The 72,089-nt window shown below is 35.4% G+C and overlaps 2 protein-coding genes and 1 long non-coding RNA gene across 3 annotated transcripts; 1 reads left to right on the forward strand and 2 right to left on the reverse strand.

Moving 5' to 3' along the window:
* Positions 1-6,249: 6,249 nt before the first annotated feature.
* On the reverse strand, positions 6,250-39,661 carry LOC143920983 (tudor domain-containing protein 5-like). Its single transcript, XM_077444059.1, has 17 exons — positions 39,395-39,661; positions 31,407-31,609; positions 31,219-31,328; positions 31,011-31,129; positions 27,519-27,721; positions 27,331-27,440; positions 27,123-27,241; positions 26,113-26,513; positions 25,847-26,031; positions 25,644-25,779; positions 25,350-25,568; positions 25,142-25,264; positions 23,332-23,516; positions 23,129-23,264; positions 22,835-23,053; positions 22,627-22,749; positions 6,250-6,708 (listed from the first exon to the last, which is right to left on the reverse strand). The coding sequence occupies exons 2-17, from the start codon at positions 31,602-31,604 to the stop codon at positions 6,673-6,675; spliced, it is 2,622 nt and encodes an 873-aa protein (XP_077300185.1). The 5' UTR covers positions 31,605-31,609; positions 39,395-39,661; the 3' UTR covers positions 6,250-6,672.
* A 15,137-nt stretch (positions 39,662-54,798) lies between these two features.
* On the forward strand, positions 54,799-59,256 carry LOC143921002 (uncharacterized). The gene is made up of 4 exons (XM_077444084.1): positions 54,799-55,085; positions 55,176-55,316; positions 55,487-55,780; positions 55,858-59,256. Exons 1-4 carry the CDS (start codon positions 55,071-55,073, stop codon positions 58,684-58,686), a joined length of 3,279 nt encoding a protein of 1,092 aa, XP_077300210.1. The 5' UTR covers positions 54,799-55,070; the 3' UTR covers positions 58,687-59,256.
* A 4,820-nt stretch (positions 59,257-64,076) lies between these two features.
* On the reverse strand, positions 64,077-65,788 carry LOC143921107 (uncharacterized). The gene is made up of 2 exons (XR_013261395.1): positions 65,350-65,788; positions 64,077-65,273 (listed from the first exon to the last, which is right to left on the reverse strand). It is a non-coding gene; the product is annotated as an uncharacterized LOC143921107 (long non-coding RNA).
* Positions 65,789-72,089: the final 6,301 nt, after the last annotated feature.

The following is a 72,089-nucleotide window of genomic DNA, read 5'->3' on the forward strand; positions in this document are numbered from 1 at the left end:
TTACTTACTCGCTGAGTAAGCGAGTATATCGAGCTGATCTTTGTATATTTTTTTCAAATTACGAGTCACTGAGTAAATAATTAGATTTTCATAATCACTTGCGCTTAAGCTTAGGTTAAGGTTTAACTGAGTTGTATTGTGGTAAATTTGATTTTGATTTGTAAAATGTTGATTTTGATTTTTAAAATGACGGAATTTAATTTTCTCTTAGGGGCCAAAAAATACAATTTCCAAAAAAAAAGCCATTTAAATTTTTTATTCATGTCTGTATATATGTATAATAGTTATTCGTAGATATATGTGTATGGTAAAAATGAAACTAAATTAAATGTTATCGCAATTCTAAATTTATTTTATAAAATACATACAATAAAAAGAATATAATTTTATTTTTATTTTTTTACATAATTGAAATGATATAATATAGCTAAAAATTTATAATATTTTTTGAACATTAACATCATTTTGGCGCCCTCTTGGGACAACGCCCCGATGCGACGCATTTTTTGCTTCTTGTTGTGGATGTGATAGAGCTCGTCATCGGCAGGTCAGCAGGTCAGCAGGTCAGCAGGTCAGCAGTCAGCAGGTCAACACGCGTCGCATCGTGGCCTGGATTTTCTTTGTGATTTCAAAGATGGTGTCTCTGCGGGGTAGTCTTGGAAATTTTCATGATTGGAAGCGCTACGTTTCTTGATTTCACGAAAGGGAGCGGCGCTCCCATGCGCTCCGGTTCGATGCAGCACAGATTTCATTTTGATGCTAGTAATAAAATTATTAATAGGAGGTAATACCAAAAGTCTCGTTTTTATATATTGTAGATCACTTAAGGTACGTGAAATATTCAAGTGCACTCACTCGCACCTACCGGCTAGCACTGAAGCTTTTGAAGGCTTTGTCTCGGATTATCGATCGGTCAACCGGGCGAATAACATTGCCAGTTAAAATAAAGGGGCTGTGATCTTCCAAATCAAAATTGTGGCCTCTAATCAGGGTCACGCCTAGGAGTTTGACCGTCTGTCGGCCGCTCTTTAATTTGATCAGCATTTGTATAAATCAGCGCATGCGAGTAGTGCAAAAATCTTACCTTGTGATATATAGGTACAAATATTTTTGAAATTTTTTATCACAATAAAAATTAATCAAGACAACCAAAGCGTTTAGTTTTGAACAGGGCCAGACGACAAGAGAGACTGAACGTTTTCAAGGTCATTCATAAAAATATAGTGTTTTTACCCCCGATCCCACATCTAGGACATTGTTCTCTCGAAGACCAACCAATACTCGACATCCTTGAAGAAATACATCTGGCAGTCGCAAAGATAATAGAACTTAAAGATCTACATAGCTCTATGCGGACCTAAGCTATACCTGCCATCCCGTTATTTCCCCGAATTATAGTTCGGGTGTGTACAAGTTGTAACTTGCAACATTAACTCACAATTATACAACAAGACAACCTAAACGCATTTTAAAAAGTACGATGTCTTGCTTCGTATTTTTTGAGGAATATAATTTTTTCGACTCATTTCTTTCGGCCCCCTGTGTGCATTGCACATATTTGCACTGCCTGTAAAATCGGATGCCCTCCTTCTCCCTTTGATTTATTTATGTACTCCCCTTTAATTTGATATATTTGTAGGGGAGTACATGAATCACATATGTAAGTAACTTACCCCGCTTGTCCTCCGCCCGTTTTTATAGGGCCTTAAATGTATTAAAAATATTATTATATGTTATCTAAATTAAAATTCACAATTAACACAAAAATTCTGATTTTATCCATGTGAAATATATGAAATTTCAGATTTAATCAAAATATATGTATGTATGTATGCTAAGTAGGAAAATACTAGAAGAAAAAAAACCACATAATTGATAATTTTTTTTCAAATAGTATCTAATAGGTGCAGGGGCGGATCAAGAAAATTGGCAGGGTGGGGGCCATACCTAATTTGTAATATACACACATTTTTTTCAATAATATAACGTTTAATCAAATATAAAATTATTATTATAAGCTTATTTATTTGTAAAACAGTAATTTAACTTAATTATTAAAACACAAAATGCATGATTTTGATCGTTTTATATGTAAGTATAAATTGTAGGTAATTCTCTAGGATAAACCTTTAGCCCCATGCCTAAAATTTTAATATAAAATACGTTAGTTGTTGATATTATTAATTTATATATCGAATACGTATATATATATTTTATACTAGCTGTATTACCCGGCTTCGCTCAGTATTTATAATAAAAAACGGCTTAAACATGACTAATCTAATAGTAAACATTTTATTAAAAAAAAAAATTTTTTTGCTTCGCCTTCGACCCTCCCTGAGCCTTTTGTCCTCTCGGGCTTCACCCTCGGTGCCCCCCTGAGCCTTTAACATCTAGGGTTTTGCCCTCGGTGCCCCCCTGAGCCTTTGCCTTCTGAGGCTTTGCCCTCGGCGCCCCCTGAGCCTTTGCCTTCTAGGGCTTCGCCCTCGGCGCCCCCATGAGCAATTGCCGTTTAGGGCTTCGCCCCTCTGCGCCCCCATGAGCAATTGCTGTTAAGGGCTTCGCCCCTCTGCGTCCCATGAGGCTGCACCCCTCTGCACCCCCTTCGGGGCCCCATTGAGCCGCGCCCCCTGTAGCGCCCCTGGCGGGGCCCCATGAAACTGCACCCCTTGCACCTCCAATGGGACTTTGAATCCATTGAATCGAAAAAAATCAAATCGGCGCCTATGAATCGAAAAAAAAGTAAATCGAATCATTTGTTCGATGATTAAATATTACAACCAGAGAAATATTATAATTTCTCTGATTACGAGCGAAAAAAAATCTTATTATTTCTTAAAAGTCGTCATGATATACTACTGTATTTCAGCCGTCGATGAAACATTTAACAAAAAAACCGTCGGTGTCAGATGTCGGTGATTTGTCAAAGGGTTTTTTTTCTTTCGTCGAAATAAAATCAATAATCACACATTATCCGATAAATTTTACCTCTGAGATGGATTTAATTATTTGATTTATTTCGACGAGAGAAACAATTGAAGACTAAAAAAAATTCGATTGATGTACCGACAACGCAACAGATTGCGACGATCGCTGGATCACCCAAACTAATACATGATATATTCTCAGTAACTGTGCATTACGGGGAAGTAAAAATAATAATTCTTTGATTTTTTTTTGATCTTTGTGCGTATCTTCGTAAGTCAAAACATCTTCGACAAACAAAAGTCGAGGATTATCTCGAAAATTTATTTAAATTGGGCATGTTCTGTTTTAACTTTCAATATTTTATTTTAATTTTAATATAACGATTATAATTTTATTTTGATATTTGAATTTAATTTTAATATAATAAAAATAGTTTTAATTTTGATATTTAATTTCAATTTTTAAATTTAATTTTTATTTAGATATTTTGTACGCTACTGGTTTTATCCTGCTGGTTAAAAAGTTGGCCCAAAATCGTCGTTGGTTTAGTCCGTAAGCACCATTAGACGATAAAATTAATTGTCAACGTCATGTTATGGACTGCCAAGCTTACAGTAATATTATTAAAGACCTTGAATTCTTCGACTTGCGCGTGATCGCTTTTGCGGAATAGTCCGCTTACCGTTTATAAGATAGCAAATCTGTCATATAAAAATAATATTTTTTTCTTCTGCTATTGATCTGATGGTATAGTACAATGGAAGTTTGGAAATACCTTAGTATATTGACGAAATGTTTACACGCTATGCAATAGAATAAAGAGTTAAAAAAAGCTTGTAAATAAAAAGACATGGTCTCAAAATACAGAGCTATGGTTGAAAAGTGTGACGTCACGCTTTGTTAACGTCAGCGCTTTGACGTTTTGCTTTCCGTTCAGAATATCGACTTTTGATACAATTTCGTCAACTTATTATTTATTTAAAATTATTTTTTCTCTTATCTGAAATCAATTTCATTCCATTCACATTCGATTACATTAGCCCTGCGACATAACCGTGTACATATATTGTAATTGTTTCAAATTTCCATTCATAAATGTCATACTATATCGATATTTTTATCCAAAATCGATCGATAAATAAATTAAAAAAAGATATACTACATACATGTATATTTTTATGGTTTAAAGCTTGACTTTTCTAACGACTTGACTAAGGAATAATATTCAATAATAAAAAAGGATTTCGAACCTCCAGATATTGAAACATATTTTTTCTCGTTTACCATTCGTTGGGAAGTTATCCAGTTTCTTAATTAATATTTGACGTTGAAACAATTGGAGTTTTAAATTAAATGCATTCTTTTTATCGAATTGTGAGCATATACATTTTTACCCTGTAAAATGCAGTTGAAAGTGTTCAGGTGTGTTTATGATGTCCAAAGTAAAAGCAAAATCACAAAGCCAGTCATTGTTAGTGAATTCGGGAAAATCAGTAATATATTTCATTTCTAAAAATAAAATGATATCATCCTTTAATTTCCACACTCTTTGAAGTACTTTCCCTAAACTTAACCATCGAATATGACTGTGAAAAGGAATATCTGTGTACTCTGCATCAAGATCTTCAAGAAAGCTGATAAATTGTCTGTGATCGGATTAAATTGACAAGCTTAATAACACGTGATGTTACGTGATCAACTTTTAATACGTTTTTGCACAAGACTTGCTGATGTATAATACAATGAAGTGCAATTAAATTATAATCAGGATCGAATCTTCGGTTAGATTTGCAACAAATTCACAATGTTTAGTAGTAAAATGTCTTTTTATGTTGTATTCTTTTGAAACAGAAACGCTTTCCTGGCAAATAAAACAAATAGCCTTCTTTTTCAGTTGAACGAAAAAGTATTTTGTATTCCATTCTTTATTAAACATGCGACGTTCTTCGTTTTTTATTCATTCTAAAAGTTAATCGAAAGTACTAAAATTATTACAGAGTAAAAATGACTACAGTATTTTGTGATGTTGTGTTAAGTTGATTCTAATTGATCATTAGGAAGATTATTTGATATTGAAGATTATTTAATTGATTATATTGGAGTAATATTTAATAGAGGCACAAGAATTGTCAGAAATATTATGGTTTTCTAAATAATTATCTAACAATTTCTCCGGAAACAATAAGATTATCTATAATTCTCTAGGTCCTAGAGAATTATATCTATTATATATAATTATACCTAGAGTCTAGGATATATACAATATAATTAAAAAAAATTGGAAATACCTTGGAGCCGTAAAGGGAGTTATTTCTTTGCAAAGTAGCATGAAGTCACTACCCGTGTTGGCCAGTCACTCACAAAATGACTGGCCACAAAATGACTACTCACAAAATGGTCAAAAAAGGCTTGGGGATTATTTTTATGATTTAACATCTGGCGAATGGATGATTCACAATGGAATTACCATGAATTTAGGTAAAAAAAAAGCCCACTTCGTAGGACTTACCGCGCTAATTCGAATCGCACGAATTGCAGATAAGACTATCAGCACACAACCCAACCCCGTGACAAGTCACAAGTCGATAAATGTGATTGCATTATAATAAATTATACTCACGGATACATTACAATACATGGGATTGTATGATAATCACTTCGCGGATATATAAAAAAAAATGAATAAACACTATTTTAAAAATATTGAAGGAAAATAAGTAATTTGGAAATAATCACGCGGGCCGCAGTTTGCCCAGGCCTGTTCTACACCATCTCCTACTTGTCCCCGTAACAACCACAAGGAACAAACTTAGTTAGAAATGACATATTTACTAGAATAAATTTATTGAAAGTATACTTTATGACTTATATTTATTTGTTGTTTTAAACCATGACTACCTATATATCTACATATGTGTTTGAGGAATATAAAAAATAAAATTCAATAATGGCTGAGAACGTTTTCGATACAAGTTCGAGCACTAATGTAAAGATACTCGCTCAAGTTATTGTTCAAAATTTTTTTTTGTATAATATCACTATAAATATTATAAACATAAAATATCAGCCATTGTTAAATGCGTCTGAATGGAATATAGATTGAGAAAAATGTTTTAGCATCTTTAAATATATTTATTATATATCGTTTATAAAAATGTTAAATGTGAGTGAGTACCTTGGGGAATATATAACCCAAATATATCTAGTTTTTTTTTAAATCAATGATTCCTATGCGTACATTATAAAGATGTGTGTAATAAGTGTTTTGTCAAACAAACAATTTTTTTTAATCATTTGTATTTATATACATATAACAGTTATATTCACATGTGACTTATAAAGTTTGTACATTATGGGTAATAGGCCTACTTAAAATGTGAATGAATTCGATCTATATATAAACCTATTACCAATCCTTGTAAATGTTCAAAATACATCTAATACATAATATTAATTAAAGACTATCTAAAGTTGATGTGCCGAAACAACGGATTCAAAAGATAGTGCACTCGGTGAATCTTCCATGTTGAATTCTTCTGAAAAAACGAAATAGTATAGATATTGATTTAAGTACTTTTAAAATTATGTAGCAAGACTCCGTTTCTACTTATACATACATTTTTGTGAAAAATCTCCAATGACCTCACGTCAGAGCAGTCCTGTCTTAAGAACAGCAAAGCAACAGTCTTCGCAAATGATTTTCTCCAGATGTACCGAAGAATGTGAATGTGAGAAACAGCGGATTCAAAAGATTGTCCAATTAGACCACCATTTCTTCACCTGGAAGAGATATTTGTATAATATGAAATATTTTAATGTATTATGGCACGTGAAATATTGAAGTGTACTCACTCGAACCTTCTAGCTAACACTGACGCATTTTGCTTTGTCCCCTATTGGGGAGCAGGTAAATTGGTCGAATGCAATAAACCTAAATCAATTCACCTAATGCTATTCCACTAATGATGCTTTTACTGAAAATCTATAGACCGAATGGTAAATTCAGCTAATATCTTTATATTGAAAGACAAATTCACCTAATTTCGAGTTTCAAACCAGCAGTAGCCGAGTTTCAAATCAATAGTAGTAAATTTTTTTATTTAGTAATTTTTCGACGCGATATCAACAGATGGCGTAGTAACATAGACAGATAAATGTTATAACATGTCTTTGCAAATAGCCCTTAAACTAAGACAGAAGATTTAAAAAGGATTTCCCACCTAATGGCGAGTGAACTAAATTAAGGACATTGAAAAAATTAATTGCTTTTGTAGCTTTGTATTACCTTTTGCTATATATACTATACTATATTATATAGTAACTATTGTACATATTTACAATAAAATTTATGATAATATAAAGTAATAAAACGGAATAAAATAAAAAGGAATCAAAAAAGATATACATACTTATTTTATTGTACATATATTAAAATTGGCTTTCCAATCATCAATATTAAAAGAAGGTGAGAAGAAAACGCATGTATAATAGACAGACTAGTACATTTTCCACGATTGATACAATTTCCATAATAAATAAATAATAATTTTAAATATACGTAATACATATAAATTATGATGAATACACAACAAATATAAATCAGTTAGTAATTAATACTACATATGTATTGTAGATTGCAAAACACAATGAAATATAAACAATAATAACAAGACAAGAAACAAGCAATAAAATAAATAATAAATAATTTATTAATCAAGTTACAGAAATAAACCAATTTATAATAAACATTTGCATGTAATAAAAACTCATGGGTGGTATTACAGATGGTCAACTTATTACAGACAACACAGAACACATATATGTATGTATAACTGTCGCAAATTCTTTTCAATATATTGTGGCGGCTCGCTTATACGACATGGTCGAGTTTGGTTGCCTTCCTGCGAGTGGGAACCAACTCGGCTGGGTTCGGGGAGCCACTACTCACTCTGCCTTTAGCTGTCATATAATAAACACGTGCATTAACATGCCAGTCGTCTCATTCGTTCATCCCCATAACTGGTGACCCCCGACATCGAGTCACGCAGCCTCGATCAATTTCAACATGCCGCTCATCCCTGCCTCGCCGAGCCAGGCGGGAAAGCTACCCGCCGCGCCGCCATCGCCATCGACACAGCACGTCGCGGCCCGCGGGTGACAATAAACGAGCAGACACGGCTACCTACCTACCTACCTATCGACTGGAGTCCAGCCACAACGTCGATGACAGGTGCTTAAAAAAATGGGGGAGCGAATGAGACGACGATCTTGACAGCTGGATGTGGAGTCATGCGCGATCCAGTACACATAGAACGGTCATCCAGCACCACAAGATTCATCACACACCACCTCAGCACCATCATCATCATCATCATCAAGGCCCCGTCCGTCCCCACGAGCGTCGTCACGCCGAGACGGGCGGTAGCGCTACAACACCTCCACGAGCCACAACGACTCACGGTCCAGCTCGGAGTATCATCAACCACATCGATGCCCCTGCCGCCCCCGCCCTTATACAATGAGACTTGGTGACCGAAGTCATACCAAGGTCCCCTTGTATGCTGCTCGTGCAAACGTGGCCTGTGTCAAGACTGTGCGACGAAAATAGCGAGATTTTCACCGCGCGCCACTGGCATGTATATACAGTGGCGGACTGGGACTGAAATCAGTGCTTTCCAGGAGTCAAAAGGGGCCCACCCAGGGTTAAAAAAATTTGTCCCCCCCTCATATAACAAAATATTCTTCTTTCCATTACGCTAAAAATCAAGGGTAAAAAATAAATAAAATTTTCAAAAATGGGAATAAACAAATTTAGGTACAAGAAAAATGGCAAAAGCAAAGTATGTAGATCAATAAATGAAAATGATTAACCTTTGACATTCCAGTATCTCCAGTTTACGCTTATGATTCCAATACACTATCGACATGCTATAGATGGGCAGGTCTAAAAATCTTTTGTGACGCACAATACGCGGTTAGGTGATCATTGGTCACAAAGCGCTCCCCCAAAAGTCACTAAAATCTCTATAACGGAACATCTGGCAGCCGAAAAGTCCATCATACTAACGATAACTATCATATTAACGAAAATTTGAGTGCCAATTCGCGGTTTTCATAACAAAAATTGTCTTCGTGACCATCGAAATAATCCAACTACTTCAATATACGTAATAGTAACGAGCACTGTTAATTCGTTGGACTCTGATTTAATTTAATTATGGCAACGCAGAGCAATTTTTATTTTTACTTAATTTAACGATTCATCTCTGAATGTAAAAAGGGAGATCTGATACGAGACGAGATGAGAACTGTGCAGGGCTCGAAATTAACGGGAGTCCATGGGAGCGTCGCTCCCTTTCGTGAAATTCGAAAACGTAGTGCTCTCTCGTGAAAAATGTCCGTACCCAAGTACCTAAGTTTTGAAAATATTTAAATTCAATAATTATAGCAGAAAATAATATGCCAATGTTACAATATGTAATCACAATTGTTGACGGCAAGTAAAATACTTAGATGAAAAACTGAAGATACTCTTCTTCTAATGGTCCGTACGCACCAAACCAACGACGATTTTGGGCCAACTTTTAAAACCAGTAGCGTACAAAATATCGAAATAAAAAAATTGAAATTAAATATCAAAATTAAGCTAACGAGCGAGATTGAGCTAAAATTAGATCATCGTTGATGTTTTGAATTACAATAATGTTTTGAATTACGACGATGCGCATTACAACCAGAGAAATATTATAATTACGAGCGAAAAAAACCTTGTTATTGTTTCTTTTAAGTCGTCACGATAACTACTGTGTTTCCCCCTTCGGAAATTATTGTTTCTTTTAAGTCGTCACGATAACTACTGTGTTTCCCCCTTCGGAAATATTTAACCAACAACGATTTTGGGCCAACTTTTAAAACCAGTAGCGTACAAAATATCGAAATAAAAATTAAATAAAAAAATTGAAATTAAATATCAAAATTAAGCTAACGAGCGAGATTGAGCTAAAATTAGATCATCGTTGATGTTTTGAATTACAACAATGTTTTGAATTACGACGATATTTTTTTTATTTTTTATTTATTTATTTAACATATAAGCCACAGTGACATTACAGAGATCTCCAACGCGTCGCTGTGGCCGGTCATTCAGTAATAATAACATGATAACAGTAATAATAACTTATAATAATAACAATAGTAGCACAACATCATTAAAATCATAAAATCATAAAAAAAACAGATAAAGTAATAACAATCATTAATATTTATAATAGGCAAAATCAACCACTGGCATTCCTCAACAACCACTCAACCAGATTAGTATATTTTATATTGAAGAGGTCAATTTCACCAGAAATCCTGTTAAGCAGATATATCGCTCTAGATATAGGAGCCGTTGACAACATATTTGTGCGAGCCACAGGAGGAACAAACAAATCACGATTTATCAAGTCCCTGAATTTACAAGGTGCATTAAACCTAAATTCCTTTAGAACCTGAGGATTGTGTATTATCCCATTCAACAGCTTAAAAAAGTGTCTTCCCAGTAACATATTCCGACGAGACTCCAATGAGTTGAAACCTAACGCCCCTAATAGGAATGCACTAGGATATAGCCAAGGATAATAACCATACTGTTTCAAATAAAGATATCTGAGAAACCGTTTTGGATTCTCTCAATCTTCAATGAATGAGTTATATGGGTAGGATTCCATATAATAGAAGAAAATTCTAGAATACTACGTACTAAAGATTCATAAAGAATTTTAAGCACCAACGTACTCTGGAAAGGTTTGCTAACTCTTAGTAAGAATCCCAGCATTTTTGTTGCACGCAAACAAATATTGTCTGTGTCGTTTAAATTGAAAATTATTCGAGAACAAGACCCCCAAATCACAATATTCATCTACAAACTTTAATTCAACACCACTTAGGCGATATGGATAAATCAAGCGATTTGAAGATCTTGTCACATTGAGAACACAGCATTTTTGAATGCTAAAAAATAATTTATTATCGACAGACCAACTTGACAGCGCATCTAAGTCCAATTGGAGAAGGGCTGCGTCACTATGAGACTTAACTGTCTTAAAAAGCTTAAGTTCATCGGCGAATAAAAGATAGTCTGAATACTTAATTATTTTTGAGATGTCATTAATGTAAATTAAAAAGAATCATGCACAGAGTCGTCAAGCCAGGTTTCCGTTAGTACCAGGATGTCAGCACATTGAATAGCCGAGTTAGAACCTAATTCATCCAGTTTATATTTAAGGCCTCGTACATTTTGATAGAAAATGCTTATATTATGCATTACAACCAGAGAAATATTATAATTACGAGCGAAAAAAACCTTGTTATTGTTTCTTATAAGTCTTCACGATACACCAATGTGTTTCGCCGTCGATGAAATATTTAACAAAAAAATGTCGGTGATTTGTCAAAGGGTTTTTTTTTCTTTCGTCGAAATAAAATTAATAATCACACATTATCCGATAAATTTTACCTCTGAGATGGATTTAATTATTTGATTTATTTCGACGAGAGAAACAATTGAAGACATTATCCGATAAAATTTACCTCTGAAATGATTTAATTAATTGATTTATTACGACGAGAGAAACAATTGAAGACAAAAAAATTTCCTTTGATAAAACCGACAACGGCTCGGGTTGAAGAAATCGAAGACGTCACCCATACTTACACATAATATATGCTCAGTAGCTGCGCATTACGGGGAAGTAAAAATAATAATTCTTTGATTTTTTTTTCGATCTTAGTGCGCATCTACGTAAGTCAAAGCATCTTCGACAAACAAAAGTCGAGGATTATCTGTATGTGATTGTTGATGATCTAATTTTAGGTCAATCTCGAAAATTTATTTAAATTGGGCATGTTCTGTTTTAACTTTCAATATTTTATTTTAATTTTAATATATTGATTATGATTTTATTTTGATATTTGAATTTAATTTTAATATAATAATAATATTTTTAATTTTGATATTTAATTTCAATTTTTAAATTTAATTTTTATTTCGATATTTTGTACGCTACTGGTTTAATCCTGCTGGTTAAATCGTTGGACCAAATTCGTCGTTGGTTTGGTCCGTACGCAGCATAACAGTGGTCCAATTGAGCTCGAATTCTACACCAGTTTTTCAATGATGTAGAATTTGAAAAAATTCTCGTCTGTTTTTATTTTTAAAACAACATATTTAATGAGAATATTATTTTATTGATAACTAGCTGAACCCCGGCATGCGTTGCAATGCCATAATAACGCATGCAATTCCCGTTCCCGTTCCCGTTCCCGTTCTCGTTCCCGTTCCCGTTCCCGTTCTTGTTCCCGTTCCCGTTCCCGTTCTCGTTCCCGTTCCTATTTGTCGGAAAAACGCAGGTAGCGAACACTTTTGAAATGATTGCGTTGCAATGACACTCATTCCCGTTTTTCCCGTTTACGTTCCCGTTTTTTTTGCACAGTAATCTTTCCGGACATGCACACAACAAATCCTGAAAGTTTCATCGTAATCGGTTCAGTGGTTTAGCAGCCTAATCGAGACACACACACACACAGACATTCATTTTTATATATATATAGACTTAAAATATGTGAACTCAAATTTTAGATATTATAAAATGTTTTTAAAGTAAAAATCATTAAATTAAGATTAAGCCCTCCCTTAAGTACTACTTATATGTGTAATATCTTATGTTTGCTTAGGAAATACTTATTATATATAATAATAGTTATTTTACCCGGCTTCACTCAGTATTTGTAATATAAACAGCTTAAATATGGCGAATCTAATAGTAAATATGCATTTGTTTTTTTGTTAAATGTATTTGATTCGAAAAAAATATATATCGAATCGTCGTCATAGTAACTTTGTTTTGTTTCCGAAGTTCCTAACCAAAAATACTTACATACATATGTATATGCATACAAAGTCTCTTTCGAAATTATATATTAGATGTACTAATGGTTAGCCCGGCTTCGCTCGGTATTTGTAATATAAACGGCTGAAAAGTGGCTAATCTAAAAGTATATATTCATGTACTATTAGATTGGATATAAGTAGCTGGAACTGTAAAAGGAATCCGGAACCGGAACAGAAAAAAAAATCCAGAACTGGAAATGAAAAAGGCATCCGGATCCGGAAATTAAATAATGGTCGGGTACCGGAACTGAATAAGGAATTGGAAATCTGAATTGAAGGCAGAACCGCGAGTCGGATCTGAAATCGGAATTGGAAATGAAATAGGAATCCAGATCCGGAACTGAAAAAGGAATCCGGATACGGAATTGATTAATTAATCCATAACAGGAGCTGAAAAAGAAATTGAAATGGAAAACGGAATCAAAATCGATATCGTCGTCATAGAAAATTAGATTTTTTCCATAACGTCACGGATTATATCAACCAAACCTTACATAATTACATACATTAAACATTACAAAGTCTCTTTCGAAATTATATATTAAATAATGTATACTATAATACAATTAAAAAAATCAAAAACACATTTTGAAAATTATTGAACCCTCCCATTCGTGAAAATTTCCATTTCGAGTCCTGGAACCAGTGGTTTCACCCCAATTTTGGAACAACGGGATTCCAAATTTTTTTTTCAAAAAATAAATTTTGAAAAAATATATACATAAACTTTTGTATAATTTTTGACAAAAATTATATGAATTTTTAGTTTAAATAATGCGTTTCCGGAAATTTTTTATTTTTAACAACGGAAACCCATGGAAACCATTAGGGTGACACCACTGCCTGGAACTACATATGTACATATGTATGTATGTATGTGGTTTCCACAATTTCAAAAAGAGTGATATTGAATCTGATGACGATTGAATTCATGAGAGTCATCGACAATCGTCATTCATCTCAAAAAACCAATAATAAATTTGTAAAAATAACTCGATCATATATTAAAATATAAATTATTAATTCAAACAATATTAAAATTTCAAGCTAGCTTAAATAAAATTTGATAATTGAAATGATCAAAAACCATTTTAACATTTAACAATTCTTTATGTGAATTAAATGCATCTTATAAAAAACAATCCATATGCTATGATTCACCTGTGCATACACACTCATTTTTAGTATGTATGTATGTATGTACATATGTGTATGCATGCGCACGTTATATTACGTAAAGTAGTTTCAGCTTCGGAGTTAATAGTAGGAGGAGGCAATGGGGGTGAGTGTTTGGATTTTAGGGGGTTGTGTTAGCTGCTAACCGACGGCCAGTCTGCACCGAGCTTTCGACGTACCAGCTTATCGCGCCAGAACGAGTACGAGAACGAATACCAAATCACCATTTATGTGGAGCAGATCTATCTCCAACATTGGGGAAAATATCAGGGAATCAAAGACAAGGAGCACAAATGAAGAGTGACATAGCAATACGCGCCGTGCCCAAGTGGAGAGGCCAGTCTCCGGGCGTGAAGAGCGCACCCAGAAAAGTGCTGGCGGTGAAGATGAACAATTTCTTCGATGAAAAACCCTCGGACCTGGAAACGGAAACGGAAACTTGGCCGTTAAAAAGTACTAACAACAAGAAATGTCCCCGTCCCCTGACAGCGACGCTGGCAAAACCTCGCCTCCTCGACATCACTCTGCTCGGCAAGATAGACCAAGATGTCCCTGATGAGAAAAGAGCTGCTCTCGGTGTACCGTCTGATGAAGATGCCCATTGAAAGATTAACCGTCGCCGACAAGAAATTGTCGATGCTGAAAAAGACCAGAGACGAAAACGGTCCTAACGGTAGGAAGTCTTTCAAAAAGGATATAGTTATCGAAATAACGGACGCCACCGAGACTGAAAACTCCGTAATAGCACTGAGAATAGACGGAAGTCTCCGTTCAAGCTTTTTCCGGGTGGAAAGCAGAGAAACAGAAAAGTCGACGCCGGCAAAGCCCTGCGACTCTTGCGGTCGCGCTTCTCGTCCTGAACGACTCCACGCCCATCCTCATAGGGTGTCCCTCTCACCAACCAGAATAAAACTAGCCGATTTGAGCGAAAAATCGACATGTGACAAGAATAGGAAATTTTCTGCTGAAGTTTTGTCGCCGATTCATCCCAAGTGCGTGAAAAAGGAAGGTAAACAGTCGCCAAGTTAAAAGCAGATGGAAGCTCCACCGATTTGCTCATTAGTCCTATCCAGTGGCGGACTGGGACTGAAATCAGTGCATGCCAGGAGTCAAAGGGGGCCCCCCAGGGTTAAAAAAATTTGTCCCCCCCCCCCATATAACAAAATTTTGTTCTTTCCACCACGCTAAAAATCAAGGGAAAAAATAAATGAAATTTTCAAAAATGGAAATAAACAAATTTAGGCACAAGAAAAATGGCAAAAGCAAAATAGATCCATAAATTTCATTGTATATTTCGTTTTAACCCTTGTCCTGGGTAAATATAATGCATCATAAAAGAATGCAGCCTAAAAGCGGCTTTAACTTTCGGTAGAAAACAATCAGGGACGTCATTTCAGCTTTTTCTTGGGGGGGGCAGGCAAAGATTGGTCAAATTGAATTTATTTTCAAAAAATATTTTTTATATCGGAATAAAAATGGAAAATATTCTTTGCATACACCTTATTGAGTTATAAAATATGAAATAAATAAGGTTATTTTTGAAAAAGTAATTATAAAAAAATATTATGTAAAGAGAAAAAAGCGCCGCAGACGAAAATTTTTTTCCACAAATCTTCACATGGTCAACATTAATCGACCATCAAACTGAGTCATCAAAAAACTATCAATTAACTTAATTTCTACCAACTGTCTTTTCACTTTATCTATGTACATGTACGTAATAACAATAGATAAAGTTTTGTTTTGTTTTTCTTCAAAGCACATAGCAGCGATTATTTTATTAGTTACCCAAAAGTAACATATGTACATAATAAATAAACGTAGCATTCATAGATCCATAGTATCTCATTAATCATTAAATTCATAATATTTTCTAAATTCACACTATTCCTTAGTTTAGGGGGGCGAGTGCCCCCCTATGGACCCCCAAATTACGTCCCTGAAAAAATTGCATAATATTTTCAATTAATGTTAATCGGAAATCGGGATTTTGGGGAGGGGGCCCCTATCCTATATTTCTATTTACTGTGTCTAGATTAGGAATAGATTTTATATACGGAAACTGTTTAAAATTGTGTATTTAAATCTTACTATATCGTCGAAGTATAATCAAATGTTATTTTGAAAGTATGAAGTAAATTTAAATCGCTGGTTGATGATGAATCGTCCTATCAAAATTGTTTTAAGCAATTCTGTTTATATTATTCACGAAAATTTGTTTATTCCCATTTTTATTTCAGTAGTTAGTTGTTACATAGGTATTGGTATATACATAATATTGACGTTGGAAATGGGCCTGGCAAAAGGGCCCACGCAAATGTTGAAACTTACATTTCAAGCCTAATAAAAAAAGTTAACCGATCCTTGGGCTGTTAATGCAGGTATTAGTTGTTTGTGTATATCGTAAGAAATTTGTTTTGTTGTAATACCCAAACTTTAGGTCCCAAAGTTGCAATATCCTATAAATAGTTATACAGTTATTTAATATTACTGAGGGCCCATATTTTCTAACAGATAGTGGGGCCCACATGCCATCGGGCATGTTCGCTTGTATGGCCAGTCCGCCACTGGTCCTATCGAACAGAAACTTCGCTTACTGAAATTCTTATCGAAACGATGCAAACTTTTAAGTTGACCGGAAATGGTACCTCCCCTTATAGGTTTCCTTTAAGTTCTTGGATTCAGTTATCCTCCAAACCACACTGAATTTTTTTTTTACATGTAATAGAAATTATAAATTTTATTCTGATAAACTTTTTAAATATTTTTACCTCAACCGGAAGTAGTACTTTTACTCTAGAGAATCGATGTATTTTACGTTTTTCTCAGAAACGTTTTGGTTTATTGAATTTTAATTTCATATCTAGAAGTTAAGGCTTAATATCAAGTTATAAAAAAATTTGGTGAGCATCCGTCAACCGGAAGTGTCAGATTACTCTTGTTCGATTTTTCCTCCACTATTTTTTTTCGACCCCTAAAGCATGCGTGCTCTTCACGAAAAATTCCAGTATAATCTTTGTATCAATGTGATACAAAGATATAAAAAGCATCACTAAATTTAATAAACCGGAAATGGGAAACAGGAATCCGGAACAGGAAATGAGAATGGATACGGGATCCGGAACTGAAAAAGAAATCTGGATCCGGAACTGAAACAGGAATCCGGAACTGAAACAGGAATCCGGAACAGAAATCCGGATCCAGAACTGAAATAGGAATCGGGATTTGGAACTAAAAAAGGAATCTGAATACGGAAATGAAAAAAGGTGTGTATCCGGAAATGAAAAAAGAATCCAGAATCAGAGCTGATCGAAAACGGAATCGAAATCGTCGTCATAGAAAATTAAATTTTTACGATTACGTCACGGATTCTACGAACCAAAACTTCCATCCAGCGGCGGTTTATCATATGTACATGAAAATAAGCCCGCGCTTGGGGCCTTTTCTGCCAAAATTAACAACTTACAAATTATTGTCACTGTCCACAATACGTTCGTAAGCCAAGAATAAATGAAATTAATACCTATATATTACATTGTATTTTAAAATAGTACCTATTTTATTCCAAAAACTTTAGTGTTTCAAATACATAAAAAAATGGTTTTGTAAAATCCTAATGAAAAACCATATACTGAAAGGCATGTATAAAAAACGATAACATACACTCGATCCGCCACTACTTCAATTAAAATCTTTCAGATGTTTTCAATAATGAAAAAGATTTACTAATATCGATTGGTTTAATGTCGTTTTTTTTTGCAACGGAAAAATTATCTTCACTATCACTCGATAAACCAACAGACTTTTTAAATATTAAGTCCAGTTCTTCCGCATCTTCTAATACTGTAAAATTCGGAGCGCACCCTGCTTCCAGGTCCTCAAATGTTGGAAGTAAATATTGATGTTCTTTCTAAAACAAAATTATGTCATTTTTAAGGTAAAATAATGTATTTATTGGAAATAAAATAGCAATTGCTGAAAGCACACCGAGTAATATACACGTACATACATATGCATGTACTTACTATGTGTATAATAAACGGATATTCATCATATTTTGTCGTTAATAATGTTGCTATTTATGTAAATCATTTAAAAAAAATTACCCTTTATCAATATCTAAATATAATATACATATAACGATGTATCTATGGATACACATTTAACATTTAGTTTTGTTTTTACGCAAAGTGGGAACAAAAAAATTACTTATCAAACACAATATGTACATATATGAAACAAACTCGGTGTATTATGTATATTACTGAATGTACACACTTTTCTCCACAAATGTTTCTCATGAATGCGATGTGTTTATTGTGTATGTACCATTGAAAGGCAACTAAAACTGGTACATTAGGGAGAATTTTCAAATGTGTCAATGCTTTTTTACACAAACTTACAAATCAAACTAAAATTTGAATTCACCCAATTGATTAATACATGGATACATATGTAGTAGGTATAATATATAAACTTCTAACAATTTTTTTTTCATTTAACATTTTAAAAAACAATCCATGACACTGCGTAACCTAAAATTATGTATTCATAAATAATAATGAAATACAAATTCAAATCGCGATATGCAGATGTTCATCGGTAAGTCGAGAAGATAATAATTGATTCTTTCATTTCTAAAAGTCACGACAAAAAACACTGATTCAACCACGATCTACGCAAAATTAATCAATTCTCCATAATATCATATATTATATATGTAATACATCGGTGGCCGTCACTGAATCGAAATTGACTTGATCGAAAGTCGAAAAACCAAGATTTTTCGCGATTTTTATGACAATATGTGAAATAGTCCGTTTACCCCGCATACATATGTATGAAGAGCGGGTAGTATTACCACATAGGATACCACGGGCTATTGCTAAAGAAACAGGCGTGCGGCGGGGAGAATTTGCGCTAATCTTTGCATAAAACTGTAACTGTTTAAAATATCATATCTCTTTTACCAGTAAACGTATAAAAGTGAAATTTGAAATGCAGTTTCGTATGGACTATCTTAAAATTTCGTAATTGTAAAATCAGTAAAAGTCAAACTGTGAGTCGCGTACTAATAAAATAAATAATTAAAATGTGTATAAATATGGCAAATATACATATTTTATAAATAAACAAAAAAAATCTAGCAGCAGTGAACCTTTGTGTAACAAAAACAACAAATGTCGTTATTTGAAACCTATAAATACAATGCAGTCAGATGCAATTCCATATGCGCTTTGGAATTGCCGACATCGAACAAGGTTAATCCTCTTTCGTCATAAATAACAATATCAGTGAGAGAATTTTAGGACATCAGCAAAATCTAAGAGGAACATAAAACAGATGTGAGAAAAAAAAAGGTCCCCCCAAAATGTGTTTATTACCTAGTGCAGTGGTTAGTAACCAGGAGTCAAGTGTAGGCAATAAATTACCAAAGAAATATAAAAGGGCACATAGTAAACAATGGTGATATTTTCTTCAGAACATGAATATAAAAAAATCAAACATATTTATTCAACTAAAAACACAAAAAAAGCATTCACCCAGCAAACTGCACCCCTTATGTAGATATTCGCATTTGATTGATTGGTAGATATTTACACAATATTTATTTAAAAGTTTCCTTTATATTATAATATATTATCGATAAACTCACTTAATGGTTTTTGATAGTGTTACGTACGCCGTGGATTGAGCGAATTGTAATTAGACCAACGGATATCTGTTATCGGTTAAAGATTATATCTGGACTCTAAGTGCATTTAGGCTAAACAATGACCGTTATTAGTTAGTTCTCAGAATCGATACGGGAAGACCCAATGTCTTGGAAATACATATCCGAATACGTGACTATACAACAGGTAAACAGATTAGGCGTCCTGAGAGATCTACCCTTTATAAGGCGGTACATAGGCGATATAATTCATTCTGGACTGAACACTGGCAATACGTGTAACTCCTTAATCATCAATAAATGCTGTGAAACGACTGTTGGCCTTTTTCTTGGATCCTCCACCCACCCTCGTACGCAACAATAGTATTACATATTTTTATTATTTACACACACACGTTATTTAAACACAATATGAAATTCATACACTAATGAAATTTTCGCTGGTTTCGAACCTCTGAGAAGGTCGATGACGATCTGTTCTATTATTTTTACAAACCTCCTATACGCTTTAGTTAAATAAAATAAAATTTGAGACATCTTCCGCATAACCAAAGAAATATTTTGTAAATTTAAAGAAATATTTGGTACATTTGCTATAGTCCAGTTTCTAACCTTCTGAATTTTTCGGTGACCGGAGAGGTTGCTCGAAAGCGGTATCCTCACGGGAAAATTTGGCTATTGTCGCAACCCACTATGGACAATTCGCCACTGCCATCCGCACAGAAACCGGTTTGAATTCTCGCCCGTCCCCACAAATTCTCGTACGCACAGGTAGAAAATTTGACTGAAATACTATTGTCCCAAACGCCCATCCCCACCTATCGCCATATACACACCATTGAAAGTTCAACTGAAATACTTTTCTATCATTTGCCAATAGCCCTTAAATATACTATGTACTTCAACTTTGGTTATTTCACACTATGGTAGTGTGAAAAAGCACATTCATATTTCAATTAAAATAAAGTTTGTGTTTGCATCCTTAAAGATCTGTCTTGAGATAAGCTTTTGCAAACAAAAAAAAATGGGCCACCGTATGATGAACGATTATCGTTCATAGCAGGTATAAAAAAAATGCACCACTGAGAAATCAACAAGAAAAACTAAAAATAATCGAATTCCAATGTAATATATTTTAATCAGTCTGGTTACTTCCAGACACCCCAAATGCCGAGCCACTGGACAGGATACGATGATATTTGGCTGATATTAATTTCACCGCTAATTGTTGTTTAAAATACAAAATTGAAAATCAACTAGAAAGTAAAATCGAATAAAAAATATAAAAAAGTAGTAAGTACATATGTTAATATTATAGTATCCTACCATAAAAATACTCGGCTAACTATAAACCACACAAACTAGTGACGAGAAAACAAACAAAAATTCACGCGTTCATATATGTATGTATGCCTTCGGGAAAAATTTCGGTGAGTGCGAAAAGTATTTCAGTTGAACTTTCAATGGTGTGTATATGGCGATAGGTGGGGATGGGCGTTTGGGACAATTATATTTTAGTCAAATTTTCTACCTGCGCGTACGAGAATTTGTGTGGACGGGCGAGAATTCAAACCGGTTTCTGTGCGGATGGCAGTGGCGAATTGTCCATAGTGGGTTGCGACAATAGCCAAATTTTCCCGTGCGGGTACCGCTTTCGAGCAACCTTTCCGGGAACCGAATTTTTCAATATCGACTATTTTTAAATTATTTTAGTTAAATATCACCAACGACATCTTTTACTAAGCCCCAATATGAATAAATTACAAGAAATACGAGGTTCAACGTGTTTTTTCTTTATATGAAGTAGGAGTGACGCAACGCACAAATTTGTGCGCACGGTAGCCAAAGGAAGTTTTTCAAACGCACAAATTTGTGCGCACGGTATCCTGTGTGTTACCATACAGTACCGTTTATCATGCATACATTCTTTTCGATCTTTCGGCTTTCGATGCAGTGACCCAGACCCATAATACATATGTACATAGATATTGTTACCTAAATTTGAAAACAGTTGATTACCCAGATCGAAATCAGCTCAGTAAATCATCAAAAAAAGTCATGCAGTTAATCGTAATTGCAGTAAAAGGATAGAATATGTATATTTAATTGTTTTATATGAAAACAAAAAAATATGGTTCAAAACCTCGCTAAAAAAAATATATTATAATTACGTATTTTTATATGGCAAGAAGGAATATTTCAATTAATGTTTAAAAAAAAAAAAGGCGAAATGAAGAATTGGTTTTGGCGTGATGTTCGTGACCATTAGCTCAGTTTAGACCTATATGAGGCTATTTTGAGATGACTGGTTCGAGTCTCGGCAGAGTGGTCTCGACGAAAAATCAATTTATCGATTTTTATCGATTCATTCATTATGTTCGGCGAGCGTTAGGACACACACACACAGATTACCGTCTTTATATATATGATGATATGATAATAATGTAAAAAGAAACCCACTTTTTATTCCACGGAGACGAAAATTTAGCATTATATTATAATTATAAAAGTTTTGTTGGTGATTAATCTTAATCTAAATAAATAATAGAATAAAATTTAAAATTAATAGTGTAAAATATTTTTATTGCAATCTTGCATCACAAAATTTTAACAATATATTATATTTGGACATACATACGTATAAAATAATATATATTGATTTCAAAAAAAATTGATTCCAATCTACATAGTCTACTTGGCAGTATGACGAAAATAAATACACGATTTCTATCGGTCTGATAGGAATCGAGATTCGGAGTTTGCCTACTGCCAATTAACTAAAACGAGGAATAATAATCATTACTTTAAAAAAATGAGATTCCTTTCTATTTGCAGTAATCAAAATCTCATAATTGACAATAATATCAATGAGATGACTGCCATCGTGTCAACACTCAAAATGACTATTACTTACATAAGTCCAATATTTGTCAGTGGAAGAATCTAAATTTGCCAATCCTTCAAAATATAATACTTTGGCAATAATAACGTCTTTGGACCCCGATGAAGTATTCATTAATCCTAAACAAGATATGTTCTGAAAAAAATTTGACGTAAGATAGTGTCATATTAAATCTTATTACACTTTATATGTAAGTGCCGAATTATTGCAACATATTTACATTATCATGCGTACTGGAAACTTTGGCTGCAAGGGGTATGCCGTTTACGAGACCGAAAAATCGTCTTCTGGCTACCGATGACCACCATTTATGAACCGGTGAAACTCCAGATAATCGACCCCTCATTGCTTGTACAGGTAGTTCACAGAATTTTTTCAACAAAAGCCTTACGTCTTTACAGAAAACGTTTAATATAGTACCGTAGTCAATGTATCTCACCTGGAAAAGAAATTTATAATATTTGCTCCCAACGTACAATCGATATTGTACAACAAGTAGTTTAAATGTACTCACTTTCACCACTTCAAGATCAACGTTAGCTATTATCTCAGCACGATAGTAAAGCCCTTCAAAAGGTACGGCGCAGTGTGTCCCAGTTTTCATTTGTGCCCTCACCATCTTATACGATTCGCTGGACTTGTATAGTACGCTGCAAACAAACTTGACGTTATTTCATTTCGTTCAATCGATACGATTCATGATTTCACTCCACTTACTCCATAGAGTTCATCAACTTTTCTAAAGCTAAACTGTGTTCATCGGCCACTATATGGAACCAAAAATGAGAGGGATCGACCACTTCAGATATCCAAACAAGGATTTTAGAATTAACTGAAGGACTTGACGCTCGTCGGATTTGAAATTCGTTATCTATACATTCCTCTGGACACAACGAAGGATCCTGAAAATGAGGAAATCGTCGTCGAAAATCAGCACCGTATTAAACTTAATGTCGTCACTATGAATAAAATAAAATAGAAACCAGAGATATGCCAGGCAGAGCATTCAAGCCAAAAATTTTTGCTTCTAAGCTAACAAGAGTCAATTCGACGTATTTATAGTTTTTATGAAAAAACATTTTTCAATTCGACGAGTTTATAGTTTTTTTGAGGGACGTTTTGTGAAGTGATATTATTCTCCTTGACTGCGACATACAAAGATTTCAAGGTTTGAGAAATATTTGACCGCACTAAATTTTACCCATACAGACATTATAAAGTGAAGCGAAAGTAAACGACTTTCAAATGATTCATGGATTATGTAATTTTTCGATTCCTCTTGTAAAATTCATCGTCATCAAAGTCAAAAAATGAATTATGAAGTGAATGCTCTAACTTGATTCATTTGACGTTAACCTTTAAACTTTGTTTAATCTCGCTAATCGAGCACAATGCACAAAATGAGTTGCAAGTCTGGTCAGATTTTAATAATACACGACGGCTCCCCACTAAAATGCCACCAAACACATACCGGAGACCCTTTTTAGGGTCACACAAGTGAGGAACGAAACTGTCCTCCAGCTACTTGACAAAAATAGATAGCTTCTCGGTGGCGTAAACTTGAAAAACTGAAATCGTTATCGTCTAAGAAAAAGTCTTTCACCCAACGATTCTTTATCGTCGTCAGGTAACGAGTGTAGTGATAATCAGCTCAGTAAATCATCAAAAAAAGTCATGCAGTTAATCGTAATTGCAGTAAAAGGATAGAATATGTATATTTAATTGTTTTATATGAAAACAAAAAAATATGGTTCAAAACCTCGCTAAAAAAAATATATTATAATTACGTATTTTTATATGGCAAGAAGGAATATTTCAATTAATGTTTAAAAAAAAAAAGGCGAAATGAAGAATTGGTTTTGGCGTGATGTTCGTGACCATTAGCTCAGTTTAGATCTATATGAGGCTATTTTGAGATGACTGGTTCGAGTCTCGGCAGTGGTCTCGACGAAAAATCAATTTATCGATTTTTATCGATTCATTCATTATGTTCGGCGAGCGTTAGGACACACACACACAGATTACCGTCTTTATATATATGATGATATGATAATAATGTAAAAAGAAACCCACTTTTTATTCCACGGAGACGAAAATTTAGCATTATATTATAATTATAAAAGTTTTGTTGGTGATTAATCTTAATCTAAATAAATAATAGAATAAAATTTAAAATTAATAGTGTAAAATATTTTTATTGCAATCTTGCATCACAAAATTTTAACAATATATTATATTTGGACATACATACGTATAAAATAATATATATTGATTTCAAAAAAAATTGATTCCAATCTACATAGTCTACTTGGCAGTATGACGAAAATAAATACACGATTTCTATCGGTCTGATAGGAATCGAGATTCGGAGTTTGCCTACTGCCAATTAACTAAAACGAGGAATAATAATCATTACTTTAAAAAAATGAGATTCCTTTCTATTTGCAGTAATCAAAATCTCATAATTGACAATAATATCAATGAGATGACTGCCATCGTGTCAACACTCAAAATGACTATTACTTACATAAGTCCAATATTTGTCAGTGGAAGAATCTAAATTTGCCAATCCTTCAAAATATAATACTTTGGCAATAATAGCGTCTTTGGAACCCGATGAAGTATTCATTAATCCTAAACAAGATATGTTCTGAAAAAAATTTGACGTAAGATATAGTCATATTAAATCTTATTACACTTTATATGTAAGTGTCGAATTATTGCAACATATTTACATTATCATGCGTACTGGAAACTTTGGCTGCAAGGGGTATGCCGTTTACGAGACCGAAAAATCGTCTTCTGGCTACCGATGACCACCATTTATGAACCGGTGAAACTCCAGATAATCGACCCCTCATTGCTTGTACAGGTAGTTCACAGAATGTTTTCAACAAAAGCCTTACGTCTTTACAGAAAACGTTTAATATAGTACCGTAGTCAATGTATCTCACCTGGAAAAGAAATTTATAATATTTGCTCCCAACGTACAATCGATATTGTACAACAAGTAGTTTAAATGTACTCACTTTCACCACTTCAAGATCAACGTTAGCTATTATCTCAGCACGATGGTAAAGCCCTTCAAAAGGTACGGCGCAGTGTGTCCCAGTTTTCATTTGTGCCCTCACCATCTTATACGATTCGCTGGACTTGTATAGTACGCTGCAAACAAACTTGACGTTATTTCATTTCGTTCAATCGATACGATTCATGATTTCACTCCACTTACTCCATAGAGTTCATCAACTTTTCTAAAGCTAAACTGTGTTCATCGGCCACTATATGGAACCAAAAATGAGAGGGATCGACCACTTCAGATATCCAAACAAGGATTTTAGAATTAACTGAAGGACTTGACGCTCGTCGGATTTGAAATTCGTTATCTATACATTCCTCTGGACACAACGAAGGATCCTGAAAATGAGGAAATCGTCGTCGTTAATCAGCACCGTATTAAACTTAATGTCGTCACTATGAATAAAATAAAATAGAAACCAGAGATATGCCAGGCAGAGCATTCAAGCCAAAAATTTTTGCTTCTAAGCTAACAAGAGTCGAGGTCTCTGGTATGTCGACTTTTTCAGGTGCTCGTTGGAAGTCACGTTGCAAGTTCAAATCTCTGTCATACAGCTTCATGGCTCCATAATCTTCGGGTCTCTGAATATTGAAAACATGTGGCATACTTCTGCAAAGGGCTACGATGTTGCCGTATCCCAATTTCTGATATTCTAGATGTCGTCTAAATTTCTTGTAATACGCATCATTCAATTGGGACAACCATAATTCCCGATGATCCTTTATGAGCATTTTTAGGTTTTGGTGAAGCTCATTTTTCAATTCGACGAGTTTATAGTTTTTTTGAGGGACGTTTTGTGAAGTGATATTATTCTCCTTGACTGCGACATACAAAGATTTCAAGGTTTGAGAAATATTTGACCGCACTAAATTTTACCCATACAGACATTAGAAAGTGAAGCGAAAGTAAACGACTTTCAAATGATTCATGGATTATGTAATTTTTCGATTCCTCTTGTAAAATTCATCGTCATCAAAGTCAAAAAATGAATTATGAAGTGAATGCTCTAACTTGATTCATTTGACGTTAACCTTTAAACTTTGTTTAATCTCGCTAATCGAGCACAATGCACAAAATGAGTTGCAAGTCTGGTCAGATTTTAATAATACACGACGACTCCCCACTAAAATGCCACCAAACACATACCGGAGACCCTTTTTAGGGTCACACAAGCGAGGAACGAAACTGTCCTCCAGCTACTTGACAAAAATAGATAGCTTCTCGGTGGCGTAAACTTGAAAAACTGAAATCGTTATCGTCTAAGAAAAAGTCTTTCACCCAACGATTCTTTATCGTCGTCAGGTAACGAGTGTTGTGATAGTTTTACAAGGATAGAGAAAACAAAAAAAATGTCATTTCTTTTCGCCTCACCTTCCATATGCATATGTATGTATAATATAATATCACATGTATTTAAATTTACACATACCATTCGTGCACTCGTTATTCATCAGAGTGGCATTTTTAAAAGCCGCAGTATTACTTTTGTTCGATATAATGGAGGAGCGTTTTCCTACGGCAACATTGGAGGTATTTCTTCTATAATTTCTAAAACACACGCGAAACGCGTTAAAAGAAACGAAATGGAATCACATACTATTTCATGGCAAAAAGTGAAAAAGTGAGCGGAGACTAACCTCGAAAGCACATTTGCGGGCAACTTTTGTTTCTCGATTAACGAGTTTAAATTTTCGATTTCTTTCGTTATGATTGGACATATGACGTACGACGTTCCCGCGCTCTGGAGCTGAAAGTCGAAACAAATAACAACACACGCCTATAGAAAAAGTACAAGCAACTAATTTTTAGTTAATTAAGTTCTCACCCGTATGATGTCGGTGCACTCTCGCTTTAAGAAATCCAACAAATTGGAATAGCCGAATTCGTCAACGGATAAATATCGTCCTTCGATTTGGCGATATTCTCGACTGAGATCTTCTACTGTCATCCGAAGCGAGTTGGACACGACGATGCATTTTATGTTAATTTTGATGTTGTTCAATTTCTCCGATTTCGCAGACATCGCGACTGTAAATTATAAAACGAGAACAACATTCACCGGAGATGCAAACGCAGACGAAGAGGCAAAGTTGCGGTGGGTGGTGGGTGCTGCGATATAGCACGACTTGTGATATCACCTATTTCCCTCATCGAACTTAATCTGTACAAATGACATCATCGTGTCCACTTCTCGTACACGAAAGTTAGCCGTGGCCGAAATACTTCGTCCAGCTTACCCATAAAGGCGATTCGACTCGCTCCAGATACGCAATCACGAGTACACGGGAAATCCCAAGGAGCTACGCAACTACGCATCAAACATCGAACACAAAGGAAGACCTCGACCCCGTCGGAATCTTCCAGAACGTGATCTCACCAGCCCAGCTACGCGTTGCTCAAGCAACACCTTTATGAACCAGTGCATCGTCCCCAGATGCCAGTGAGCTTCAGGAACTCGACCTAGCTCGTTCCAGTGAATCCTTTACCTACTTCGCTGTACATACAAATACACTTGTATTAATCGAGTAATAAAGATCCTCTTCAAAATTCAACTGAATTTCCATAGGCTGGGAAACGGTCCAAAACCTTTTACCCCCCTATAAGATGTTACTGTATTTCCACTTGGATGATCGATAAAAAAAAAACAATTCATAAAAAAACGCGGTGTCGGATGTCGGTGATTTGTCAAAGGGTTTTTTTTCTTTCGTCAAATAAAATTAATAATCACACATTATCCGATAAATTTTACTTATGAAATGATTTAATTACTTGATTTATTTCGAAGAGAGAAACAATTGAAGAATAAAAAAATCCGTTTGATGTGACCGACAACACCCCGGGTTAGCAAAAATCGTTGGATCACCCATACTAATACATGATATATTCTCAGTAACTGCGCATTACGGGGAAGTAAAAATAATAATTCTTTGATTTTTTTTCGATCTTAGTGCGTATCTTCGTAAGTCAAAACATCGTCGACAAACAAAAGTCGAGGATTACCTGTATGTGATTGTTGATGATCTAATTTTAGGTCAATTTCGAAAATTTATTTAAATTGTGCATGTTCTGTTTTAACTTTCAATATTTAATTTTAATTTTAATATTATGATTATAATTTTATTTTGATACTTGAATTTAATTTTAATATAATAATAATAGTTTTAATTTTGATATTTAATTTCAATTTTTAAATTTAATTTTTATTTCGATATTTTGTACGCTACTGGTTTTTAAAGTTGGCCTGTGGGCCGTTCGTTGGCTTGGTGCGTACGCACCATAACGCGACGTTTTCCCATAAAACGGCAACGTTTCGCATTTGCATTCGCCGACCGGAAATGGTGGCGCTGGCGACTCGTCGAAAACCGGAGGTTCCGGTCGCAAACTCACATATCGACATGCTCGACGTTCCGCGAAAACTGCGAATGTAAATTTTTAAAACCCCCATCGAATTGAATCCACTTGCATAATACATACATACATTACACAAATATCACTTTGTTTGTAAGAAATGTTTTGTCACAAACTAATAACAATTTCTATATTTTTCATTCAATGTATCTTTTAAGTTAAAGTACATAAAAATTTTTGTTAAAAGAAAATAACAGTAGTTTTTAAATTAAATGACCAGTTGCTACATATACGCGTTATTACTTTTGTAGGATTCTTCAAAATGGCCGTTATAAAAATTGGAAAGTCACTCACGTGTTTTTGGCTTCAAAAAACCATTAAATTGTGGATAATAGCAAAAGGGAACTTCATATGTCAATTAGCGAACTACGTGCCCTAAAAGGCATAAACTAAGGGGGGCGAAGCCCTAGACGGCATTCAATCATGGGGACGCGGTGGGGCGAAGCCCTAATAGGCATTAACTAAGGGGGGCGAAGCCCTAGACGGCATTAAATCATGGGGGCGCGGAGGGGCGAAGCCCTTAAAGGCATAAACTAAGGGGGGCGAAGCCCTAGATGGCATTCAATCATGAAGGGGCGAAGCCCTAAAAGACATAAACTAAGGGGGGCGAAGCCCTAGACGGCGACATATATAATCCATTCATGAGTCAGTCAGTCAGCTGATATAGCTGAACGCATATCTAACATCTACTGCCCCTCCTCTATCATGTCCAACTTTTATAAAGAATACAAACATAACCCCGTGGGTTCCACATCAGATGACGGTTTATCCATAAAGCTTTTTGCCGGGATGGATTTCATTGTATGCTGGTCTAACAAATTCAACGTGGATCGTTTCCAAGTCGATAAACATTCCCGTGATTGGGTTCCACTGAATTCAATGCTATTTTCATAGTATAGTGGATGTGGTGGAGGCAGTTCAACAGCATGCTGCATTTTTATATGAAAGAGGTGGAAAAATGACTAGTATGATCAAGGTAATGAATATTATGACAATGAACATTTTATAAAGCTACATATGTACATAATAAATTTAAAATTCTTTTCTTACATAAAATATACATTCAATGTATAGGGAGAATAGGAGACGCCAAAATTAAATTTATTGAAAATCCCTTTACTGTAATAATCACAACTCCGCTAATGAAGAGAGACCAAACCATAATAACATTATATTTATTGACTCAACGTCATCCTGTGATTTGCAACAACACACTATAACTTTTGTTCTGACAGAAAGTATAGCCAGCGCTGTTCCATTAGCAGTTATCACTACTAAAGTCTAACAACTTTTGAGAATTTTTCAGCATTTGCTCTTTTGAAAGATTTCTGGGGAACATAAATCCAAAATATATATTGACTGCCGATTCTCATGCCGAACGCTTAGCTCTCACTAATGTTGTTAAGGATTTGGAGATGGATCTATGATTGGAGTTTTAATAGTGGATAGACAGATATTATATAGATTATTTAAAAATATAATTATTTCGAACTCATCCCATCTCATGAAGTTGAAATAAACTTTATTATATTTAATAGTTCAGGGGTATGCAGAAAATACTTGCAAGTCTGGTCAGATTTTAATAATACACGACGACTCCCCACTAAAATGCCACCAAACACATACCGGAGACCTTTTTTAGGGTCACACAAGCGAGGAACGAAACTGTCCTCCAGCTACTTGACAAAAATAGATAGCTTCTCGGTGGCGTAAACTTGAAAAACTGAAATCGTTATCGTCTAAGAAAAAGTCTTTCACCCAACGATTCTTTATCGTCGTCAGGTAACGAGTGTAGTGATAGTTTTACAAGGATAGACAAAACAAAAAAAATGTCATTTCTTTTCGCCTCACCTTCCATATGCATATGTATGTATAATATAATATCACATGTATTTAAATTTACACATACCATTCGTGCACTCGTTATTCATCAGAGTGGCATTTTTAAAAGCCGCAGTATTACTTTTGTTCGATATAATGGAGGAGCGTTTTCCTACGGCAACGTTGGAGGTATTTCTTCTATAATTTCTAAAACACACGCGAAACGCGTTAAAAGAAACGAAATGGAATCACATACTATTTCATGGCAAAAAGTGAAAAAGTGAGCGGAGACTAACCTCGAAAGCACATTTGCAGGCAACTTTTGTTTCTCGATTAACGAGTTTAAATTTTCGATTTCTTTCGTTATGATTGGACATATGACGTACGACGTTCCCGCGCTCTGGAGCTGAAAGTCGAAACAAATAACAACACACGTCTATAGAAAAAGTACAAGCAACTAATTTTTAGTTAATTAAGTTCTCACCCGTATGATGTCGGTGCACTCTCGCTTTAAGAAATCCAACAAATTGGAATAGCCGAATTCGTCAACGGATAAATATCGTCCTTCGATTTGGCGATATTCTCGACTGAGATCTTCTACCGTCATCCGAAGCGAGTTGGACACGACGATGCATTTTATGTTAATTTTGATGTTGTTCAATTTCTCCGATTTCGCAGACATCGCGACTGTAAATTATAAAACGAAAACAACATTCACAGGAGATGCAAACGCAGACGAAGAGGCAAAGTTGCGGTGGGTGGTGGGCGCTGCGATCTATGTGTAATACTTGGAAATGTGATTTGGCGCACAATTCGCAAACTGTCAAAACAAACTCATTGTGTCGCATTTAATGACGCGTGTACGCATGCTGGGGACATTCCTATTCGAATAGAGAAATGTCTCCCGATCAATTGAATCGTGGAGAAAGCGAACACGGTGAATCGAAAGATAGCGGGAAAAGAATCGTAGAGATGGCGCACGCGCACGCATTCACACTGGCACTGGCCTCGCACTCACACCCACACGCACACTCGCGCTCGCACTCGCACTTCACTCAACTATCGGACCGAAAACGTCGACTGGGTGTTGCCAGTTCGCCACGTTTCGTTTCGTTTCGTTTCGTTCCGTTTGTCGTTTTTGAAACCACATCAACTCTTCGATCGATCGATGCTAAAAAATCATATTGTAATGGTGCTTACGGACTAAACCAACGACGATTTTGGGCCAACTTTTTAACCAGCAGTAGCGTACAAAATATCGAAATAAAAATTAAATTTTAAAATTGAAATTAAATGTCAAAATCAAGCTCAAGAGCGAGATTGAGCTAAAATTAGATCATCGTTGATGTTTTGAATTACGACGATACCGCATTTAAAACCAGAGAAATATTATACCAGAGATCTAATCCTGTTGTCACAAAATCTGCCTGTGTATAATTTGTAATAATAATACACAGTAATCTGAAATCTATAGATATCTCTATAATTTCGTATTTATTATATGTATAAAAATTGTATACAAAAAAAAAAAAAAAAAAAATCCATACATGTCTCTATGATTAATATTTCTGATTAATTGTTATATGCTATATATTCTGATTGTATATGTATGTATTTTTGATTTCTGATTGTTTATGTATTCTGTATTTCGTTAACGTACACCCGTCGCATTGGAGCAAATCTGTAATGGCGAGTGTATATTGAGTTGTAACAATAAAATATATCGAAGAAAGGAACAAAATTAAGGTTTCGGGTGTACAGCCCTCGTAAGCAAAATTATTATCCTAGAATGTTCAATTCAAAAGGCCTTGATTTCATCTAATCTAATCTATAATTTGGAAAGAGACTTTGTATATATGTATGTATCCTTCGTCGTCGTCCGTAGATCGGTGACGTCATCGAACACGTGATTCGATTTTTTTTTTTTCGATCCATGGGCGCCGATTTGTTTTTTTCGATTCAATGGATTCACCCCCGCGGGGGCGCAAGGCGAGTAGTTTCATGGGGCCCCGCCAGGGGCGCCACAAGGGGCGCAGCCCCGTGGGGCCACGAAGGGGGCCCGGGGGGGGCGCAGCCTCATGGGGCCCAAAAGGGGGCGCAGCTTTATGGGGCACAGCCTTATCGGCCGCAGCCTTATGGGGCGCAACCTTATGGGGCGCAGTCTTATGGGGCGCTGTCTTATGGGGCGCAGCCTTAGGGGCGCCGCCTTATGGAGCTCAGCCGCATGGGGCCCCGAAGGGGGCGCAGCCTCATGGGGCGCAGCTCCATTGGGGGCACAGCCCCATGGGGTCCCGAAGGAGGCGCAGCCTCATGGGGCCCCAAAGGGGGCGCAGCTTTCATGGGGCGCAGCCTTATGGGGCGCCGCCTTATGGAGCTCAGCCACATGGGGCCCCGAAGGGGGCGCAGGGGGGCACAGCCCCATGGGGCCCCAAAGGGGGCGCAGGGAGGCACAGCCCCTTGGGGCCCCGAAGGGGGCGCAGGAGGGCGCAGCTTTTTGGGGCGAAGCCCTTAACGGCAACTAATCATGGGGGCGAAGCCCTAGACGGCAATTTATCGTGGGAGCGCGGAGGGGCGAAGCCCTATAAGGCATAAACTAAGGGGGGCGAAGCCCTAGACGGCAATTAATCATGGGGGCGCGGAGGGGCGAAGCCCTAAAAGGCAACTGATCATGGGGGCGAAGCCTTAGACGGCAATTAATCATGGGGGCGCGGAGGGGCGAAGCCCTAAAAGGCAACTGATCATGGGGGCGAAGCCCTAAACGGCAATTAATCTTGGGGGCGCGGGGGGCGAAGCCCTAAAAGGCATTAACTAAGGGGGGGCGAAGCCCTAGACGGCATTTAATCATGGGGGCGCAGGGGGGGGGGGAAACCCTGAAAGGCAACTGATCATGGGGGCAAAGCCCTAAACGGCAATTGCTCATGGGGGCGTGGAGGGGCGAAGCCCTAGAAGGCAAAAGCTCAGGGGGTGCCGAGGGCGAAGCCCTAGAAGGCAAAAAAAAAATTTTGATTTTTTTTTTTTTTAATTTTAAAATTTTTTTTTTTTTTTAATTAAATGTTTACTATTAGCTTAGTCATGTTTAAGCGGTTTATATTATAAACACTGAGCGAAGCCGGGTAATACAGCTAGTTCATAATAAAATCGAAAAAAAAACTGCATACAAAAAATGAAAACATTTTCACAAACAAGCAGTAATGATATACATGTGATGGAAATATAAGTGTGATAAAGACGTACGAGGAGCCATTGCACGAGACAAGTTGTGTTTGCTCGCATGCCATAAATTAATATCGACGTATAAAATAAATACATATGTCGCACGTACACATGCACATACAAACATATGTATGTACATTGTATACACAATGCAGTGTTAGAAAATAATTTTCAATATCGCCGCCATACATATGTATATTGTAAACAAGTCTATAAACGCATCGCAAGCAAAACACACATTCACATACATAATATATAATAAAAAATCAATGACGCACAAATTGTAGGAAAATATATAGCTTAGCGGTTTACATAATCAATATGTCAGAACATATCGCAACAAAGAACGCTGTTATCGACGCACGTTGTGCAGATCATGTTTCAGATACAAATCATAATATTTATATCAAATACGCCGTCGTTAATACATATAATAAAATAGTCCCCTCCTCAGGCAAGTAATGGGTCCTTTCGCATAGTCTTATTCAGAGGGTTAAAGCTGATCTATTATTTACCGGTCTCCGTGACGAGACAGAATGTTAAATGACAGAAAACGCAAATATCGGAAGATCTCAAGTCGAAAGATCAAAAAAAAATGGTGCATGGTAAACGGTACATACTCATTTAATTTGCGCGAGCAGGATACAACAGGAACAAGAGGAACAGGCTTTTCCTTCCGTATTAATATGCGCGCGCAGAATACGGGAGGAAAAGCATGTTCCTCTTGTTCCTGTTGTATCCTGCTCGCGCAAATTAAGTGAGTATGTACCGTTTACCATGCACCATTTTTTTTTTGATCTTTCGACTTAAGATCTTTGCCTTCCGATATTTGTGTTTTCTGTCATTTAACATTCTGTCTCGTCACGTAGACCCATTATTTACATATAATCTAAAATGAATAATGATTGTTTTATATATGAAAACGGGGGTACTTGTCGGTTATACGGGCGCATCCGAGTACAGAGTATGTACACATACGTACAAATTTTATTTTATTTTTACATAGACATATACCAGGAAGACCCCGATGCGCCTTCCTGGACAATTAATTACAAACAATGCAGCATTTTTTTATTATTACATAAATCACTGTATATCCAGAAGCCGAAGAACACGAAATAACAATTAATTAATCCAGGGATTTAGATTTTATATATAATTTTTGCAAATTATACACACAATAAATACAGAAGATTTGTGACAACAGGAAAGATGATTTTTTTTGCCAATTTTGAGGAACCGTTTCAACAATGATCACATAAAATTGGCAAACTCTGATAGGAAACGATCGATTTGGAGTCACAAATACCCCCAAATCTAACCAGCAGTATGGCGGATCGAACCCACTGATCACTTGATGCTAAACATACACGCTACCATTCAGCCATACTGCTGGCTAAATGCTCGAGCGGGTTAATGGATGGACTCTAGGTGTCGTAAACAGTTTTAGTAAAGTGATAGTACGCAATCGGTGATTGTTTTACAGTAGATCGGATGCAGCGAGAGACTTATGCGAGCATACTGTCGCATTCGTGCAATGTGTTGCAACATTGTAAGGAATTAAAATAATTTATTTTTAACTTATTTCTTATTTAACTATATATGTAATATTATTACAATATAATTTAAAGCAAGGTCTTTAATAATATTACTGTAACCTTTGCAGTCCATAAGATGACGTTGACAATTAATTTTACCGTCTAAAAAATATAAATTCCCATTAACATGAAATGTATATACGTATTCCATAAATAAATTAATAATATCAACAACTTACGTATTTTATATTCAAATTTAATCAATGTAAATATTTCAAAATACGACACACGACCTCAAAAGTAACAAAAAATAAAAGTCAAATTGTACCGACTGCTATACACACTAACAATATTGTATATTTTGGCCAAAATGCAATGCGAAACTGAAACGAAATGCAATTGGCCATCGCGGATTGAGTGGGGATAACATCTACATTTTACTCAAGTCTCATGCTAGATTCGTTCGACCAAAGTGTAAGTTTGTATACTCGTTGCTGAGTTGCGCCCGTATAACCAATAAGTACCTAGCATTCTTAGTGTTGTAATTTAATTTAAACAATTTGTTAAAAAATAAAACATCCGTTATGTACTCGTCAAGGATAAAGTACGGTGATTGAATGAGCCATTGTCACAGCTGGCCACATGTTTATTTAACCCTTTGCCCGCGTCACCTAATTTAGCGAACATGTCCTGTACGCGGCTGCTTTTTTGCGGATTTTGTTTTCGCGTTTTCGACTATAAATATAGGTTGTAATATTTTATAAATTATTTTAGCCTATATTGAATTTTTTTTGACTACTGCCATCTATTGAATTTGGTAAAGTATACATTTAGTAATATTTTCAACCAAGTTATAAAATTTTAACACAATACACGGCTCTTATACAGGTTGGAACTTCCAATCTATGCGTGTCTCACGCGCTGAGGGCATGTTCGCTAGGACATGTATAGTAGTCGTAAGCGGTGGAAAGGTTAAACAATCTGAACGTTTTTTAAAATAAAAACTGAGACAAAAGCTATGTATGAATCAATGTATTTCAACTTTATTGATAGCGTTTAATTGATTGGATAAACGACGATCAGAGATCATCTATACGTTATGTTTAAAATGCATTTATTCATGAATGGCAAAGATCGACCAAATAAACAGTGATGTCATCCAATGTCCTTAACAATATGTTTCACCAACTGGATGATAATACTGTTTACGAGTCTCGGTCAACATCTCAAGTGCATTCATAAACGCGAAGATCATATTGGATTGGATCAGATTGCACCATGGATTGAACTACAATGGAAACCGTTTACCACGTAAACACTCAAGATGAAAAATCGGTCAATGTGTATTCAATTTTAATTAAAAAAAAAAAAACGTTAACATGGAAAGATTTCACATCTCAGAAGAATAGAAACACATACTGATTATTAATAGTGTTGTGTTGAGTCATTAAAGATTTATAGTGTTTTTATTAAAACTTAGGTAGCTTAGTTCGGCCTCTGCAGTTGATAAGCCAACTGTTCATATGCTATTGTCTCGACTCGTTCAGACATGTCCAGATGTTACAACAGTATAAGTGCAATCTCCATTTGAATGTTAGCCCTTTGAATGCTGAGCAACGCCGATTGGCGTTTTGCCAACAAGTTCCATGGGTCCATGACCATCCATTACGACTTTCAAGCGATCTGCGGAAGGACAAATTACAACAAATAGAGTCAAGCAGCAATTCAAAGTATCCGACAAGAAGATGTCGGGTATGCACGGCTCACAAGAAACGTGGTGAAACAAGATACATGTGTGCATTTTGTGAGGTGCCTTTACATAAAGGAGATTGTTTTGAACGATATCATTCATTACCGAATTATTGATAAGTTTATGGCATTTGTAAAATTTAGCTTTTTTTATTTTCATTTACTCTATAAAATTCCTAAAATTCAAGATAATGTATGTGATAAGATATTTTTATATATTTTTTTAGTTATCTCTGTCCAAAAATTATTATGTTTTAAATTTTGCAATCATTTATATGATAAAAATGATGGGAATATTTTTATTAGATTTTTTTCTCTTTAAAAATTTCTTTGTATAAAAAAAGGTTGGTCACCATCTCCAAAAATTATTGTTTTAAATTTTGTTATTTTGTTATCATTTATATAATAAAGACGATGGGAATATTTTTTCTCTTAAAAAAAATTTTTTTTTAAAAAAAAGGGTGGTCACCCTGTCCAAAAATGATTATATTGTAAATTTTGCAATTATATAGACGATGGGCATATTTAAAAAAAAAAATCTCCTTAAAAATTTATTTGTATAAAAAAGTTGGCACCCAGTGGTTCGCGAAAATCACGATCGGCGAACACGATTTCAAAACGTAGATTACAGTCACCCGACGTTTAGCAACAATTCACTGAAGACTGTAATCTGCGTTACCCGCCGACAAAGTGTTATTAGTGTTGTGTTGAGTCATTAAAGATTTATAGTGTTTTTATTAAAAATTAGGTAGCTCAGTTTGGCCTCTGCACTTGATAGGCCAACTGTTCATATGCTATTGTCTCGACTCGTTCAGACATGTCCAGATGTTACAACAGTATAAGTGCAATCTCCACTTGAATGTTAACCCTTTGAATGCTGAGCAACGCCGATTGGCGTTTTGCCAACAAGTTCCATGGGTCCATGTTGTAATTTGAGCATGTACAAAGTAAACAAGAATACTACCCGCTGAGTCTTTCCTGGTAGCATTGAAAATGGCTCGTGTAATCCGTGTGTCAATGTCTATAAAGACTGGTTTACATTGGAATTTCTGAATTTATAACCACAGCAAAATTTCTCAACGGAAATCCCTAACTGCATTGTATTTTAGATAGTGGCTTGGCATTAAGATTGTGAGCATTACATTTTAACAACAATGAAGAAGATGTATTTAACAACAATGAAGACTTGTATATTGTTGCAAGATATATTAGAGAGTCCAAACACACCTTTACAAAACTCGAAATCCTCAACAGTAGTTATGTAGGGTTTGTTCGGATTAGCTACAATTTTTATACCTTCTTTCCATTGGATTTCTAAATAATTCTAGTTGGAAATGTTTTCAGCGTGGTGGGCTTTCAAAAGAAAAGACGTCAGCACTCAAAGGGTTCAAAAATTTCCGAACGGGAAGTAAAAGATGTAATTTGTATGTACGGCAAATCCACATATGTAAAAAGGCTTTTCAACATCTACTATAACGTTTGGCCCATCCTGGAAATATATACAGTTTGTGTTGTATTTATTAATAAAAAAATCGGCCCCGCCTTGAAAAACACTTGATTTGCTTATGGTTATGGTATATCTTTGAATCGGATACATGTATAAAGGGGCTAATTTAATGTTAGCAAAATAGTAGTAATGCTAGTAAGGCATCAAATAAAAGGAACACAAAGGAATCAAATAAAACGATTTGAAAGCAAAAAGTGTAGGAAAGTAGATATTTTTATATACATATAATATATAATATATGGTCGAGCTTTTGTGCATATTTGTATGTACTTTGTGCTTTGTATGTAAAGTGCTCGTATTCATAGCAACGTATGTATTGACGTTCGTATTGGTTTTTCCTCAATGGAATGATTTCTATTGTGTGTGGGATTTTCCGTGCAAGAGTTGTGGCGACAGATCGGAGCCGAGTTGGTGAGAATGCAGTGGAGTGAAGACATAAAACGAATAAACAAAAGCGAAGTTTACATTTGACAGTTGGCACAACTGAAAGTTGATTAACGAAGAGGCGTGTCAGGGTGCAGCGGATTTGACAGCGTGTTAGGCGGGGCCGCGTTGTCGCGACAGCTGGTATAGGGCGCGCGCCCCCGCTCGATCCGCTGGATTATTCCAGGGAGACTGCAGGCGCGGGATTGTGGGCGAGGCGTCGGAGACGAGACCGCTTCCAATCTGGTAGCACGAACCGGACGCAAGCGCGCCAACGTCAACCATCCGCTCACACGGACACACTAAACGGCTGAGTGGCCAACTCGTCACAACTCACCGACCGCTCCTACCATAGACTACGCCGTAAAATACCATCAATTCTCACGGAACCATATATATATATATATATATATATATATATATATATATATATATATATATATATATATATATATATATATATATATATATATATATATATATATATATATATATATATATATATATATATATATATATATATATATATATATATATATATATATATATATATATATATATATATATATATATATATATATATATAATGGTCACAAATTACTCGTCACAAAGTCACTAAAATCTCTATAACGGAACATCTGGCAGCCGAAAAGTCCATCATACTAACGACGATAACTATCATAGTATCGGGTAGCGTCCTGAGAGACCGTGTGACCGGGGTAAGTGGTTTTAAGGATTGGCGACAAGCTAAGTGCATGAAAGCTAAATACCCGAATACGTGACTATACAGTAGGTAGACAGATTAGACGTCCTGAGAGATCTACCCCTTATAAGGCGGTACGTAGGCGATATCAGGTCATTCTGGACTGAACACTGGCAATACGTGTATCTCCTTAATCATCAATAAATGCTGTGAGACGACTGTTGGCCTTTTACTTGGATCCTCCACCCACCCGTACGCAACAATAGTAACGAGAACTTGAGTGCCAAATATTGTGTATTCGCGATTTTCATGGCAAAAATTGTCTTTGTTTTTAGATGTTGTCGCTATTAACTGAGGGGTGCGGGGGGTTTAACTAGCGGGGACGCAGTTAAACCCCCCGCGTTTAAAAAAGGAAGGACGCAGCGGTCAGCAACCAATTTTTGTACAGTTTATGTATATGTAGAGTCTGTTCAAGAAACGAGCGACCTGGGTGACAGTATTAGTGTATATACATGCAGTGGTCATTAGTAGAGACCGGAATCTGAAGGGGCTGTTTATTGTTCAAAGATTGTAAATGCATTGTTAAAGGTTTGCCGAACCTTTTTTACAAAGGATTTACAACAATGGAACAATAGGCGGCACGTTTCCGGCCCCTTCAGATTCCGACCTCTAGTCATAAGTTTCGCTTCGGCGTTCGACGTAGGAGGACGTATCTTCGCTTTTTCATACACGGTGGTTACAAAGTTCCCAACACATAAGTAATATAAAAAAAATTGTTAGTTATTTTTTTCAACAATGTAAAAATATAGGTATAATACAGTCGTGCATGATGTGGTGGTGCGGCATGTGCGCTCCGATATTTCTCTCCGCCAAAACCAGATAATAATCCGAAAAAACCCGGTGATTCCGTTTAAAAATTCCAGAAATAAATAAATTAAAGAAATAAAAAAATAAAGAGATATAAATAAATTTAGATAAGAAAAAAGTTCCTTTTGTTTCATTTTTGAGAAAAACTTTAAAAAATTAATATATACAGACCCATGACAGGAAGTTCTAACCACTAGCGTAAAACTCGTTTTTGTCGATTTTGTTAAATTTTAGAACAGGAAATGAAACAAAACTTTTTATTATACACGCATAATATATTCATCAATAATATTTATAAAAAAACTGTAAAAAACTAAAAACAGACCCATGACAGGAAGTTCTAACCACTAGCGTAAAACTCGTTTTTGTCGATTTTGTTAAATTTTAGAACAGGAAATGAAACAAAACTTTTTATTATACACGCATAATATATTCATCAATAATATTTATAAAAAAACTGTAATTAACTTAATATTTAGTTGTCCCTCCCCTATTTGTTATAACAGCCCGAATTGATCTCTATGCATGACTGTATTGTTTTTTTTGTGTTTGAATTACTTTTTCCAAGTATATATTATTTTTTCTTTTAAATTATCTAACATAGTATTAGGGCTATTATAAAAATTACTTTTTAATACCCCCAACAATTTTCAATCGGATTTAAATCCGGTGAATAACCTGGCCATAACAAAATTCGAATATTTTTTGTGGTCAGGTACTTGTTAATTGTTTTGGCCGTGTGAAATCTTGCATAAAAATTTAATTATGTGCATCCATCCTCTCCGATTCAAAATAAGGCAAAAATCCGTTCAACAATTTTTTTTTTGTATTGATCCTGCCCCAATGTACGGGTCCAGCCCCTTTTCCGCTAATAACGGACCACACCATACAGATGCATTATATTTTGTTGTTTGAATGGTGCATTCGTCGCTCAACTTCTCGGAAGGTCGTCTTCTGATGTATTGGACAACATCTGTCATTGTCCTTAGAATTGTTTCGTCAGAGAAACAAACCTCTTCGACAAACAACATTTTTTTTCAATAATACATCGTTTAATCACATATAAAATTATTATTATAATCTTATTTATTTGTAAAACAGTAATTCAACTTAATTATTAAAACACAAAAATCATGATTTTGATCGTATTATATGTAAGTATAAATTGTAGGTAATTCTCTAGGTTAAACCTTTAGCCCCATGCCTAAAATTTTAATATAAAATGCGTTAGTTGTTGATATTATTAATTTATTTATTAAAAACGTATATACATATATTTTATATTAATGGAAATTTATATTTTTTAGACGATAAAAGTTATTGTCAACGTTATGTTATGGACAGGCAAGCTTACAGTAATATCATTAAAGACCTTGAATTCTACGAATTGCGCGTGATCGCTTTTGCGGAATAGTCCGCTTACCGTTTATAAAATAGCAAATCTGTCATATAAAAATAATAATTTTTTCTTCTGTTATTGATCTGATGGTATAGTACAATGGAAGTTAGGAAATACCTTAGTATATTGACGAAATGTTTACACGCTATGCAATAGAATAAAGAGTTAAAAAAAGCTTGTAAATAAAAAGACATGGTCTCAAAATACAGAGCTATGGTTGAAAAGTGTGACGTCACGCATTGTTAACGTCAGCGCTTTGACGTTTTGCTTTCCGTTCAGAATATCGACTTTTGATACAATTTCCTCAACTTATTATTTATTTAAAATTATTTTTTCTCTTATCTGAAATCAATTTCATTCGATTAACATTCGATTACATTAGCCCTGCGACATAACCGTGTACATATATTGTAATTGTTTCAAATTTCCATTCATAAATGTCATACTATATCAATATTTTTATCCAAAATCGATCGATAAATCAATTTAAAAAAGATATACTACATACATGTATATTTTTATGGTTTAAAGCTTGACTTTTCTAACGACTTGACTAAGGAATAATATTCAATAATAAAAAAGGATTTCGAACCTCCTCCTCTTCTTCGATTGAAACATTTTTTTTCTCGCTTACCATTGTAATGTGGATGCTCTCCCAAATACTCACCCCACACGTATTATTGCTAGCATATGTATGTATGTCTATTTGAAACACACGTCTCAAATCTCAACATTACTCTATTTTTCTACTAATGATAATATTGTCAACCCCACAAAGATCTTTATTGCCAACGTATGTTTCTATCCAGATTTTAAGTTATTGTTGTCTTAACAGCACGCACATTGTCTTAACTCCACGCTAATTAAATAATATAATCATTTGACAAAATCTGTGACTATAATATTCTACACCATCTCCTACTTGTCCCCGTAACAACCACAAGGAGCAAACTTAATTAGAAATGACATATTTACTAGAATAAATTTATTGAAAGTATACTTTATGACTTATACTTATTTGTTGTTTTAAACCATGACTACCTATATATATACATATGTGTTAGAGGAATATAAAAAATAAAATTCAATAATGATGCACGCATACCGGCTGAGAACCTTTTCGATACAAGTTTGAGCACTAATGTAAGGAAACTCGCTCAAGTTATTGTTCAAAATTTTTTTTTGTATAATATCACTATAAGTATAAACATAAAATATCAGCCATTGTTAAATGCGTCTGAATGGAATATAGATTGAGAAAAATGTTTTAGCATCTTTAAATATATTTATTATATATCGTTTATAAAAATGTTAAATGTGAGTGAGTACCTTGGGGAATATATAACCCAATTATATCTAGTTTTTTTTAAATCAATGATTCCTGTCCGTACATTATAAAGATGTGTGTAATAAGTGTTTTGTCAAACAAACAATTTTTTTAAATGGTTTTTATTTATATACATACATATAACAGTTATATTCACATATGACACATTAAAGTTTGTATATTATGGGTAATAGACCTACTTAAAATGTGAATGAATTCGATCTATATATCAACCTATTACCAATCCTTGTAAATGTTCAAAATACATTTAATACATAATATTAATTAAAGACTATCTAAAGTTGATGTACCGAAACAACGGATTCAAAAGATAGTGCACTCGGTGAATCTTCCATGTTGAATTCTTCTGAAAAAACGAAATAGTAGAGATATTGATTTAAGTACTTTTAAAATGATGTAGCAAGACTCCGTTTCTACTTATATGTACATACATTTTTGTGAAAAATCTCCAATGACCTCACGTCAGAGCAGTCCTGTCTTCAGAACAGCAGAGTCGAAGCAGCAGTCTTCGGAAATGATTTTCACCAGATGTACCGAAGAATGTGAGTATCGAAACAGCGGATTCAAAAGATAGTCCAATTAGACCACCATTTCTTCATCTGGAAAAGATATTTATTAATTTTGATATCAAATATTTTAATGTATTATGTATGGCACGTGAAATATTGAAGTGTACTTACTTGCACGTGCTACATAGCTAACACTGAAGCTTTTTCCTTTGTCCCAAAGTATTGATCGCGACCTTGGGGCGTATCTCATTATTCGACCACGTCGTATAGTCTCCAATCTTCACCTCATATTTCGCTCTGTTGTTTTAGTAATAAAATTATTAATGTGAGGTAATACCAAAAGTCTTTCGTTTTTATATATTGTAGATCACTTATGGCGCGTGAAATATTCAAGTGCACTCCCTCGCACCTACCGGCTAACACTGAAGCTACATATGTCATATTTATTGATCGCGTACCCAAGCGTAAAAAATTGCCAGTTAAAATAAAAGCGCCACATGTAATTACATTCGAAGGCTGTTATCACTGGTAAACGGATTATTCTGCAAAAATCTCGATCACAGAACATCTAGCACTCGAGTTCTCGTTAAGGCAATATTTCGCATGGGTGAATTTCAGTGGCGGCTCGTGATAATTTTTAATGGCGGGGCTGCACTGAAAAGATGTCTAAAAAATGTCACCATAATTGTTGTATCATGTCATAACAGGACAAAATAAGCACAATTTTTGTATTATTGAAAAAAAAACTAGAAAAATTGAAAAATAGCTTCTATTTAAAATTAAATTCCATTCTTCGGTTTTTAAGTGCTACAAATTTATCAATGACTTTTTTATTAAAATCCGGTATTTCCCCAATCATTTATTTTTCTAAGCTTATCATAGCCAATGCGGTTAATCTATCCTGCCCCATTGAATTTCTCAAAAACGATTCAATTCTGTTAAGAGCTGAAAAACATCTTTCCGGTTCTGCTGTGGTCATAGGAGTTGTGACAATTATTTTTGAAACGGAAAACACCTCTATAAGCGAATTTTCAACACCCGTATCACGAAACAAATTATATATTTTATAAACACTGTTAATATTTTTAAATTGATGAAGTTCATACAATGCCTGTAATTCCGTTTTTAGACGTTGTTTATCTAGCATTGGGTATGCTTTAACGGTTTCGTCGACTTCTATATATCTGAAATTAAATATTAGTGTATAAACAAGGGGAAAATAATTTTGCAGCAGACAAATGATTTGTGAACTTAAACCGCTCTTCAATTTGACAAGCGATATAATCACACACTTCTATTGCTGCGATTAAATTGTTCTTTGTGCAATATTTTATCCTTTTTTGAGGAGGAAAATAATTTAAATTATTAATGTCATCAAATCATGGGGCGCAACCGTCATCGAACAAATGATTCGATTTTTTTTCGATTCATAGGCGCCGATTTGATTTTTTTCGATTCAATGGATTCAAAATATCTAGAAATTTTACTAAAATATTGTGTATCTATACCTATAAATATTGATATTTGAAGAATATTTGAATATAAAATTAGATTAAATAAATAAAAAAAGCGGGGTCGCAAGGGGCGCAAGGGGTGCATTTTCATGGGGCCCCGAAGGGGGCGCATTCTCATGGGGTGCAGAGGGGCGAAGCCCTTAACAGAAATTGTTTATGGAGACGCAGAGGGGCGAAGCCCTAAACGGCAATTGCTAATGGGGGCGTAGAGGGGCGAAGCCCTAAACGGCAATTGCTCATGGGGGCGCCGAGGGCGAAGCCCTAGAAGGCAAAGGCTGAAGGGGCGCCGAGGGCGAAGCCTTAGATGGCAAAGGCTTAGGGGGGCACCAAAAAAAATTTTTTGATTTTTTTTTTTTTTTAATTAAATGTTTACTATTAGATTATTATTCATGTTTAAGCACTTTATGGGGCGCAGCCTTCAACTAACCAATGATTCGATTTATTTTTTTTCAATTCATAGGCGCCGATTCGACTTATTTTTTAAAGGCCAAAGGCTCAGGGGGGCGCCGAGGGCGAAGCCCTAGAAGACAAAGGCTCAGGGGGCGTGGAGGGCGAAGCCCTAGAAGGCAAAGGCTCAGGGAGCGCCGTGGGCGAAGCCCTAAAAGGAAAAAAAAAAAAATTTTAAGTAAAATGTTTACTATTAGATTAGTCATGTTTAAGCGGTTTATATTATAAATACTGAGCGAAGCCGGGTAATACAGCTAGTATAAAATATATATATACGTCTTCGATAAATAAATTAATAATATCAACAACTAACGTATTTTATATTAAAATTTTAGGCATGGGGCTAAAGGTTTATCCTAGAGAATTACCTACAATTTATACTTACATATAAAACGATCAAAATCATGCATTTTGTGTTTTAATAATTAAGTTAAATTACTGTTTTACAAATAAATAAGCTTATAATAATAATTTTATATCTGATTAAACGTTATATTATTGAAAAAAATGTGTGTATATTACAAATTAGGTATGGCCCCCACCCTGCCAATTTTCTTGATCCGCCCCTGCACCTATTAGATACTATTTGAAAAAAAATTATCAATTATGTGGTTTTTTTTCTTCTAGTATTTTCCTACTTAGCATACATACATACATACATATATTTTGATTAAATCTGAAATTTCATATATTTCACATGGATAAAATCAGAATTTTTGTGTTAATTGTGAATTTTAATTTAGATAACGTATAATAATATTTTTAATACATTTAAGGCCCTATAAAAACGGGCGGAGGACAAGCGGGGTAAGTTACTTACATATGTGATTCATGTACTCCCCTACAAATATATCAAATTAAAGGGGAGTACATAAATAAATCAAAGAGAGAAGGAGGGCATCCGATTTTACAGGCAGTGCAAATATGTGCAATGCACACAGGGGGCCGAAAGAAATGAGTCGAAAAAATTATATTCCTCAAAAAATACGAAGCAAGACATCGTACTTTTTAAAATGCGTTTAGGTTGTCTTGTTGTATACTTGTGAATTAATGTTGCAAGTTACAACTTGTACACACCCGAACTATAATTCGCGGAAATAACGGGATAGCAGGTATAGCTTAGGTCCGCATAGAGCTAGATCTTTAAGTTCTATTATCTCTGCGACTGCCAGATGTATTTCTTCAAGGATGTCGAGTATTGGTTGGTCTTCGAGAGAACAATGTCCTAGATGTGGGATCGGGGGTAAAAACACTATATTTTTATGAATGACCTTGAAAACGTTCAGTCTCTCTTGTCGTCTGGCCCTGTTCAAAACTAAACGCTTTGGTTGTCTTGATTAATTTTTATTGTGATAAAAAATTTCAAAAATATTTGTACCTATATATCACAAGGTAAGATTTTTGCACTACTCGCATGCGCTGATTTATACAAATGCTGATCAAATTAAAGAGCGGCCGACAGACGGTCAAACTCCTAGGCGTGACCCTGATTAGAGGCCACAATTTTGATTTGGAAGATCACAGCCCCTTTATTTTAACTGGCAATGTTATTCGCCCGGTTGACCGATCGATAATCCGAGACAAAGCCTTCAAAAGCTTCAGTGCTAGCCGGTAGGTGCGAGTGAGTGCACTTGAATATTTCACGTACCTTAAGTGATCTACAATATATAAAAACGAGACTTTTGGTATTACCTCCTATTAATAATTTTATTACTAGCATCAAAATGAAATCTGTGCTGCATCGAACCGGAGCGCATGGGAGCGCCGCTCCCTTTCGTGAAATCAAGAAACGTAGCGCTTCCATTCATGAAAATTTCCAAGACTACCCCGCAGAGACACCATCTTTGAAATCACAAAGAAAATCCAGGCCACGATGCGACGCGTGTTGACCTGCTGACTGCTGACCTGCTGACCTGCTGACCTGCCGATGACGAGCTCTATCACATCCACAACAAGAAGCAAAAAATGCGTCGCATCGGGGCGTTGTCCCAAGAGGGCGCCAAAATGATGTTAATGTTCAAAAAATATTATAAATTTTTAGCTATATTATATCATTTCAATTATGTAAAAAAATAAAAATAAAATTATATTCTTTTTATTGTATGTATTTTATAAAATAAATTTAAAATTGCGATAACATTTAATTTAGTTTCATTTTTACCATACACATATATCTACGAATAACTATTATACATATATACAGACATGAATAAAAAATTTAAATGGCTTTTTTTTTGGAAATTGTATTTTTTGGCCCCTAAGAGAAAATTAAATTCCGTCATTTTAAAAATCAAAATCAACATTTTACAAATCAAAATCAAATTTACCACAATACAACTCAGTTAAACCTTAACCTAAGCTTAAGCGCAAGTGATTATGAAAATCTAATTATTTACTCAGTGACTCGTAATTTGAAAAAAATATACAAAGATCAGCTCGATATACTCGCTTACTCAGCGAGTAAGTAAAATTGTTTATAAATGTTTTATAAATTTTTATTAGGTAAGTCTCGAGTGTCTCTAGTAAATTACATATAAGGAAGATAATGTATAAGGACATAGATCACTTGAAGCGTTATGAATAGAAGCGAAAGGCTAATGACAAACTATACTTTATGCGTGGTTCAGGAGCAACACACGCGACTCTACAAGTGTATAAATAAATATATTTTTTTTATATACCCCGGGTAATAAAGCTATTACTTTATATAAATAAATTTTATATTTTATATATTAGATCATTTGAATAAAAGATTCAATTAGAGAAATATGTATGGTGTTACGGGGACGAGTAGGAGATTATAATAATTAAAAACATAATTTTGATATGCTTATATTATATTTTCCAAAGCAGTTTGTATTTACAGTAATAAGCTTATACTATTTACGTATAATCACAAGTACTAGTTACTTATTAAACAGTTCAATCACAAGTTAATAGTTAGCAGTATCGGCTCGTGAGAATTCATAGTAGAGGTTGATTATGGTCAACGGTGATTAAAAGAAAACAAAAATAGCGTGCATATGTACTATACTAGTAGGCTGCAGCCCCGCAGCCCATGCCGACGACAAAAATAGCATGAATTTGTATTGTACAGGAAGGTCTGCAGCCCCGCAGCCCATATGGACGAGCCGCCACTGCTAGTTAGGCAGTTAAATCGCAAGTTACTAGGTAGGCTGTTTAATCGCAAGTGCCTTAACAAAGGGCTGGTGGTTGTATATGTATGTATATCAAATCAACCAATCAGAGAACAGTGAAACATATGTATGTATGTCTAAATCCGAATATAGCTAGAGTTTAACTTTGAAACAAAGTATTTTAATAACAATCTGGGGGAAGAAGTAATACAACTTAAGTTTTTACATACATATGTATGTGTGATATACAGGGTTTATGTAATAAGTATGCTAGGGGAGAAGTCAATAAATCGTAGTCGTAAGACCATGGCAAAGGTTAAAAGTGGAGTTAAAACAATATCTAGTAATTTTAGATCTGAAAAGAAACATGCGTTTGCAATAAAGAACGATGTGGGGTTGACAATTATTACATATATCACTACTTTAAGATATAGAAAAAAAAACATTGAAAATTGTAAAGACGTGTGTTTCAAATAGACATACATACATATGCTAGCAATAATACGTGTGGGGTGAGTATTTGGGAGAGCATCCACATTACAATGGTAAGCGAGAAAAAAAATATTTCAATCGAAGAAGAGGAGGTTCGAAATCCTTTTTTATTATTGAATATTATTCCTTAGTCAAGTCGTTAGAGAAGTCAAGCTTTAAACCATAAAAATATATATGTATGTAGTATATATTTTTTAAATTTATTTATCGATCGATTTTGGATAAAAATATGGTATGACATTAATGAATGGAAATTTGAAACAATTACAATATATGTACACGGTTATGCCGCAGGGCTAATGTAATCGAATGTGAATCGAATGAAATTGATTTCAGATAAGAGAAAAAATAATTTGAAATATATAATAAGTTGAGGAAATTGTATCAAAAGTCGATATTCTGAACGGAAAGCAAAACGTCAAAGCGCTGACGTTAACAATGCGTGACGTCACACTTTTCAACCATAGCTCTGTATTTTCAGACCATGTATTTTTATTTACAAGCTTTTTTTAACTCTTTATTCTATTGCATAGCGTGTAAACATTTCGTCAATATACTAAGGTATTTCCTAACTTCCATTGTACTATACCATCAGATCAATAACAGAAGAAAAAATTATTATTTTTCTATGACAGATTTGCTATCTTGTAAACGGTAAGCGGACTATTCCGCAAAAGCGATCACGCGCAAGTCGAAGAATTCAAGGTCTTTAATAATATTACTGTAAGCTTGGCTGTCCATAATGGTGCGTACGCACCAAGCCAACGAACGGCCCACAGGCCATCTTTTAAAACCAGTAGCGTACAAAATATCGAAATAAAAATTAAATTTAAAAATTGAAATTAAATATCAAAATTAAAACTATTATTATTATATTAAAATTAAATTCAAGTATCAAAATAAAATTATAATCATTATATCAAAATTAAAATAAAATATTGAAATTTAAAACAGAACATGCACAATTTAAATAAATTTTCGAGATTTACCTAAAATTAGATCATCAACAATCACATACAGGTAATCCTCGACTTTTGACTTACGAAGTTTATTTACGAAGTTTTACTTAAGTTTTGACTTACGAAGATACGCACTAAGATCGAAAAAAAATCAAAGAATTATTATTTTCTCTTCCCCGTAAAGCACAGCTACTGAGAATATATCATGTATTAGTATGGGTGATCCAACGATTTTTGCTAACCCGGGGTGTTGTCGGTCACATCAAACGGATCTTTTTATTCTTCAATTGTTTCTCTCGTCGAAATAAATCAAGTAATTAAATCATTTCAGAGGTAAAATTTATCGGATAATGTGTGATTATTAATTTTATTTCGACGAAAGAAAAAAAAACCCTTTGACAAATCACCGACAACCGACACCGCGTTTTTTTATGAATTGTTTTTTTTGTCGATCATCGACGTCGAAATACAGAAACATATCGTGACGACTTTAAAAAATTATATCAAGATATTTTTTCACTCGTAAGCAGAGAAATTATAATATTTCTCTGGTTTTAAATGCGTATCGTCGCCATTCAAAACATTGTTGTAATTCAAAACATCAACGATGATCTAATTTTAGCTCAATCTCGCTCTTTAGCTTAATTTTGATATTTAATTTCAATTTTTTAATTTAATTTTTATTTCAATATTTTGTACGCTACTGGTTTTATCCTGCTGATTAAAAAAGTTGGCCCAAAATCGTCGTTGGTTTAGTCCGTAAGCACCATAATAGATACGGCTGTTTGCGCCTTAAGGCGCTTTGGGCAGCTAAGCGGTTAAATGTAAGTTTATATAAATAACAAATGGACAGTATAAAAATAACAAACTGTCAGTAAAATTTAATAACTGGTCAGAATAAAAATAATAAAGGGACAATACAATAATAAATGAACAGTATAAAATAATAAAAGCTCAGTGTAAAACGATAAAAATTGTTTTACCACTATGTCGACTGTAAAAACGTGTCTCGAGAGGTTTCCTCTTTTTTAAAAGCTTTTTAATGGTCAAGTAAAACGATTTCAATTTTTGTGGGAAGGTGAGCGTGTTGCTGTACCTTCAAACTAATTTTGATGGGTTGCGAACCATTACAAGATCGGTAAACGGACTACTAGTCATATGTAAACCAGTCACAGGACAACCGGTCGCTCTAGATCGGTCACACGTGATCACCCGTCACACTAAAACTGGTCACACCCTAAAATCGGTCAACCAGTTTTCTCGTGACCGATTTTAGGGTGTGACTAGTTTTCTCGTGACCTGTTTCAGTGTGACGGGTGATCACGTGTGACCGATCTAGAGCGACCGGTTGTCCTGTGACCGGTTCACATTTGACTAGTAATAACCGAATATAATTTCTAAATTGAGTCTGATTCCTTTGTGTCCATTTATAAATAAATAAAGGCATAGCCTGTTCAAATATTTCTTTCGTTGGAGATAAGTGAAGCATGTCGATATTCTGCAGAATCTCCTCCCTTGCGTCTGCATTTACTATTACCCCTACTTTTTTTAACACATTTCACCTCATAGGCAGCGTTAACACTAGAGGTATCCACCACGGTATTTGATGGAGCTAGCAAATACAGCGTGTTCCAATCTTTGGCGAGCCACACGCCCCTCCATATTTCCCGCAGTACCCATCGGATTGCCTTGGGAGGATGTCGTCGATATTTCAGAAAGCGTGTCGCGAACATATTTACGACATTTGCTCGGCTTATTACTTTATTAAATTATCTTTCTATTTATTACTTAATAGTGTTTTTACCCGGCTTCGCTCGGTATTTGTAATATAAACCGCTTAAACATGGCCAATCTAATAGTAAACATTTTATTAAATGTATTTGAATAGTTTTATTTTGTTTAAATTTATTTGTATATTAATTTGTATAATATTTATTTTATTTGATTCAAAAACATTTTTAATTCCATTTGAAGCATCAAAAATTAAATATTATGAATTAATCTCTAAAATACTTAACAGTAAAGTACAAGCTATAGTAAGCGGTGCAACACTGCACATCAGTCAAATCTTGTTTGGCACCCAAAACGAGGGTTAGTTAGTAAAAATGTCATCCGACGAGGAAAAGCTAATTTCAGTTATACATATATCATTATTATATAATCTCCAAAATGCAAATTATGTTAATAGTGTAGGAATCTCGTCGTCGTCATCGTCATCGAAACCTTCGAGAATATTCCGCAACAACAAACTACATTCCCGAAACCCAGACGACATGCACCTGCAGTCATTATATTAAACTCAGGCGGAACGCCCCTACCAGTCGAGTGGAACCAAAACGGTCGAAACACGCCGCCACCATTAAAATACATCGAGCGGAAAGGCGCCAAGCATTCCAGAAAATTCGACGCCTCGACGAAAACAAAATTCCTCTCGTACGCGTCAATAACCACTTCCATCAAGCATTCCAGAAAATTCGACGCCTCGACGAAAACAAAATTCCTTTCGTACGCGTCAATAACCACTTCCACCAAGCATTCCAAAAACACTATAAAAGGAGGTACAACCCAAACAACGCCAGTCGACCCACAGCAGCAAGCGTCGACACACAGCAGCAGACCTATTTTTAAATACACCACCCATAGACGCATCAACATTTGCCGGAAAACTACAAAGAACCATGCAACAGATAAGACCCACGATACAACACCATGGGCAACACAAAACTTTCGTCAACAAACACCTCCACGACTGCAAATACATATTCTTGAGGACAGACTCAGTACGAGCACCACTACAACCACCATATGAAGGACCATACAAAGTTTTACGACGAAACAATAAGAACATGTGGTTAGACATAGCCGGTTCAGAAAAAGCGGTATCAATAGACAGAGTTAAGCCCGCATTTCTACAGAACCCGGACACACCACCTACATCACAAGAACAGCCACAGCCAACTTCGCAAGAACAACCACAACCAGCACCAAATGAGACTCCACCGGAGAGCCATGTAGGAATCTCGTCGTCGTCATCGTCATCGAAACCTTCGAGAATATTCCGCAACAACAAACTACATTCCCGAAACCCAGACGACATGCACCTGCAGTCATTATATTAAACTCAGGCGGAACGCCCCTACCAGTCGAGTGGAACCAAAACGGTCGAAACACGCCGCCACCATTAAAATACATCGAGCGGAAAGGCGCCAAGCATTCCAGAAAATTCGACGCCTCGACGAAAACAAAATTCCTCTCGTACGCGTCAATAACCACTTCCATCAAGCATTCCAGAAAATTCGACGCCTCGACGAAAACAAAATTCCTTTCGTACGCGTCAATAACCACTTCCACCAAGCATTCCAAAAACACTATAAAAGGAGGTACAACCCAAACAACGCCAGTCGACCAGAGCAACACACTGCCGTATCCAGAGACCTTCCGTACATAGCTGAATGCTGAGCCAGCGACACTCTACCATATCCAGAGACCGCTGAACGACATACTTTTGCCCATAAATACCATACCTTTGTACAACCATAGGCAAACAATAAAACTTTATAAAACTAGCACAACAGTGTTTCGTTAGGCCGGGATACGGTCAACACACATGTACCCCGCCTACATTGGTACTACCCCGACGTGATCTACGCAACCTTCTGATCATCCAACAGCGCTGTCAACACATCGCTACCCCGCCTACATTGGTGACCCCATCTTTGAACCACACAACAGTGTTTCGTTAGGCCGGGATACGGTCAACACATCGTACCCCGCCTACAATAGTACCAGAAAAAACAACATTTGGAAAGAAATTGCCAGGGAAATGGGATTAAAGGTCTGACCGCACTATGCGTCTGCGACACGAACGGCAGCGTGCGGCCAAATATTGTTTGTATGAAATTGTATGAGATATAAGGCACTACGCGTCACGCGACAGAGTTGCCTTTTGTATCAACTTTGCCGTGTTGTTTCGTGCTGTAGCAGTCGACGGTCGTATAGTGCGGTCAGATCTTAAACGGTCCATTTCGTCGATCTCGCTCCGAGGTACCAAACGAATGAGTGACATAATTTACTGCGTAGTGTCGCATCGCTGTCGTTCAAGTGCGGTTTACCTAATATTGTCTGTCGCACACTGCCGTGTCGTGTCTTAGCAGTCGACTGACGCACATTGCGGTCAGACCTTCTGCCGAGTGTGTACAAGCTCCAACTGTCAAAACGCCAATATTAATTCCTTATAAGTTCCTTTTTCAATTTGTTATTTTGTGTACACTCTAACCGGCCAGATTGGGTGGAAACGAACAAAACTACATGGACTTAATCAAAGTCTGCTAAACGAAACAAGCATGGCGTTAAATTTTGTATGAGTTTTTCCAAACGTCATAGTTTTGATAGGTATTTTGATTCGTAAATTTTGACAGTAGTATTTCTTGTGTGTTTATTTCGTTTAGGTACAGAATGAAATTGACGAGAAGGGGCGAATGATGGAGTGTCGACTCTGTCTCTGTTCATCACCAGCCATATCTTTTGTCTCCATCTTTGATAATCCTGAACCTTTGGTGCAACGCATTTCAAACTGCTGTCAGCTCCAGGTCGGTTTCATTTATTTATAATGCTGTTATGACATTTGAAAACCTTGTATTCCCATTATTTGACTAGTATTCGCCTGTCTACCTCACTGCGTTTAGCACTGGTTACTATTATCGGGTTTCGTCGTTGACATTGTCTATCATTCATTTCAATAGTTTACTTTTGTTTTCAGGTTAAGAAAGGTGACATGCTGCCAGAAGTGATATGTATTACGTGTGAAAATAACCTGAATCTGCTTAGCAATTTTAAAAACGTATGCATTCAAAGCGAGGAAACGTTAACACTGAGATTAACCCAGTGCTTGGATATCAAAAGAGAAGAAATTTTACTGGATGATTTAATATGGGAAAACGAATCTGGTTCCGAACCGAGTATCCCTGATTCTCCCGATAATGATGAACATAATGAATGGGAATTGGAATTATTAAAAGAATTCACACACTCAACAGTAGATCAAATTGAACCGGTAATATTATTTTTCGTGGATGTGAGATATGCCATTTTAAGAAATTTAAAAATAACATGTTCATATATATTTTACAGATGCATGAAGATAAGATTGTTGATATTTCAAATACGTATAAGCAATACAAATGTGCTACTTGCTCTAAAAGATTTAGTAGGAACTCTGCATACTTGAATCATTTGAGTACTCATTTTCGGGGGGAAACTTACCAATGCGACATTTGTTCAAGATCATTTCTTTTGAGAAATAATCTTGTGCACCACTTGAAAATACGCCATGGAGTAAAACTTCACAAATGTAATACCTGTTTTAAATCATTTACATATAAGTATTCACTTTTGAAGCATATGAAAACTCACACCGGGGAAAAACTTTACCAGTGTGATATTTGTTTAAAATCATTTAGCGTTAAATATACTTTAGTTACACATATGAGAACTCACACTGGAGAAAAACCTTACCAATGTGGAATATGTTTAAAACCATTTAATGGTAGTTCTAATTTGTTGTCACACCTTAAAACTCATAATGCGGAAAAACATTATCAATGCCATAATTGTTCAAAATCATTTGGTTCAAAGAGTTATCTTGCGAGACATTTAAAAACCCACATACAGGAGAAACCGCATCAGTGCGAAGTCTGCTTTAAATCATATAATTCGAAAACAGCGCGGATGTATCACATGAGAACTCACACTGGAGAAAAACCTCACCAATGCGAGACCTGTTCCAAATCATTTACGAAAAAGTCTACTCTTGTAAAACATATGAGAACTCATACTGGAGAAAAACCTTACCAATGCGATGTGTGCTTAAAATCATACGGTAGTAAGGATTATCTTGCGACACACTTGAGAATTCACACAGGGGAAAAACCTTACAAATGTGAAATATGTTCAAAATCATTTCACGGTAGCACTAGTTTATCAAAACACGTTAAAACTCACAGTGGGGAAAGACCTCATCAGTGCAAAATCTGTTTGAAATCATTTGTCATCAAAAGCATGCTAATGCAACATTTGAACACCCACACAGGGAAAAAACCGCACCAATGCGAAATGTGCTTTAAATCATTTTCTATAAAATCATCACTAACCTACCATATGAAAACTCACACATCGGAAAATTTGCATCGGTGCGAAGTCTGCTTTAAATCATATACTTCGAAAACAGCGCGGATGTATCACATGAGAACTCACACTGGAGAAAGACCTTACTTGTGCGAGATCTGTTCCAAATCATTTACGAGAAAGTCTTTTCTTGTAAAACATATGAGAACTCATTCTGGAAAAAAATCTTACCAATGCAAAGTGTGCTTAAAGTCATTTGGTTTAAAAAGAATGCTATTGAAACATTTGAATACCCACACGCAGGAAGAACCGCACCTATGCAAAATCTGCTTTAAATCATGTTCTACAAAATTATTACTAACCGTGCACATGAAAACCGTGCACATGGAAAATTTGCATCGGTGCGAAGTCTGCTTTAAATCATTTACTTCGAAAACAGCGCGGATGTATCACATGAGAACTCACACGGGAGAAAAACCTCACCAATGCGAGACCTGTTCCAAATCATTTACGATAAAGTCTTCTCTTGTAAAACATATGAGAACTCATTCTGGAAAAAAATCTTACCAATGCAAAGTGTGCTTAAAATCATTTGGTTTAAAAAAAATGCTATTGAAACATTTGAATACCCACACGCAAGAAGAACCGCAACTATGCAAAATCTGCTTTAAATCATGTTCTACAAAATTATTACTAACTGTGCACATGAAAACCATGCACATGGAAAATTTGCATCAGTGCGAAGTCTGCTTTAAATCATATAATTCGAAAACAGCGCGGATGTATCACATGAGAACTCACACTGGAGAAAAACCTCACCAATGCGAGACCTGTTCCAAATCATTTACGAAAAATTCTACTCTTGTAAAACATATGAGAACTCATACTGGAGAAAAACCTTACCAATGTGAAGTGTGCTTAAAATCATACGGTAGTAAGGATTATCTTGCGACACACTTGAAAATTCACACAGGGGAAAATACTCACATATGTGAAATATGTTCAAAATCATTTCACGATAGCACTAGTTTATCAAAACACGTTAAAACTCACAGTGGGGAAAGACCTCATCAGTGCAAAATCTGTTTGAAATCATTTGTCATCAAAAGCATGCTAATGCAACATTTGAACACCCACACAGGGAAAAAACCGCACCAATGCGAAATGTGCTTTAAATCATTTTCTAGAAAACCATTACTAACCTACCATATGAAAACTCACACATCGGAAAATTTGCATCGGTGCGAAGTCTGCTTTAAATCATATGCTTCGAAATCATCGCTGATGTATCATATGAGAACTCACACTGGAGAAAGACCTCACTTGTGCGAGATCTGTTCCAAATCATTTACGAGAAAGTCTTTTCTTGTAAAACATATGGGAACCCATACTGGAGAAAAACCCTACCAATGCGATGTGTGCTTAAAATTATACAAAGAAAAGTATCTTCTTGTGACACACTTAAGAACTCACACTGGGGAAAAACCCTACCAATGTAGAATATGTTCAAAATCATTTTATGATAACTCTATCTTGAGAACACATATTAAAATTCACAATGGGGCAAAAACTTATCAGTGCACAATCTGTTTAAAATCATTTGGTTTCAAAGGCATTCTTGTGAAACACTTGAAAACTCATACTGGGGAAAAAAATTACCAATGTTCAATATGTTCAAAATTATTTAATAGTCAGTCTAACTTAACGGGACATATTAAAATTCACAGTGGGGAAAAACCTCTTCAGTGTAAAATCTGTTTAAAATCTTTTGGTTTCAAAAACACTTTAGTGGAACATTTGAGAACTCACATACAGGGAAAAGCTGCGCCAATGTGATGAAGTTTTTAATCATTTATTATTATAAAACATGCAAACTTAAATGGGGATAAATTTCCTCGATACTGAAACCGTTTAAAATGATTTTACCTACTTTGGGATGCTATGGATAAACTGTAGAGACTAGATCTAATTGACAGTGGATCTATTTGGTTAATATCCGCTTTATTTATGTATATGGGTTTTTTTTTAATTTTGTCCACTGTTTTCAGCCATGTGTTTTGTCTTACAGATACTTGAATTTAGAAAAAATATGCGTTTATAAAATCGTATAATTAATTATTATTAATAACTAGTGTTTTTACTCGGCTTCGCTCGGTATTTGAAATATAAACCGCTTAAACATGGCCAATCTAATAGTAAACATTTTACTAAATTTATTTGAATATTCATTCATTTGCTCGACGACCTGACGTCACGGATTTACGAACCAATAATACTTACATACTTTCAAAGTCTCTTTCGAAATTATATATTACATAATAATAAATTAAAGAAAAAACTTTTGCTTCACTAGACCTAGTGTTTGTTGTTATATCATAATTTCTATGAACATAAACAGAATTCTTTAATAAATGAGTGTTTGTTTTATTTACATAATAATCAAAATAAACAATTGCTTATCAAATCAAATCTAATCTATAATTTGGAAAGAGACTTTGTATGTATGTAAATATCCTTGGTCGTCTTCGTCGTCTTCGTCGTCGTCCGTAGATCGGTGACGTCATCGAACACGTGATTCGATTTTTTTTTTTTTCGATCCATGGGCGCCGATTTGTTTTTTTCGATTCAATGGATTCACCCCCGCGGGGGCGCAAAGCGAGTAGTTTCATGGGGCCCCGCCAGGGGCGCCACAAGGGGCGCAGCCCCGAAGGGGGCCCGGGGGGCGCAGCCCCGTGGGGCCCCAGCCTCATGGGGCGCAGCCCCATGGGGCTCAAAAGGGGGCGCCACAAGGGGCGCAGCCCCGTGGGGCCCCGAAGGGGGCCCGGGAGGCCCAGCCTCATGGGGCGCAGCCCCATGGGGCTCAAAAGGGGGCGCCACAAGGGGCACAGCCCCGTGGGGCCCCAGCCTCATGGGGCGCAGCCCCATGGGGCTCAAAAGGGGGCGCCAACAGGGGCACAGCCCCGTGGGGCCCCGAAGGGGGCCCGGGGGGCCGAGCCTCATGGGGCGCAGCCCCATGGGGCTCAAAAGGGGGCGCCACAAGGGGCGCAGCCCCGTGGGGCCCCGAAGGGGGCCCGGGGGGCCCAGCCTCATGGGGCGCAGCCCCATGAGGCTCAAAAGGGGGCGCCACAAGGGGCGCAGCCCCGTGGGGCCCCGAAGGGGGCCCGGGGGGCCCAGCCTCATGGGGCGCAGCCCCATGGGGCTCAAAAGGGGGCGCCACAAGGGGCGCAGCCCCGTGGGGCCCCGAAGGGGGCCCGGGGGGCCCAGCCTCATGGGGCGCAAGCCCTAATAGGCATTAACTAAGGGGGGCGAAGCCCTAGACGGCAATTAATCATGGGGGCGCGGAGGGGCGAAGCCCTAAAAGGCAACTGATCATGGGGGCGAAGCCTTAGACGGCATTTAATCATGGGGGCGCGGAGGGGCGAAGCCCTTAAAGGCATTAGCTAAGGGGGGCGAAGCCCTAAACGGCAATTAATCTTGGGGGCGCGGGGGGCGAAGCCCTAAAAGGCATTAACTAAGGGGGGCGAAGCCCTAGACGGCATTTAATCATGGGGGCGCGGAGGGGCGAAGCCCTAAAAGGCATTAACTAAGGGGGGCGAAGCCCTAAACGGCAATTAATCTTGGGGGCGCGGGGGGCGAAGCCCTAAAAGGCAACTGATCATGGGGGCGAAGCCTTAGACGGCATTTAATCATGGGGGCGCGGAGGGGCGAAGCCCTAAAAGGCATTAACTAAGGGGGGCGAAGCCCTAAACGGCAATTAATCTTGGGGGCGCGGGGGGCGAAGCCCTAAAAGGCAACTGATCATGGGGGCGAAGCCTTAGACGGCATTTAATCATGGGGGCGCGGAGGGGCGAAGCCCTAAAAGGCATTAACTAAGGGGGGCGAAGCCCTAAACGGCAATTAATCTTGGGGGCGTGGGGGGCGAAGCCCTAAAAGGCAACTGATCATGGGAGCGAAGCCTTAGACGGCATTTAATCATGGGGGCGCGGAGGGGCGAAGCCCTAAAAGGCATTAACTAAGGGGGGCGAAGCCCTAAACGGCAATTAATCTTGGGGGCGCGGGGGGCGAAGCCCTAAAAGGCATTAACTAAGGGGGGCGAAGCCCTAGACGGCATTTAATCATGGGGGTGCGGAGGGGCGAAGCCCTAAAAGGCATTAACTAAGGGGGGCGAAGCCCTAAACGGCAATTAATCTTTGGGGCGCGGGGGGCGAAGCCCTAAAAGGCATTAACTTAGGGGGGCGAAGCCCTAGACGGCTTTTAATCATGGGGGCGCGGAGGGGCGAAGCCCTAAAAGGCAACTGATCATGGGGGCGAAGCCCTAAACGGCAATTGCTCATGGGGCGTGGAGGGGCGAAGCCCTAGAAGGCAAAGGCTCAGGGGGGCGCCGAGGGCGAAGCCCTAGAAGGCAAAAAAAAATTTTGATTTTTTTTTTTGATTTTTTAAAAATTTTTTTTTTAATTTTTTTTTAATTTTTTTTTAATTTTTTTTTTAATTTTTTTTTTTGATTTTTTTTTTATTTTTTTTTTATTTTTTTTTTTAATTTTTAAATTTTTTTTTAATTTTTTTTTTTTTTTAATTAAATTAGCTTAGTCATGTTTAAGCGGTTTATATTATAAACACTGAGCGAAGCCGGGTAATACAGCTAGTTAATTAATAAATTTATCTTATGAGTTCATATATTGCACATACTTTTATTAATAATGAATTTGAATCTGTTTATTTCACTTAATTTTATGTACCCAACACTTCCTGACAGAAATATTACTAACTAATGATAAACCCGATGAAATATCATCGCATGGGTTACGGTTACGGTGACCATGCGTCCTTCATTTAAGAGGACAGTCCTTTATTACACTGTTCTGTCGTTTAGATTTATTTATTTTCTAAAATTGGCCTTTTGTCCTTTTTTTTTGTAAAGTCTGTTTCACTGGAACTAAGACGGTGCTACCAGCGAACCTTAAAAAATCGTTTCTATTTTTTGCTATAAAAATGTTGGGGAGATCTAGATCGACAAATGAAAAGATCGAAGAATGACAACAGAGTGATAAACCCTGCCAGCATGGGTAATTTAAAAAATCGCTGAATTTTCCTTATGTTTCCTTGGATCTAATGCCCCCATTGAACGAATATTTTCATTAGTTTATTAAGAATATGTGAACCGATGAGAAAGCCCTATTAAAAATAGACACATTATATACATAGGAGCATGCATTTATACCACATGCAATTTTAAAATTAGCTGTATACAATTTTTTGATTTTTTTACAGCACAAACCCTCGTTATTAAAAACAAGTTACAAAGCATTTCTTCATATGTCCTTTATTTTCTCCAAAAAAATATGGTCACCGTAGTTATGGTACATATGTATATTAATTTATTCAATAAAAAAAATTGTTAAAAATAACCAATTAATAAACAAAATTGTTAAGTAAACTTTACAAATACGTCAGAAACCTTGCCGCAGTAGTAAACATATTGTATCTGATTCTCAAAGTGGGATTGTAAAAGGCACGAAAAATATCAGATAATCCTCGACGGCTTGATTTTGATTGCAAAATCTGGTGAACAAGATCATAAGCCTTCTTGGAATCCGTATCCTAGTTATGCCTAAGGTGACCAGATAGATGTCTTGGATTTGAGTAGTGATTAAACATGTAACCGTTTTCGCGCATAAAATAAATATTTTTATGCGAAATAGTTCCAATTGGATTTTTGCCATACACAGATACTTCAAAGTCAGTATTTCTATTCAGATGGAATTTTTCCGCATCCTGTGAAGAGTTTTTAAATAATATTTCATGTAATGAAAGTTTATTAAAATAAATTCACTGTGCAGAAATATACGCAAAAAATCTGTTTTTAATTAGGTGAGTCAAATAATACTTTTTATTATTAATTATTAATATTTTTTTTTATTAATGAGTCAGTGTTCACTTTTCTTCGAAGCCGCTGATATAGCTGAACGCATATCTAACATCTACTGCCCCTCCTCTATCATGTCCAACTTTTATAAAGAATACAAACATAACCCCGTGGGTTCCACATCAGATGACGGCTTAATATATCCATAAAGCTTTTTGCCGGGATGGATTTCATTGTATGCTGGTCTAACAAATTCAACGTGGATCGTTTCCAAGTGATTTCAATGCTATTTTCATAGTATAGTGGATGTGGTGGAGGCAGTTATCATATATAATGCAATTGTCCGACCACATTTTATGTGTTGTGGATCTTTTCTGTAGGCTAGGCTAAGATAGGCTACAAACATTACAGAATAGAGCCACGAAGAGTATCTTAGATGCACATAAATAGGTATATTAGTATAAGATCCGTGTTAAAGTATTTTATAAATTTGATGATACTCTGAAAATATATATGTCGGTTTTTATTTATAAGTTAGATAAGAAAATGTTACCTAGGTATTTCGATAGATATTTTATTAGAGGTATGGGGGAAGGCGAGTGCAACAGTGACGGTGTTGTTTATTCTGACGAAGAGAATGCTTCCCGCAAAACGGTGACTGACCGTGCATCGCATTGGTACTGCCAGAACCCCGGCGGTCACCACAGAGGGTTACATTTACATAAATATATTAATACATTATTATTTGTGTGATTGAACATAATTAGTTATTAAGCTTGGCTATATCTTAAATAAACAAATAAAACCTTTATTGTTTCAACACTCTACAATCACACATCCTATTCAAATCTAAACTGTCAAATATCATTCTGATTGTATAGATACTCCTTTCAAAACTTGTCTACCTAAATCTTGTTTACACAAAACTGCTATTTGGAAAATATAATATAAGCATTTGAGAATAATGGTTATAATTTTTATCATCTCTTCCTCGTCCCTGTAACAAGCTATTCGCTCCACACAATAATTTTATTTCAGAAAAGCTCGCCAGCCGCTACACACATGAATTGTCATCGTAGTATATTCTGCTTACAATCTACTATTTCTGCTTTTTAATTTACATGTTATATTTAAGAAAGAAAATAACTGTATCATAATGCAATTTTATAGAGTTATAATTACTTAAGTATGTTTCGAAATCTTAATTCACTGAAATAAATCCCAATTTATGATTGATCGTGTAAATATACATAATATGACTCGGAATTCCCAAACATTGGCTATTTTTTTTTTTTTTGATGCTTGACCATTTCTCGTCCACCTTGATTTTTCGGTTTTAAATTGAAATAAGAGTCAGGTAATTGGGTTTAAATACGGGCCACTCGAGCAACAGAATAGCATTTATTCATATAAAATCATTAAAATATAATTTTAATAACATTTAAAACAATCGTAACAAAAAATATATATTCATTAATGTAAAACACAAAAAAGACACATGAAATAAGTGATTTCAACATTGAATCATTGAAGAATCACCAAATAAAAAAAAAATCAGATGTCTCCGTTCTTCGGTGAATTCTTTTCATGAGTTTTAAGACACAATATCGATAATGGACTTTTCGCAAGAGAATAGGTAAAAGACAATGATTAGAACTATTAAATTATTTGAATTAAAAGAGATAAACTTTATATGGTGAGTGATTAGCTGATTAATATTTAAGTCATATATGTAATTATGAGAATAACAGAGAATTACATATCTTAAGAAAAATTGCTTTTAACAATATAAAAAAATAATAAAGGTAAAACATTATAAACAAACAATATATGTAAAACATTAATTATTTAGAAAAGGTAAAAACATATATACATAATTTAAAAAATATGAAGATACATACATATATATGTACAAAAAAATTTATGTATCAATTTTAAGTTCTGGTAGAACAATGTGAAAACAAGGTTATAATCTAATCGTGATATTTTAGTCAGTTGGGAACTATAAATAAACAATATTTTTATGGAAAACAAAAGTTTAAGCCAGTCTCGGTATTTTCTGCATATCTCTGAACTATTAAATATAATAAAGTTTATTTCAGCTTCATGAGATGGGATGAGTTGGAAATAATTATATTTTTAAATAATCTATATAATATCTGTCTATCCACTATTAAAACTCCAATCATAGATCCATCTCCAAATCCTTAACAACATTAGTGAGAGCTAAGCGTTCGGCATGAGAATCGGCAGTCACTATATATTTTGGATTTATGTTCCCCAGAAATCTTTCAAAAGAGCAAATGCTGAAACATTCTCAAAAGTTGTTAGACTTTAGTAGTGATAACTGCTAATGGAACAACGCTGGCTATACTTTCTGTCAGAACAAAAGTTATGGTGTGTTGTTGCAAATCACAGGATGACGTTGAGTCAATAAATATAATGTTATTATGGTTTGGTCTCTCTTCATTAGCGGAGTTGTGATTATTACAGTAAAGGGATTTTCTATAAATTTAATTTTGGCGCCTCCTATTCTCCCTATACATTGAATGTATATTTTCTGTAAGAAAAGAATTTTAAATTTATTATGTACATATGTAGCTTTATAAAATGTTCATTGTCATAATATTCATTACCTTGATCATACTAGTCATTTTTCCACCTCTTTCATATAAAAATGCAGCATGCTGTTGAACTGCCTCCACCACATCCACTATACTATGAAAATAGCATTGAAGTCAGTGGAACCCAATCACGGGAATGTTTATCGACTTGGAAACGATCCACGTTGAATTTGTTAGACCAGCATACAATGAAATCCATCCCGGCAAAAAGCTTTATGGATAAGCCGTCATCTGATGTGGAACCCACGGGGTTATGTTTGTATTCTTTATAAAAGTTGGACATGATAGAGGAGGGGCAGTAGATGTTAGATATGCGTTCAGCTATATCAGCTGACTGACTGACTCATGAATGGATTATATATGTCGCGGTAGGTATGAATGCACACACGTCAAATGTCAAATGTGAAAACGTAAACAAATGTCTGTTTGTGTGAGCTATCGACGCGACACCGGTGGCGAGTACTAGTAATTACGTCAATTCGGATGGGAAACTTAGATATGCTAGCAGTACTTTAAATGTCCAATTTGTATTTGAGTTGGATATTAGTTATTGTCGTTTGTTCGAAATGCAAGTGGCAAATATGTCGATCTCGGAATTCGAAATCGTGGATATAAAGAGTTTATTTTTTCATCCAAAGTAATAAATTATTTTCAATATCGTTATCTTGTGTGTGGACGGCCCCATTATCAATTAAAAAATACAGTTTTATGTAAAAAACTGTATTTTAAATACAGTTTTTATAAAAACGGTTTTTTTCCAGAGGTCCTGGTTTTTTATCATCTCTAGTCGGTTCGTTGATTACTGGTCACAAATTACTCGTCACAAAGTCACTAATATCTCTATAACGGAACATCTGGCAGCCGAAAAGTCCATCATACTAACGATAACTATCATAGTAACGAGAACTTGAGTGCCAAATATTGTGTATTCGCGATTTTCATGGCAAAAATTGTCTTTGTGACCACCCCAATGTGACGAATAGTCCATTTACCCTCTAGTCATATCCTTTATAGTGTTGTAGGCATATAGTACAACTGAAATGATCTCATCAGGTCACTGCGACACATATCCAGGAAAGTCATTAACGCATGGCACACGCTCGCCTCGTCAAAAGGTCGACACGTGTTTCTATACACGTGTCTTGGAAACAAAGGAAGAACTCACTGAACCCATAAAAACCACGAACTACGTCCAGGCGTATGAACCCATAAAACCACGCTCGCGAGTACCAAGAACAAAAGATGTGCACACGGGTTACACGACAATTGGTGCAAGTCCAAAATGTTCAACGACAAAATGTACCCGAAAATTAGTGCACTGACCAAATGTACCCGCGACAAAATGTACCCGCGACAAAATGTACCCGCGACAAAATGTTTAAGCGACAAAATGTTCAAAAATGTTCAAAATGTTCAACCGTATCCAATATTTTCTTATTTAAATTGAAAAAAAAAACTTTCTGAGCGTGTGAACTGCAGATTACATTGCATTAGTTTATATGGCAGGGCTTCTCAACCGTCTCCAAAATTTTCTTTATTTCAAATGAATAATTTACTTTTTATCGTACACATCGCGGGCGTTATTAAATTAGTATAAATGACAGGGGTTCTCAACCGTATCCAATATTTACGTATTTAAATTGAAAAAAAAAACTTTCTGAGCGTATGAACTGCAGATTACATTGCAATAGTTTATATGGCAGGGCTTCTCAACCGTCTCCAAAATTTTCTTTATTTCAAATGAATAATTTACTTTTTATCGTACACATCGCGGGCGTTATTAAATTAGTATAAATGACAGGGGTTCTCAACCGTATCCAATATTTACGTATTTAAATTGAAAAAAAAAACTTTCCGAGCGTATGAACTCCAGATTACATTGCATTAGTTTATATGGCAGGGCTTCTCAACCGTCTCCAAAATTTTCTTTATTTCAAATGAATAATTTACTTTTTATCGTACACATCGAGGGCGTTATTAAATTAGTATAAATGACAGGGGTTCTCAACCGTATCCAATATTTACGTATTTAAATTGAAAAAAAAAACTTTCTGAGCGTATGAACTGCAGATTACATTGCATTAGTTTATATGGCAGGGCTTCTCAACCGTCTCCAAAATTTTCTTTATTTCAAATGAATAATTTACTTTTTATCGTACACATCGCGGGCGTTATTAAATTAGTATAAATGACAGGGGCTCTCAACCGTATCCAATATTTACGTATTTAAATTGAAAAAAAAAACTTTCCGAGCGTATGAACTCCAGATTACATTGCATTAGTATATATGGCAGGGCTTCTCAACCGTCTCCAAAATTTACTTTATTTCAAATGAATAATTTACTTTTTATCGTACACATCGCGGGCGTTATTAAATTAGTATAAATGACAGGGGTTCTCAACCGTATCCAATATTTTCTTATTTAAATTGAAAAAAAAAAACTTTCTGAGCGTATGAACTGCAGATTACATTGCATTAGTTTATATGGCAGGGCTTCTCAACCGTAATATAAAATCTTATAATGAAAATAAATAAATAAAAGCCAAAATTACAAATCTTTTCTTCATATGAAATAAGTTGTATTCAGTTGAAAACAAAACAAAAATCATTTAAACATAATATGAGCATACAAAATAGATAAAGAAAAAAGATCATCATTTGACATGTATTTTTAAAATCATTTTTAAATTTATTACTTAATTTTGTAATAATATTTATTTTAATAAATAAACAATATTCAATTAAAATAATACATCATTAATTGTAAGATTAAAAGTGATCTGCTCTCAAATAATGGAATCATCATAGTTCGAACTGTTGAAATGCACATGTCATTAAATTTAAAACATTAAAACACAAAATTTATCAATTTTCAGATTAAAACAATAATTGTTAAATTAAAAATTTAAAATACCTAACATCAGTGACAAATTTAGTTATAATATAATTGCTTATCAACAGCTACCGCTGCATAAAAAATATTGATGTCATTTAAAAAATTTGAGTATATTATGACTTAATTTATACATTCTTAAATAATAAGAAATAAATAAGCAAAAAGTTGTGCATTTGATGGAATATCGATAATAAGAGGAAGCTTTTATAAAAAAAAGATACAAAAAATGTACTAAAAGGAAATAAAAATATTGTATATAATATTAAAAAATCCATAATTAGTAAGATTAAAAAATGGTATGACAGTATTTAAATAATGTAGATACATACATACATATGTACATTAAAAGGAATTTAATATTTTTCATATTAAATAAGTTTAGTTTAGTTTTAAAATACAAGGATTTAAAATTAATAACTAAATATAATATACATAAGTATGTGACTAGATATATAAACTAGAACCCTGTTCGCCCTTGACTTGACTGCTGCGAGAAAAATATCCTGTGTACGCACCTGAAAATGAATGTTATATATTATTTTATATACAAAATTTTAACGAAATAATATTTTAGAATAAAAACTAACGTGTTTAAAAATTATACGATATTCCTCTTAGGTATGTCTCCAAACTTTGTCGATTAGCCCAATTGGCTGTGACGTTTTTTATCCTCTCTGCCAATTGTACGTATTTCGGCCGCTGTTGTCTTCCCATAACTCCGGAGTTTAGTTCTTCTACTAACTTCTCGGTCTCGGCTTGGAGACCTTGAAGGGCTTTCAAAAATTTCCAGAGGTTTGGAAATTGGGCTCCAATTGTATAGCCAACTTTCATATGGAAGCCTTCCACTTCGTTATCTGTTTTTCCATAATTATGTATTATTCGGTCTCGAACATTCCATATGTCTATGGAAGCTACCCGAGGTTCACGCCTTACATTCGCTATGATTTTCCCAATATAATTTACCTCAAAATAAATGAGGAAATCATCGACCTTTTGTTGGATTTCTCGCTCTTGTTCCAATAGCCAAGGGTTGAGAATTTGGAGGAGTTCCTCCCAGCTTTCGACTACATTTTCTGGAGGAACGAATGCTAAAGCCAACACCATTTTAAATTTAATTGCATTTTCCTGATTATCATAAAATTCCGTTAATCCCAATTCCTGGATTTTTCTATAGATACTTTGGGACAGATGGAAAAAGCAACCCGTTACTTGCGCATTTGGCCATTGGTTTTGAACGGCATTGATGGCTGCCCTCTCGAAATCCATCATTACCCTATTAGGTTCCCAATCTTGAATATACATTTTTAATTGACTAAAGAGTCTATTGTATGTGGTTCCACTTTTATCTGGAAGCAGACAAAATATTAAGGGAACCGCCTTCCCCGGCTTTTGGTCAGTGCCCTCCAGTCGCGTGCCATGTATAGAATATAGCTGCGTGAATAGTGGTGGAGCAGTTTTGAATGTACCGTCCATTAGTATGCTCTGGCAACTTTTTAAAAATTCTAAATTCTTTCTCGTTGTGAACATTAAAATTCTTTCTTCAGAACCAGAGCCTGAATCCCAAAATAAAAATTGCTCCGGTGTAGTTGTGCTACCTGTTATTTGATACTCTGTAGGTACATCTATGTCGCTCCTTGTTATTGGCAGAGGAAGTGGTACTTGTGCTTTATTCCTCTGCCTTTGTACATTTCTCTTCAAATGATTTATCGAAGGCAATCTTGCCTTGGCTACATCAGTCGCTGCCATTAACGATCTTTGCACTATGCTAGTGGTGGTGCTGGCACCGATAGCGTTCGATGCCGCTTGCTGCATAAAGCCTTGAATTTGGCGTATCTCACGCCTTAGCCTATCGGGCAAGTGGCTGTGCTCCTTAGTTTGCCGAAACTCGCGTCTGTTAGATTTTGTGATTGCACGTCCATTGCATATTTTTCGGTTTTCGCAAACCCAATACTCCGTTTCAGTATCTATACCCGATCGATGACGCGTGTAGCAGAATCCATCGCATATTAATAAAACTCCATTCTTTTGCGTCCTTTCAAATGTCATATCCTGCATCTGTATAAAGAAATAAATAAATTATAAATAATTTTACTAACTAGAGAAATTATAATATAATTATTATTTCACTTTAAGGCCGATCGAGCCCATTTTTGGCAAATATCGCGCGCGCCTACGAGTTGCGCTATTTTATTATTTTTTCCCTCGTAGATAATCTACAATAATAACCAAGATTTTTGACAAAATGAAAAATAGATATCCTTCTTATTGTTTTTTTTTTAGGTTTTAAAAATGAATCTATAATTGAAATAATGAACGCTAACATAACTTAAATTTATAAGTTTGGCTTTAGTTAAATTAGGCTTTACTGTGAAGCTATTTACGAGTTCGTCGATCTGTAACATCTCTCATAACAATAAAACAATAACAACAAAATATTTCTTAACAATAACAATAAAACTTGACTCTTTGTTGTTTTCGAGAAAGTTACAACCAACAGCCGCAATATTTCCGGGTAAGTTTAAGAAATAAATACTCATTTGAAACGACATATGCCATTCATAAATAAACAGACAAAGCTGTTTTTTGCGTAAAGGGCTGTAGTGCACACAATATTGACTGTGACTAATTACTACTTTTTATGTACGTACGTATCTTAGGGTTGCCATAATTGTCGGACCACCGAAGGGGACTTCCCCCCCAAAAAAAAAAAAACACTCATAGCTTTTATAGCTTTATACACTCGAAATTCATAGCTTTGTTATAAAAAATTGTGCAATCTTTTAAAACAATGCATCTGTGCCAAATCTAAAATCAAACAATATAGATTAATAGGCGATTCAATTTAATAAAACCAAATAGAACCTTACCTTAACATTTTAATTCATACGTTCTTCTCTCGCCTTTACTCTTCTTTGAATTGGGCGACTTCATGTTTTCGTTTTTTGGAGCAGCTCTTTTTCCCCTTTTATATAATTATATAGTTCAATGCACGACATTTTATAATACATACACTTTTTTATAACACGCTTTTCACTGTGTCAATATAATGCGAATTGCGCTCATCTGTTCAGTGAGCTTTATGTAATTAATGAGAACACACGTTCAACATAGGCATTTTGCGGTGGGATGGTGAACAAGTATTGTTAACTTGATAACCTTATTAGAACTTTATAATACCAGAGAAATTATAAATTTATTACATAGATATATGTATATTTTTCTATAATAAATGTGATCGAGCTTATCAACTGTGAATAGCTAAAAATTATTATTCTAATGCTACAAACCGAAGTTGAAGAGGACATTGAAGAGATTTCGAACCCACCATTTGCCTATTGTCCTAGGGTTTTACGCAAAGAAAAAAATGCATTCAATAGCCTCTAACATGAGGGTAGTAAAATTTTATAACCCATTTGTCTTTTTACATATTTTCGTCCATTTGTGTAGACAATTCATCTGTCAATCATAGAACTAATTTCAAAATATATTATTGTTTTGCCATCTCTATTCAACGCGCGTGATTTTTTTTACATTTACATTTTAATTGCATTTTACATCAATCGTGTGTCTTTTACATGTCAAAATGAAATTTTGTATGCAACTCTTACGCATAATAGTTAGTTGTAAATGATGCAATATTAATGTGAAACATAAAGGAGGTATGTAAAAATAATTTTAGCTGGGGATTAAGGAACCCGTTGCCCAAAAAAAAAAGGTTGACTATTGTAAATTTCTAATGTCTGCCTTTTTTACATACCTCCTTTTTTCTCCAATACAATGTCCGATTCATACATTTGTTTTTTGTTAAACACTAAGTAAAATCTCTCCATCATAAATCCTAATAGTCGTAATTCG

Source organism: Arctopsyche grandis, chromosome 2 (assembly GCF_051622035.1).
Source record: "Arctopsyche grandis isolate Sample6627 chromosome 2, ASM5162203v2, whole genome shotgun sequence".
Lineage (NCBI taxonomy): Eukaryota > Metazoa > Arthropoda > Insecta > Trichoptera > Hydropsychidae > Arctopsyche > Arctopsyche grandis.

What these genes read in the sequence shown, in the direction of transcription:
- LOC143920983 (XM_077444059.1), bottom strand. Translation starts at nt 31,604, where the DNA reads ATGTCTGCGAAATCGGAGAAATTGAACAACATCAAAATTAACATAAAA. An exon ending in CTGACAAATATTGGACTTAT is followed by an intron (nt 23,517 to 25,141) that starts GTAAGTAATAGT and finishes CCTCATTTTCAG; the next exon opens with GATCCTTCGTTGTGTCCAGA. An exon ending in TTGATCTTGAAGTGGTGAAA is followed by an intron (nt 23,054 to 23,128) that starts GTGAGTACATTT and finishes TTTCTTTTCCAG; the next exon opens with GTGAGATACATTGACTACGG.
- LOC143921002 (XM_077444084.1), top strand. An exon ending in CAAACTGCTGTCAGCTCCAG is followed by an intron (nt 55,317 to 55,486) that starts GTCGGTTTCATT and finishes TTTTGTTTTCAG; the next exon opens with GTTAAGAAAGGTGACATGCT. An exon ending in CAGTAGATCAAATTGAACCG is followed by an intron (nt 55,781 to 55,857) that starts GTAATATTATTT and finishes TATATTTTACAG; the next exon opens with ATGCATGAAGATAAGATTGT.